The sequence below is a fragment of the Rhinolophus ferrumequinum genome, chromosome 2, assembly GCF_004115265.2.
Source record: "Rhinolophus ferrumequinum isolate MPI-CBG mRhiFer1 chromosome 2, mRhiFer1_v1.p, whole genome shotgun sequence".
In the NCBI taxonomy this organism is placed as follows: Eukaryota; Metazoa; Chordata; class Mammalia; order Chiroptera; family Rhinolophidae; genus Rhinolophus; species Rhinolophus ferrumequinum.
In genome coordinates, this window is record NC_046285.1 from 22,368,922 (window position 1) to 22,441,010 (window position 72,089).

The following is a 72,089-nucleotide window of genomic DNA, read 5'->3' on the forward strand; positions in this document are numbered from 1 at the left end:
AAAAGTCTTGCAGTCTGAGATTGTTATGAACCCCCACAAAATCGTGGTTAGTTTCTAAGTCATAGGTGATAGAATCATTTGATGCCCAAAGATAGCACTTTTCCTTGATTCATTCTGTAATTATGAGCAACAGAAGGGATATAATAAGAATTGGAATACTTGATGGAATACCCAGATGCAACATTCAGGACAAGTTGTAGAAAGAGGAAGAATATAGTAATAATAAATATCTCCATTTACAGGAAATAAAACACGCATAGCAAAATTTTCCACGTAGAAAGGAAAGCAGTGATGTATACTTTTTATTTGACAATGTGCAAGTGTAAAAAAAGAACACAAACAATGAGAGAGTTGAAATGTCAGATAGCTACTTCATTAGACCTGGGTAAGGAAGTTCCTCTAACAACAATGGCAAGTTATTTTTTCACTGAGTTGGAGAGGGGAAGGAGGAAAAACATATTTAAGTTAACTGTGACTATAAAAAATGTAATGGATAGCAATAGTCCATTAACTGGTCCTGGGATTTTACTAAATTTCATTTGGCTCCACTCCACTGACTTTCCTGTCTCCTTTGTTTTTTTTTTTTTTTTCAACTCTACTTAACAGATACTCACCCAAGGAAAAAGGCTATTAGGTGACAGACTTTTCTTTAGATCAAAAGGACACACTGAATTTTAAATGGTCAGAATAGAACAGGTTGTGCTACAATAACCAGTAATCTCCAACACTCAGTGGCTCAACATTTCTGCTGTTTATTTCTTGTTCACACAAAGTTGGCTACAGTTTTGGACAACTTCAGGACAGCAGTCCCCTGACAGCATGGCATCTCAGTGATTCAGGTGGCTTCCACCTTTTGGGCCAACTCTCTCAATAGTTTGTCGCCTCCACAATTACCACAGAGGAAGAAGAGCCTGGAAAATTGTCCATGAGCTCTTCACTGCCTCAGCCAAGAAGTGACAAGAAGTGACAAACACCAGATTTGTACTCATGTCACACCCCAGAATTAGTCATAAAGCTCTGTTTGTCTGAAGGGCTGAGAAGTGCTGTCTTCTCTGTGCATAAAAGTGTAGGAGAACCAGATATTGGAGAACCTTCAAAATGGTTATCACACCATAGCTGCATTTTAAGACTGTGAGGTCTTGTTTTGTAAAATAACATTTATAATCTCAAAGAAAATATGAACAAATATAAAGCAAATTAAAGGAGTTGGCTCTTTTCTATAACTTGAAGAACACAGACAAAACTGAAGATTTTTTTAAGGACAATTTGGTTGAACTCACAAATGGTGGCTGGAAAATGTAGACTGGAATGTGCTTTCCATATACAATGGAGACTAAAAAGTGACAAAACATAAGACGGCAACTCAAAAAAGTTCACTTCTTTAAAAATTATTTACCAAATTTCCAAGAACAATCTTTGGTCTCCTCTTACAAATTTTCTACCTGCTTTTGTAAATGTTACCTAGACAGGGGCAAGCAGTCTGTATAATTTGTAAAATGTCTTCTGTGCAGTTTATCTCTTGCTTGCTTGTATTCCAAAATTGATTAGGTACTATTAGGAATAAAATTATGTTATTTTTTACTTTAGGATTTATGTAACTAATGAGGTCTTTATTTCTTTCTATATCAACTTAAAATATGCTTTTACAATATGATTTGCATAATTCTTATATAAGCAAATCAGAAAATACAAGCCATGATTTAATTGCTACATTCTTTTTTTTTAAAGTTTATTGGAGTGATAATTGTTAGTAAAATTACATCTCCTACCCCTCTCCCCCCTTACCCTCTGGTAATCACTAAACTATTGTCTGTGCCTATGAGTTGTTGTTTCTCATTTGTTTGTGTTGTTCTTTTGTTGTTTTTGGTGTATATACCACGTATCAGTGAAATCATATGGTTCTCTGCTTTTTCATTCTGACTTATTTTGCTTAGCATTATACTCTCAAGATCCATCCATGTTGTCACAGATGTTCCTATATCATCTTTTCTTACCGCCAAATAGTATTCCATTGTGTATAGATACCACAACTTCTTTAACCATTCATCTATCGAAGGACATTTTGGTTGTTTCCATGTCTTGGCCACCGTAAATAAAGCTACAATGAACATTGGAGCACACTTGTCTTTGTGGATAAATGTTTTCAGATTTTTGGGGTGGTTACCCAGGAGAGGGATTGCTGGGTCATACGGTAATTCTATTTGTAATTTTTGGAGGAACCTCCACACTGCCTTCCATAACGGCCGCACCAGTCTGCATTCCCACCAACAGTGTATGAGGGTTCCTTTTTCTCCACAGCCTCTCCAACACTTGTTACTATTTGTCTTGTTGATGATAGCCATTCTGACTGGGGTGAGGTGATATCTCATTGTGGTTTTTATTTGCATTTCTCTGATGATTAGTGATGTTGAGTATTTTTTCATATGTCTATTTGCCATTTGTATGTCCTCTTTGGAGAAATGTCTCTTCAGGTCCTCTGCCCATTTTTCAATTGGGTTGTTTGTTTTTTTGTTGTTGAGTTGCATGAGTTCCTTGTATATTTTGGATATTAGCCCCTTATTGAAGGCACTGTTTGCAAAAATCTCCCATTCAGTCAGTTGCCTCTTTATTTTGTCAATGGTTTCTTTTGCTGTGCAGAAGCTTTTAAGTTTCATATAGTCCCATTCGTTTATTTTAGCTTTTATTTCCCTTGCCTTTGAAGTCAAATTCATAAAATGTTCTTTGAACCCAACGTCCATAAATTTAGTACCTATGTTTTCTTCTATGCAGTTTATTGTGTCAGGTCTTATGCTTAAGTCTTTGATCCATTTTGAATTAATTTTGGTACATGGTGACAGATAGCAGTCCAGTTTCATTCTTTTGCACGTGGCTATCCAATTCTTCCAGCACCATTTATTGAAGAGGGTGTCTTTTCTCCATTGTATGTTTTTTGCTTCTTTGTCAAAAATTATCTGTCCATATTTATGTGGTTTTATTTCTGGGTTTTCAATTCTATTCCATTAATCTATGTGTTTGTTTTTCTGCCAATACCATGCTGTTTTGATTATTGTTGCCCTGTAGTACAAGCTAAAGTCAGGGAGTGTGATACCTCCAGTATTATTCTTTTTTCTTAAGATTGCTTTGGCTATTTGGGGTCTTCTGTGGTTCCAAACAAATCTGATGATTTTTGGTTCTATTTCTTTAAAAACTGCCATTGGGATTTTGATGGGAATTGCATTAAATCCGTATATTGCTTTGGGTAATATAGCCATTTTAACTATGTTGATTCTTCCAATCCATGAGCACAGAATGTCTTTCCATTTCTTTGTGTCTTCTTCAATTTCTTTTAAAAATGTCTTATAGTTTTCAGCATATAGGTCTTTCACATCCTTGGTTAAGTTTATTCCTAGGTATTTTATTCTTTTTGCTGCAATTGCAAAAGGAATTGTTTTTCGTATTTCTTTTTCTGAGATTTCATTGTTAGTGTATAGGAATGCAATGGACTTTTGTACGTTGATTTTGTAGCCGGCAACTTTACTGTATTCGTTGATTGTTTCTAATAGCTTTTTGGTGGAGTCTTTAGGGTTTTCTATATATAGAATCATGTCATGTGCAAAGAGTGACAATTTAACTTCTTCATTCCCAATTTGGATGCCTTTTATTTCTTTCTCTTGCCTGATTGCTCTGGCAAGGACTTCCAACACTATGTTGAAAAGCAGAGGTGATAGGGGACAGACTTGTCGTGTTCCTGAACGTAGAGCAAAGGGCTTCAGTTTTTCACCGCTAATTGTGAGATTAGCTGAGGGTTTGTCATATATGGCCTTTATTATGTTAAGGATTTTCCTTCTATACCTATTTTATTAAATGTTTTAATCATAAATGGATGTTGTATATTGGCAAATGCTTTTTCTGCATCAATTGATGTAATCATATGATTTTTGTCCTTTATTTTGTTTATGTGATGTATCACATTGATGGATTTGTGGATGTTGAACCATCCTTTTGCCCCGGGGATGAACCCCACTTGGTTGTGATGAATAATCTTTTTAATGCATTGTTGTATTCGATTTGCTCGAATTTTGTTTAGGATTTTTCCCTGTATTCATCAGAGATATTGGTCTGTAGTTTTCTTTTTTGTGTGTTGTCCTTACCAGGTTTTCGTATCAGGGTAATGTTGGCCTCATAAAATGAGTTAGTTAGTATTGTCTCTTCTTCCATTTTTTGGAAGAGTTGGAGCAGGATTGGTATTAGATCCTTTTTGAAGGTTTGGTAGAATTCACTAGTGAAGCCATCTGGTCCCGGACTTTTGCCTTTGGGAAGGTTTTGATGACTGATTCAATTTCGTTACTGGTGATCGGTCTGTTTAGGTTTTCCAGTTATTCATGGTTCAGCCTAGGAAGGCTATATGTTTCTAAGAACTTGTTCATTTCTTCTAGGTTATTGAATTTTGTGGCATATAGTCCTTCATAGTATTCTTGGATGATCCTTTGTATTTCTGTGGCATCCGTGATAACTTCTCCTTTTTCATTTCTGATTTTGTTAATTAGTGTCTTCTCTCTTTTTATCTTAGTGAGTCTAGCCAAGGGTTTGTCAATTTTGTTAATCTTTTCAAAGAACCAGCTCTTTGTCACATTAATTTTTTCTATTGTCTTTTGTTCTCTATTTCATTTAGTTCTGCTCTGATTTTTGTTATTTCCTTTCCTCTGCTGACCTTGGGTTTCATTTGTTCTTCTTTTTCTAGTTCTTTAAGGTTAAAGAAGGTTAGTAAAGAAGGTTATTAACCTTCTTTAAGGTTAATAAATAACATGAGGTTATTTATTTGGGATTTTTCTTGTTTCTTGAGATAGGCCTGTAATGATATAAATTTCCCTCTTAAAACTGCTTTCGCTGCATCCCAAAAATTTTGGTGGGATGTATTTTCATTGTCATTTCTTTCTATGTATCTTTTGATCTCCCCTCTAATTTGTTACTTGATCCGGTTGTTCTTTAAAAGTATGTTGTTTAATCTCCATGGATTTGTGGTTTTTTCTGCTTTCTTTTTGCAGTTGATATCCAATTTCAAAGCCTTGTGATCAGAAAATATGCTTGGTATGATTTCAATCTTCTTAAATTTGCTGAGGCTGATTTTATGTCCCAATATATGGTCTATCCTTGAGAATGTTCCATGTACACTAGAAAAAAATGTATAGTCTGATGTTTTAGGATGAAGTGCTCTATAAATGTCAATTATGTCCATTTCATCTACTATGTCATTTAGGGCTGCTATTTCGTTATTTATTTTCTGTTTGGATGATCTATCCATAGCTGTCAATGATGTATTTAAGTCCCCTAGTATAATTGTGTTTTGGTCAATTTCTCCCTTTAGTTCTGTTAGTAGTTGCTTGGCATATTTCAGTGCTCCCTGATTGGGGGCATAAATATTGCAAAGCTCTTCCTGCACCAGATGTAGAGCCCGTGTGTTTCAGCAGTTCTATTTACTCCTGCAGGGATCCACCCAGATAGATGGAGACAGGGGCGGGGTGAGTTGTGAGAGGTGGCCCAGAGCAATGGCAGCACCCCCACCACAGCCAGTCCTGCTTCCACAGCTCCCTCCCCTTTGCTGGAACTAGTTGGGCTGCGAATCTGTGTCTGAGGACCACAGTTCTCAGAATAGCAAATATTCTGTTCTTCTGATCTGACACCGCTACTGTTCCGCTTCTAGAACTAGGCAGGTGGGGGCGGGCGAGCTCTTGGAGGGTAGGGAGAAGTTGGCTAGTTTCAGTGCCTAAGGCTTCCATTCTCTGCTCGGCAGAGAGGGCTTAAACCACCGTTTTCAGCCTTCTTCCTTCAGTCTTTTCTCTGAGGTCTCTGCTGTGAGTGTTGGGTTCAGCCGTGTTATATGTTGTCCCCTTAGCCCTGTGGGCCATAAATGGAGCCCTAGCAGTCCAAGTTCTTCTCTCTCCCACAGCTGCGGTAGCTCCGGGATGCAGCGAGCTCGGAGCACTGAGCTAGGTCTGCGTCCTGCGCCCTACACGGCTCCGTCTCTGCACTTCTCCCTTCCCTCCTTCCCCGCTCGCGTGATTCACCCACCTTTAGGTGAATTCAGTAGTGGGCCTCTTTGTCTTGCCTGTCTGCTGTGCAGGGAGTCCTTTATGGAGTTACAGTTGTTAGATTTGTTGTAAATTCCAGGGGAGATTTACAGAGGCTCACCTCATGCCGCCATTTTGATGACGTCTTCAGGAAAATGTCTCATATATACATACATATATATATATATATATATATATATATATATATATATATATATTTTAATTAAAGTTTATTGGGGTGACAATTGTCAGCAAAGTTACAATAGTTTAGTGGTTACCAGTGGGTAAGGGGGGAGAGGGGTGATAGATGAGGGTAAAGGGGATCAAATATATAGTGATGAAGGGAGAACTGACTGTGGGTGGTGAACACACAATGGGATTTATAGATGATGTAATACAGAATTGTACACCTGAAATAATTGCTACATTCTTAATCCTTACACTTTGTGCATATATAGTTCAATAAACATCTTTATTGAAATCATGCCATTTTTGGACAGTTACTGTGCTAAAATAAAAGTAGACAGCCACAAATTTAAGTGACTATCCCAAAGTTAAGAACTGTATCATTTAAATAATTACAAATGAGCTGATTCTAATCAAAAGATGATAAAAATAATATATTAAATTAATTTTTGAAAGACTGCCATATAAATAAATTATTTCAGTAAAATTAATAAAAAATGAAAGTAGTGAATTAACATGAAAGTATTTAGTTTATCAAATAAAAATCAAAGTGAGTATTATGAACTTGACTTTAGGGACTTTAGAAAAGTCTCCTACCAGAATTTGTATTATATAACGGGTCATCCCATCCTTACACTCTTTTCTGTCTTAGTCAATAGTCTTGAAAATATAAACAGTCTTCATTTTTTTCCCTTCCAATTCACTCTCAACACTCTCCAGTCATTTTATGGAAACTCTTCTGGCAACTGTCACCATTAACCTTCACATCTTCATATCCACTGGACACTTTTCAGTCCTTATGAAAAATCCATTGGACACTTTTCAGTTTTACAGTGATCTCATTCATGCATTTTACAGTATTGATCTTTTCTCACTGCTGGAAAATTACTCCCTTTTCTTTTGTGATATGACAATTTCCTGGTTCTTCTCACAACCCTTTTGATCTTTTCTTCTTGGTTTCCTCTGTGAACTTCTTTCTTCATTCTCCCATTAGCTATTAGGAATGCCCATGATGCTAATTCACTGAGGTTTTGTTTGCTTTTTAATCTATTGTTATCTTCTGTGTGATCTTACTTACTGTCATATTTTTAATCAAGACCATCTGCTAGTAACATCCACATTTATATATCAAACACTAATCTCGTATCTGTGTTTCCTATTTTTGTATACAACTGACTGATGGACATATATTTCTGGATATTCTCCAGATATTTCCTGTTTAACAAGTCTACCTCATCGTAACTTCCAGAATTATACAACCTGAATCTCATCTCACATGTTGGTGCTACCATCCATACGGAGACTAAAAAGTGACAAAATATAAGAAGGCAACTCAAAAATGTTATGCAAGATATACAAGTTTTCTGGATAACTGTTTCTTAAATTCCCAAGGCCTTATAATTTTACTTCCAAAACGTTTCTCAAATCCAAAATCGCTTCTCTCTCTAAAGTAAGAAGACTGTAGTTCTGGTCTTAAATGTTATCTTACCTACATTAATTACTCCAATATCTCCTCACTAAACCCCCAAATTCCAGAATTCCTCCTCTTAAATATATTCTCTGATTATTCAATACCTCTGCCTGGAATATCCTTTTCCTGATTCCCAGTTATTTTCATGAGATTCAGTCCAGGTATCATTCTCTGACAGAGAAACTGTCCTGAATCCCTTTGGGTGCTCACAGGAAGCGCTATGCATATCAGCTCTACTTCTTTATTCATTCCTTCTGCTCACAGGAAGCTTAGTCTTGTATTTAAAATTTTCCTTGCATAGCTTTCCCTTTCACAGCATTGCTTGCCCCTGGAGGGCAGAAGTCCTTGGAGTACTAGTGTTTAGAACAATGGCATTTCCAGTCCAGGAGTTCAGAAAGTGCTAGTTGAACTGGACTACCTTATGGTTGTCAGCTCACCTATTTCTGCTTCACCTCACTGCCTCTTTATAAATAAGACTTGCCTCCTACTCTTTCTTCCACGGTGCTTCATTAACAATTTTTTCATTTATGTTTAAAGGGGGAAAAATGCACTAGAACTCAATGGAAACCAGACATTTACCTGGTGGTAGACATGCCTCCAATTCAATTGACTTCAGTTAGCTAATAGGTAAAAATATGTCTGGGATTTTTATCTGAGAAATGTTGCGGAGTAAGATTGAGAAAGATTAGGCTGGGTAGGGAATGGTAGGACAGGGTAGTGAAGGAATTAGAATTAGTGTGCTCTTATTAATGGAAGAGGAAGGGGTTAGGTCCAAGTCCAGTCTTTAATTTTATACTGTATTTCACCACACATGCAAATTACTTTGATGATAGATTTTTTTTTTCTAACTACAAAATTTTACCCTCATCCTAAAATTGAAGAATCTTTGAAAACCCTACTTCCATGTTAACCACAGTTTCTACTATGTCTATTTTCTGGATCTTCTCATAGCCACTTTTCATAAAAACTGCCACTTTGTATTTTCCTATACAAAGACCTTAAAATACATGAGATATAGTAACAAAGAAAACATATTTTATTTCTTTCAGGTATTATTCACTCCTCTTAACCCTTTGTCTTGGTCCCTGCCTATCCATTTTTATTCGAGTAACTGCTGATAGCACTTCCTTTTTTTAAAATAGTAATTAAAGAAGTCTGTTTTCATTGTAGACATCTTATTTAGTGATTTACACTTCAATAGTAATTCTGTCCACAGCTCATCAGAAAACTCAAAACCAATACTCAGTTAATGTATTATTTCTTCTACGGATCAACTGTAGTCAACTACATATATAAATATTTGTTATAACAGTGTGTGCTTCAAGATTGGACAATACAGTCTTCAAGACGATATGATTTTATTTACAACATATTGATAAATAAATATATGGAGATAACTAGTATTTTCTCGGTATGTATGAGAATTTACATCTTGCACGTAGTTCAAAACTGGTATAAAGCATGCAGCAACACATTTCATGGGACTTTGACCAAGGAGAGAAAGGAAAATATTTTCATAGAAAAATATTTTGCTTGAGAGTAATAGGAAACATTTATAAGATGATATCTAGCATATGGAAATCTAAGAATAATATTTAGAAATGCTCCACACAAGTTTCTTCTATCATATTCAAATAATATTAGCACTGCTCAGACACCACAGTTCTGCATGTGTAGGTTTTATTTTACGAAGGAGACTAACAGATGGACCTACCATTTTGTTCTAACAGAGATTTTCTTAATTTCACAAGAGGTAGCCAGAAAATGTAGACTGGAAAGATGCCTTTCTATACACCCACGCAGTAGTTGTAAAATGTCAAAGGAAAAAAAAAAGCAACTCAAAAATGTTCAAGCCTCATTTAGCAAACCACTAGCATCATTTTGTTGCTCTCCTCTCTAACTTTCATTAACCTGCTTAAAAATATTGCCTGCACAGGCCAGGACTACAGAAAATTTCCCAAATATCTTTTTTTGCGATTCTCTTTCTCTTTTTTTTTTTGTTCACTCCAACATTGATTAGCTAATGCTTTAAATGAAAAAAGTCTATTGTTTCTTTCTTTTGACTTGATGTAAGTGTTTATCTGTTTAATGGTTTCGATTTCATTTTAAAATTTATATTGAAATTACTTGTATGAATTTTATAAGAAGAAATTTGAAAATATAAACTTCAAGGTAATTATTGCATTTTTACACATTGTGGGCCTAGAGCATAATAAGCTTTGTTACTAAAATCATACCATACTTGGAAAGTTTCATGTACATAAAGAAAATTATACAGCTAAGTATTGGTAAGTAACTATTCCATGTGGAACAGTGTACCCTTTAAATCACTATATGTGATATATATAAAGATACATTGTCGATATCTTCAAAAAGTGAAAAATGAAGATTTCCCTTAAAAATATTGAAATAGCTAGTTGGATTGCTAAGTAAATAAACATAACTAAATTATTGGTAAATGTATAGTTCCATTTTAATATAGTATTTTTTTGCAGTGTAACAAAGTCAATAAATTATTTTGTGGATAAGTTCACAAAATCCTTAATGAAATGAAATGTTCAAGATAAAAATAAGATAGAGAAGATAAAATAAGATAAAAAATAAAAGTTAATATAATAAACCCAGTGTATTACTTAAGAAATGACTGCAAGTAACAATTTAAAGCATAGCAGTGTTTTAGTAACAGAAGTTTCTTTCTGTCTCAATAAGTAACATTCTAAGATAAGCATTTTAGGGCTGTTAAGTCAGCTCTGCTCCTTCAAAGAATCAGTCTCCTTCCAGATTAAGTGTCCCCTTCCCAAGTTTAGGCCCATATTCTTATGACTCAAGTTGATAGTTTCTGGAGTCCTTGAAGAAAGATAGAATAATAAAGAGCAAATAGTCGTGGTATGCACAGCTTCCTTTTAAAGAAAGTTCCTAAAGCTGTCACATAAAACTTCTCTTTCGATACCATTAGCTAGAAACTAGTTACCTGGCCTAAGAGGCGAAGAGAGACTGAGAAATATTGTCTTTCCCCTTGGGTGTCCATAAGCTCAGAGTTTCTACTATGACGGAAAAGGGAAATAACAGATGTTAAAATGTATAATAATAGATTCTGCCATCAGGCAATTTCTAATATTTCGTTTCTCAAAAACTAATAAGCTAATAAAAATTTTAATCAAAGTTACAATTAAGGATTTTTTTCACTAAGTTAAAAATTTTTTTGAAGTAAACAATTGTATATAATGGGGCAAATAACATAGTGTTTATTATTTGGTAAAGTTGTTGCCTGATAGGTATTATAGAGAAAACTTAAATGAATAATCAAATTGGATGTTGATTAACAATGCTATTATCATTACGACATCTTGGGAACGGCACCATTGGGGAACATGAGAATTATACCAGGTTGCGCCCTACTTTTGTGAAGTTAAATAAAGGTTCTGCAGGAGAATAATTCCTTATTCCTATAGGGTTTTGTGAAGTGGGATTAAAGGGAGACGGCCTCATCATAGTCATTGGGAGATATCTCGGCTTCATTTACTGTGAGTTCTGTACGATGCGAGTTTCACTGTGTTCATTTGTATGCTTTCTGTGACAGTTTTGCTCAAGTGAAAAATCAGGGTTGTGTATCAACTTCACAATAATAGCACTCCTCATTTTTCATGATTAAATTTGTTGTACTCTTACTGCCACCATTCAGGAACTATTTATATTCATTTTACAGAGAGAAGCCTGAGACTCCTATCTGTTAAATCACCTAGGTAATATATTGCGAAACCTAAATTGAAATCATGAACTGATAGACAATGTGTTTTCGTCAGATTGTTGTTTTCAGAAGCCCTTAGGATCTTTCACACTTTCTGTAGGCCTCATGTACATTAGAGCCAGGTAAAATTTAACTCCACGGAGTATTTTAACAACCTGTCTTATCTAACACAGTGCTTGTGCAATAAAGAGTAAATTTTTTTAAATATATTAATGTATTCTCTTATTCACATTTTTTAACAGGTTTGTTGAGGTATAATTGATATACAAAGAACTGCACATACTTAATGTGTACAACTTGATGAGTTTGGACATAGGCAAACACTTGTGATATAGTACCACCATCAAAATAATAGACATATTTAACACTTCCCAACGTTTTGTGTGTGTGTGTGTGTGTCCTTTTGTGTTTTGTTTTTGTGTGTGTGTGTGTGTGGGGGGGTGTCTGTGTTAAAGACGTTTAATCTAATATCTATTCTCTTAAATTTTGAAGTGCATAACACCATATTATTAGCTATAGGCACTATGTGGTACAGCCAATCGCTAGAACTTATTTATCTAACATAACTGAAACTTTATACTCAATGAAAAACTCCCCATTTTTCCCCTACCTGGTCACTGGCAACCACTATTGTACTTCCTGTTTCTATGAGTTTAAGTATTTCAGATACCTCATATAAATCATGCAGTATTTGTCCTTCTATAACTAGCTTATTTCTGTTAGCACAATATCCTCCAGGTTCATCCATTTCTTCACATATGGGAGGATTTTCTTCTTTTTAAGGAGTGAATAATATTCCATTATATGTATATGCCACATTTTCTTTATGCATTCATCTGTTGGTGGACACTTGGGTTGTATCGTTGTATCTATATCTTTATGTGACAACAAATTGAATAACCTAGAGTAAATGGATAAATTCTTAGGTACATACAACCTACCATGACTGAATCATGAAGAAATAGAAAATCTGAACAGATCAGTTACTAGTAAGAAGATTAAATCAGTTATCAAAAATTTTCTGAAAAACGAAAGCCCAGGACCAGATGACTTCATTTTTTAGTCTTATCAAAACATTTAAAGAATTGATGCCAATCATCCTCAAATTCTCCCAAAAAAATTAAAGTGGAGGGAATACTTCCAACCAATTTTATGAAACCATTAATACACTGAAATCAAAGCCAGACAATGATAGTACAAGAAAAGAAAATTACAGACCAATATTCTTGATAAACATAGATGTAAAACTCCTCAACAAAATACTAGCAAACCAAATTCAACAGCACACTTAAAGAATCACACACCATGACCAAGGGAGACTTATCCCTGAGATGTGAAAATGATTCAACATACCCAAATCAATAAATCTGATACATCACACTAATAGAATAAAGGATAAAAATCACATAATCATCTCAATATATGCACAAAAAACCTTTGAGAAAATCAATCCTCTTTCATGATAAAAATGCCCAACAAACTAGGTACAAAAAGAAATGCACTTGAATATAATAAAGGTCACATATGACAAGCCCACAGTTAACATAATACTCAACAATGAAAATTGAAAGCTCTTCCCTAAGATCAGCAAGAAGATCAGCTCTTCCCTAAGATCAGCAAGGGTGTTCACTCTCACACCTCTATTCAACATAGTATTTTACACAGAAAACTACAAAACAATGATGAAAGAAAATAAAGAAGACAAAAATAAATGGAAAGACAACCCATATTTATGGATTAGAAGATATAATATTAAAATGTCCATACTACTCCAAATGAGCTACAGATTCAATGATACCCTATCAAAATTCCAATGGCACTTTTTACAGAATTATTAAAAACAATCCTAAAATTCATATGGAATCACTGAAGATGTAAAATAGTCAAAGCCATTTTGAGAAAGAAGAGCAAAACTGAGGGATTCAGACTTCTTGGTTCCAAAATATATTACAAAGCTATAGTAATTAAAATAGCATGGCACTAGCATAAGACAGACATATAGACCTATGGAATACAACAGAAAGTTCAAATTAATCCACACATTTATGGTCAACTGATCTTTGACAATAATGCCAAGAATACACAATGGGGGGAAATCAACTCAAAACAGCTTAAAGGCTTAAACATAAGACTAGAAACTGTAGAACTATTAGAAGAAAACATAGGGGAAAACATTCTTGACATTGGTCTTGGCAATTATTTCTTAGATATAACACCAAAAGCATAGGCATAAAAACAAAAATAGACAGGTGAGACTACATCAAACTCAAAAGCTTTTCCGTAGCAAAGGAAATTATCAACAATGAAACAGCAACTTATAGAATGGAAAAAAAATTGCAAACAATACATAAGATAAGAGATTAATCCAAAATATACAAAGAACTCCTACAACTGCATAGTAAATAAATAAATAAATAAATAAATGTAAATAACCTGATTTTAAAATGGGCAAAACACTTCAACAGACATTTCTCCAAAGAAGACATACAAATCGTCAACAGGTGTATAAAAAGATGTTCAATATTATTTCTTATCAGGGAAATGTAAATCAAAACTGCAATCAGATATATCACGTTATATGTGTTAAAATTGCTATTACAAAATAAAAACATAACAAGTGTTGGCAAAGATCTAGAGAATTTTGAACCCTTTTATGCTATTGGTGGGAACATAAAATGGTGCAGCTTCTATGGAGGGTAGTATGGAGTTTCCTTAAAAAATTAAAAATAGGATTATGTGATCATGCAGTCCCACTTCTAGGTGTATATTCAGAAGTAATGAAATTGGAATTTCTAAGAGATATTTGCACTCCCCTGTTCATTGCAGCATTGAAATGTCTTTATATGTTATTTCATTCAAGTGATTCAGAGAAAGTAGTATGCTGGATCTGATTTGTACTGGCTTGCAGGAGCTGATGGTCACATTTTCAGGAATTTTGCAAACTATTGGTTGTTAAAAATTAAATTCTACAAATATATACCTAAATAAATTATATTAAAAACATAGGTAATAAATACTCAAAATTCATCCTGTTAATTATTTTACTACATTTTATTAATGTACATGTTCTTAAGGTTACTTGCTACTACTGTATCTGTACTGTAGAAATACTTTGAGATGATGTACCGCTTCTCATCTCTTTCTATCTCTCAGTTAATGACCTCACGTCAGCTCAGTGCAGGAACATGGTTTTACACAACAGAGATAGGCAAACACTACAAACACATTCCCCACTGGAGGGGTGCGTGGCGAGAGCAGGTAGCTAACTATCAGCGCACTACTGTTTAGAATCATCTGTTTACCTCAGAGAAGATTAAGATTATTAAATCAGAAATGCAAAAGAGAAAGGATTATCATAATAGGTTTTTCTGAATCCTTAGGGAGACCATAGTCTTAATAGCTAGATGTTGTTGAGAGAGAAAAATGTATTTTCTAAATTCTGTACAGTCATATCAGCATGTAAAAATCCAGGGCTTGTGACCTTGAGGGTCCACCAGAAACCAGTGGTAGAGAGAACTCAGCATGTGATATAAAGGAACCCCCTGCAACTAGGTAGGGAATGATGAGGCTTCTGTGGTGGGGGAGAGAGAGATTCAGGTAAAGGAAGAGATGGTGTCAGGAAGTTAGGCTCAGTGTCCTTGTTTTCTACCTCTATACACCAGGATTGGATCCACATATGTTGGTGGGGAGGCAGGGTAAAAGGACTGGGGTGAGCCTCCTATCAAAGCATTAAATAGATAAGAAGAAATTCAAAGCACTGGGGATAGCAGTCCGCTGTCCGAGGGAACAAGGCATACCAAAAGATCAGACGATTAAGGTTGCAAACTTTCTACCATGAAAGTGCACAGTGGAAAGTTCGTGAACTTAATTGTCCGAACTTGTACAGTCTCTCTGTGTAGCTATCAACCCATCATGATTTGGGACTAATAGTTTGGAGAGGTGTCTAAATATGCACTGTCCAAAATGGTAGTCACTGACCACATGTGACTATATGACACTTAAAATGAGGCTAGATTAATTTGCGCTATCGATGTAAAATGGATACTATTGTTTTGAATACTTAGTAAGAAAAAATAAGGTAAAGTATCTCATTATTAATAATGTTTTATAGTGATCTATGTTTGTATGATAATATTTTGGACATACTGGAAAAATTATTTAAATTCACTTGTTTCTTTTTAGTTTTTCTTGATATGGCTACTAGAAAATTCACAACAACAGATGTAGTTCATATACCGAGGTCAGACAATTAAGTTCGCAAACTTGTTGCAATGATGTTGCTAACCTTTTTGGTATCAGAGGGATTATTCATTATTAATTTGTACCAAATGGACAAACAGTTAACCAAATTTACTATTTGGAAGTGCTGAAAAGGCTGCGTGAAAAAGTTAGATGACTTGAACTTTTCATCAACGATTCATGACTTGTGCATCATGACAATGCACCAGCTTACAGGGCACTGTCTGTGAGGGAGTTTTTAGCCAGTAAACAAATAACTGTATTGGAACACCCTCCTTACTCACCTGATCGGGCCCCCAATGACTTCTTTCTTTACCCAAATATAAAGGAAAAATGTCTTCATCATTTTGATGACGTTTTGATGACATTCAGGACATCAAGGGTAATATGATGACAGCTCTGATGGCCATTCCAGAAAAAGTGTTCTAAAATTGCTTTGAAGGGTGGACTAGGCACTGCCATCAGTGCATAGCTTCCCAAGGGGAGTACTTTGAAGGTGACCATAGTGATATTCAGCAATGAGGTATGTAGCACTTTTTCTAGGACGAATTCGCGAACTTAATTGTCAGACCTCATATGTGGCTTGCATTCTATTTTAGTGATGAGTGTTGATCTAGGTCTATGACTTTAACTGAGTATTCCTCCCACATTTGCTCTGCAGGGGTCTAGAAATTCTTTAGTGAGCTGGTGCTGTGTTACATAGAACTAACAAACAAATGAGCTCACGGGTTCTTAGATAGGGAAGGTCATAAGGAGGATTGCCAAGGACAGAGGTCTCCAGACTGTAGGCAATGGCTGGGTTCAATGGCTGCGTCCAGAACAGCAAATGCAGCCTCACCATCCAAAGGCCACAATGAAACTCTTATTTCACCACTGAATTCAGCAAGTACAGAAACTGATACGCAGAAGCAAGTAGGCACAGTCCACTTAGAGGACAGCATTGAATTCTGTATGTCTAGATCTAGCCTTTCATACCCTTGCTGTCATGAGATCACACAAGCTTAACTCATTAATTGGTGGCAGTATTGCTTTGGGGATCTTGACCAAACCAGATCCATTTTAAGTGACATTTTATCATATTGGCACCTGGAGTCATAATAACCTTATGAGATCAGACCTTTGTTACCTGATTTATATTCATAAAATTTTGGTAAATTCCATGATCACTAAATTTACCTCAAAACATGTTTTAAATTTTTCATTTTTGGTATACCAAAAATACTATGTAAAGTTATGAGAATCATTCTATAATTATAAATGAATGAAATAGTATAATATTTACAGCCCAGTTTCAAGTATTGGTTTGTATTTTGCTGATTAATACATACAAATGTATCATTTTATTACTAGAAATATCTTTATGTTTGAAAAACAGAGATTTCTTTTATACTCCACAAATACCTAATTTGCATGTATGTACATTTAGTTTTTAAGTCATCTGCTAATGTGATTTGGGGAGATTAATAGGCATTATTTAAGGTAAAACATAGTTTTATTACTTTGATAACTATTAAAAAAGAATAGTGTCTCTAAGCCTTGTTTTTGAATGATATTCTTTTAGGCCTAAATATATTGAAAAGTATAAAAAGACAAAAATTAAGTAAAGTACATTTTAAATCAACTGTGCTATTGTCATGTAAATTTTTAAATGAAACAAATTGAGATATAAACTAAAATAATTCAGACGTCTCTGGGTAAAAATGGTTCATACAGTGAATAAAGAAACCAAGTGCCAGCCAAATGCCAGTGAGACGGCAATAACTCAGGAAATGGAGATTTGTTTGTTAATCTAAGTTTCAGGGGGGAAAACAGTGCATGGACCAAATCAAAGTCATTTCAAGGTAGATTGTTTTGGCATTTATTCATGCAAATGTATTCTGCACCACTTTGCACGGAATGAAATGTTTTGATGCCCTAGGCAAGGGACTACATTACTTGTTATTCCCGGTATATCTTCCATTGAACACCTATCAGAAAATTTAAGATAAATTTTGGACAAACATGGAAGTTGTAGTTGTTAAAACCTTGAAAACTGTGTAATGACTCCATAATTAATAATTATTTCTAGAAGTTCTGTAAAAATAAAAGCATAATGATGACAAAAATATACTTCCTTGGAGTTGATTGAAATACTGTTTTTGCTGAATAAGTGGGATTGTCAAACTACTGTCAGAGGAATCAGGTCTCAGTGCCTAACAGTGAGTATTCTCCTATTTTCATAGTTCCTGAATCTGAAATTTTGGGAATGAAAGCAGGGATTTACTTTTTAGCTTTTGAAGCTATGAATAGAATATTACTTAAAATAATTTTAAGGTACTCTCTCCTCTCTACTCCTCAACTAAAAAAATTTTGAAATAATGTCAGGAAAGTTTTATTTCTATCACAATATGTGCTGATATAAGTAAATACACTTAAACTGTGAATATAAAATACTTCAAATTATTCCAAACTACAGAGAAAGTATAAAGGATTACATAGATACTATATATATACACTAGCTAGAGTCTAGCATATAGCTTCAGAAAACAAAGTTTTGATTTTTTTAATTGATATATAATTGACATATAACATTGTATAAGTTTAATGTGTATAGTGTTTTGATTTGATACATTGATATATTGCAATATAATTACTATCATAGCTTAGCTAACAAGTCTAGCACATCACATAATTATCCTTTTTTTTGTGTGGTGGAAAAAAATAAGATATAGTCTCTTAGCAATTTTGAATTTTATAACACAGTATTGTTGTCTATAACCACTATGTTGTGCATTAGAGCACCAGACTTATTTATCTACTAGCTACAAGTTTTTACCTTTGAGCAATTTGCTGAGCTTCTCTGAACCCAGATTCCCTCCCTCTCCACCTTTACTGGTCCTTTCTCTTTTTTATAACTCATATATTAATACATTTACTTAAGTGAATCCATTCGGGTTTATGGTTTTAATTGTATATATACATATATATATATATTATTTAGTATATATATATACTAAAACTTACAATTTCATAGCAGCAGTGCTAACCCAATCCTTGAGTTCTGGATTTATACATTCAACTGCTTATTCAATATCTCTACTTTTTTTATACCTAATTTTTTCAATATCTAATAGATACCTCAAGTGTTACATATTTAGAGAACTATTGAGTGTAAACCAGGCAAGGTTAGGGACTTTGTTTCTCTAAAAGTGCTAGGTATATAGTAAAAGCATGCTAAATATTTGTTGGATGAATTAATAAGTGATTGTCCTAATTTACCCCTCCAAATCTACATTTTATCTTATGTGTATTTTTACTTTAGTTAAGTGTACTGCTATACATCCAGTTGGCCAAACTAGAAAATTTAAAGACATTCTCAATTTTCCCTATATCCCACCTTCCACATCAAATTAGTCATTAAATCCTCTTAATTCTACATGAAAAAATTATCTGTAATCTATTTCTCCCTATTACTATTGTCACTGCCTATTCTTGTCTTCCCTAATGAAAGGATTACATTTTGTGTTATGGACTGAATGGTTCCCTCCATCCTCAATTCATATGTTGAAGCCTTAACCCCAAGGACCTCGGAATGTGACCGCACTTGGAGATAGGGTCTTTAAAGAGGTAATTAAGTTAAAACGAGGCCTTTGGGGTGGGCCCTAATCCAATTTGACTGGTTTCTTTATAAGAAGGGGATATTAGGACACACCAATGATGTGGGTAGACAGAGAAAAGACCACGTGAGGACACAGCAAGGTGGCAGCCTTCTGCAAGCTAAGGAGAGAGAGCTTGGGAAAAACCAAACCTCCCAACACCTTGATCTTAGATTTCTAACCTGCAGAACTGTGAGAAAATAAATTTCTATTATTTTAGCCACCCAGTCTGTGATATTTTGTTATGACAGCTCTAGCAGACTAATACATCTTCCGTAAAAAGATCCTCTAGCTCTAGCCTCCCCTATCAAGACATTATACTCTCTCTCTTTCTCTCTCTCTCTCTCCCCCCCTCTTTCTCTCCCCCCCCTTTCTTCCTCCCTCCCCCCTCTCTCTTTCTTCCTCCCTCTCTGTCTCTCTCTCTCTTATCTCTGTCTCTATCTCTAGATTCCTTCTATGTGAAATGAAAGCAAAAATTCCTACCCAACCTACTTTAATTTGTTGTGATATACAAATGAAGAAATATTTGTGAAAGACATTGTAAATTTTATATTAGTTTGGTGCAAAAGTAATTGCTGTTTAAAAGGTTAATAAATGCAAAAACTACAATTATGTTTGCACCAGCCTAATGTTATTCTAAAGTTTGGATATTATTCATTACGAACTTATATTGCTTTTACAAGTTTTAACTCTTCGTGAGATTTTTAAGGCAAATAATCTCAGAAGAATTTAAAATGGACCTTAACTTTATCTAGGAACTTGAAATATATCAGGATGCTTTTTTTCCTTGTTCCTTTCCTTGACCTCTTGTCTCTTTCATTTTTCTTAATGGAAACAGAAGAACATAAGCAAATTCACTCAAATAGAGAACTGCATAAGGGGTTTTCCTATATTGGAGGCATAACTTCCTAAAAAGAAAAAGGACTGATATTCTATAAGAGGCTAAACAAAAGGTGCCCAAGCCCATCAGATTCCATAGAATGGCTCTGTTTTGGTTTACTTGAGAAAATGAGGACATTTCTTTCAACAAACTGATTAACAAACAAAATTAGTCACAAATGAAACTTTTACCTAAAATTCTGAATTATGGCCCTTTCCTAATTTTCACCAAATATATCCTGAAGATATATGTCTGTATGCATCTCTCACTTTGAGTTTAAATTTTTTATGTGGCCAAAGTTGGGAATTTTATTTATTTTTAAATTATTATTATTTTTCAATTACTGTTGACATTCTATATTATTTTGTATTATTTTCAGGTGAACAGCATAATGGTTAGACATTTATGATTTATGAAGTGATCCCCCTGATTAGTCTAATAACCACCTGGTATTATTTATAGTTATTACAATGTTATTGACTAAATTTCCTATGCTGTACTGCATCTGGGGCTGTCTGTGGGCTGCCAAAAGTGCCTCTGGCAGTGTGCAAGTTGGGTGGGGCAGGGTCCAGGGAGACTCCAGGGTCAAGTGAGCAGATTTCAACAGGTTGATGCAGATTCAGATTTGTCCAGGTTGGGGAGGGCTCAGCATAGGAAAGATGGTGCCCACCAGTAAGCTGCATGGGAAGAGGGCTCAACACAGGGACAATGGTGGCTGTCCCTCCAGCCCTTGATCTGAAGCCACACAACTCAGTCTCTTCCTGTATGTCTTTGGTGCCTCCTAAGCCACTGTCCCTCTGCCAGAGCACAGGGTGAGTGCCTGTGAGTGAGTGAGTCTGTGTGCAGGCCCTTTAAGAGGATGTCCAGGTTTCTAGCAGCCTTCCATCTCACCAGGACAGGCTGAATCCCTACTGTATTTCACAGCCAAATGTTGCAGGGCTCCTCTTCCTGGCATTGGTGATCTAGGCTGGAAAGCCCAGTGTGGGACTGGGGCCCCTCGCTCCTCAAAGGGGACCTCCACAGCTGAGCTATCCCTCCTGATTCTCAACCACCACATGTTGGTGTTGGACCAGCTCATTCTTTGTCTCCACCTCTCCTACCAGTCTCAATGTGGATGATTCCTTATAGGATTCTTATAGGAATTCTGTTCAGGTAGTCTTCAGATGATTTTCCAGGTTAATTGTTCTATAATTTAGTTGTAATTTTAATGCTGTCATGGGAGGAGGCAAGCACAGGGTTTACCTATTCCTCCATCTTGAACAGACTCCCCTCCCTGAGTTTACATTTTAAATGTTAATTCTTAATTTTGTTCACTTGTAAATTCATGGGTGTATTCTCTCTCTCTCTCTTTCTCTCTCTTTCTCTCTCTCTCTCTCATTTTATTGGGGAATACTGGGGAACAGTGTGTTTCTCCAGGACCCATCAGCTCTAAGTCATTGTCCTTCAATGTAGTTGTGGAGGGCACAGCTCAGCTCCAAGTCCAGCCACCGTCCTCAATCTTTAGTTGCAGGGGGCGCAGCCCACCATCCCATGTAGGAATTGAACTGGCAACCTTGTTATTGAGCGCTCACGCTCTAACCAACTGAGCTATCTGGCCGCCCGATGGGTGTATTCTCTTGCAATGCGGGAACTACAGAGGAAATAATTGTACCTCTGAAGAAAAAAAATAATAATAATAAAAGTGTTGCATTTCTTCCTCTATACTGGCTTAACTGATGAATTAGACCAAAGGAAATCCACACATTTAATTACACTTGTTTTCACCATTGCTCCTCTTTTCATTCTGTTATCCTGGCCTTTCCACGGCCTCTTGCCCTTAGATCTTTTTAAGATGTGAGCCAGGTATCAATCTGCAAATGCCTTACTTTCAGGGCAGACATATCAACACTATATATGATTCCTGAAGTCCCTTTATTTATTTGACTCAGTTGGAGGAGTAGGTACCCCTATAGCACTTAAAAAATCTATCTTTAAGGAAACTTCTCTGTCAGTCAGTTTCCCATATATCCCCATGAAGTGTTTGACGAGCTGCAGGTCACAAAAATCCCTGTTGCAATACCATAGAATATCCTGCATCTATGCCTGGCTTCTGTTCCCTCTGTCCTTGGGCTCCTCTGAGACAACAGAAGGAGTCCAAAAAGTTACATTTAGCAACTGCTACACTATATCTATATCTATATCTATATCTATATCTATATCTATCTATCTATCTATCTATCTATCTATCTATCTATCTATCTATCTATCTCTTCTCCATTTTCTAGATTTAACCTGGGGAATCCAAAACTATCTAAGTCTGGAACTCTCAACAAAAAACAAATTATTGGTTAAATGGCAAATTCTACCTTTAAAAGTTTCCAGAAGTTAATTGTGCTAACATTGTTTCTATTTATATTTACTTTTGGATAGACTTGAATTTTCTCAAGATTAGTATTTCGAAAGCAAAACTGTCGCTCTATGCCATCACTCCCCCACCCTAAAACATAATCTAAATTCCTTTTCTCATGTTATTTTGTCAATATAGTTCCGTTCCTCCAGGAATTTTTAAATTAATGTTCAGCAGCATTATGAACACTGCACCCATCACATTTCCATAGGTTGATTTACCTTTAACATAATTTAGTAAAGTTTTTATTGCCTTGTTTTGGGTTACACAGAAGCCTATACTACCTACACTCCACATCGTCATTTCTTAGTTCTCTAACTCCCTGACCACTGTTACCAAGTCATCATTTGCAAATCACATTTTCCACTTCAGTTGAAAAACTTCAAATTCTTATTGCCCATAAAATAGAACTTAAGCTCCATAAACTTATGCTTCACAATTATGAAAATGATTGAACTTTCTCCTTTCCAGGACTGTTCCAGTACACATTTTCCCATTCCAGTCCATTTTTTTCCTTACATAATACTGCAAAACTCATCTGGCACTTTTCTGTTTTTATATTTTTTGTTTGTTTGTTTCTTAGACTTTAAAAATTTTTTTGAAGTACGGTTGACATACAATTTTATATTAGTTTCCAGTGTACAACATAGTGTTTCAACATTTGTATACCTTAGGAAATGAACATCACAATAAGTCTAGTAATTATCTGTCACAAGTTATTACATTGCTATTGACTATATTCCCTATGCTGCACACTACATCCCTGTGACTTATTTATTTTATAATTGGAAGTTTGTACTTCTTATTCCCTTTCACCTATGTCACCCATGATCCTGACCCCATCCCTTCTGACAACTATCAGTTTGTTCTCTGTGTCTATGAGTCTGTTTCCATTTTGTTTTATTTGTTCATTTTTTAAGATTCCACATATAAGTGAAATCATACAGTATTTGTCTTTCTCTGTACAGCTCATTTCACTTAACATAATATCATCTAGGTCCATCCACATTGTCATAAATGTCAAGATTTCACTCTTTTTTACGACTGACTTATATTCCATTGTATACATATTCGTATAACACATCTTTATCCATTCATCTACTGATTGATATTTAGGTTGCTTCTATATCTTGCTATTGTAAATAATGCTACAATGAACATAGATGTACATATATCTTTTCAAATTAGTGTTTTCAATTTCTGCTTTTTTGATTTCACCAAAATCCTCTATATTTTCTTTCTTAGTCCATTTGTTTCTTCATCTATTTAAATAGTATGTCTGAGTCAATGTGCATAATTAAAAGTGCACTGGTCAGGAGTCAAAAGCGCTTTGTTTAACCTTGAAATTGAAGAAATATTCACAGATAAGGAAAAGCGAAGAATATGGCTTCAAAGGACAAAGGCTTCTTCTGTAAGATTCTGATAATTACTTCACTTGTTTGGTGCTGTTTTGCTCATTTTTTAAAATGGGAAGTAATAATAAACTGTATTGGTCTTTGACCCTACTTCTACTATTTTATTAATCTATGAACTGGATTCTTCAATATGAACTTTTCCTTGATTAACCCAGCAAAATTGATGCTACCCTTACCAAATTAATATTTGCAAATCACATTTAAATTCTTATACTAATGCCATAAGGCTCTGTCCTATCTGCTTATTTAATACATACTTTTTCTGTCTTAAATTACTATTGTTTAAGTTGATTGAGGAGTAGTATAATGGCCATAGGTAGCATGTAAGTACCTCATAGAGCCTAGAACTATACTATGTACTACAAGTAGAATAGAGAGTCAAAAACACATTTGTTTTTCTAGTGTAATGTTGAAGAAAAGCAACAGGTCACTGATTTTCTTTTTAATCATTCCTAGTATAATATTTAGGAAAACCAAGAGATCAGTGATATAGTTTGAAATCATTTCTGTGTGATTTTAAAGAAGCATTAGAAAAGCTGGGCTGGCCAGCAATACAACTTTACCTTGGTTTATGTCTCAGGACATCCACTGGCAGCAGGAAAGACAAGATTTATACATGGGAATTTGTATAGGACCTAGCAACGTCTCTCTAAATTTCAGAGGCCACATGGAATAGAGAAAGAACGGGCTGTATATGTTGCCTTGGATGAATCTCTTGAACTTCAGTGCTCACCTTGTAAGTTTGTCATGAAAAATAGCAAGAAAGGATAAATGGTGCTTGCTGTGTAACAGGATTGCATAATGATTGATAAAAAATAATGTTTAAAACTATTTGGGAAGCGATTTATGGTTACTGAGCATTTTAAATTTCCTATTTAATACTGTCTTACTTTCCAAATTATAATGCTATTATATTTACTATATTAATATAACAAAACATAAATTCTGGATTACTATATTCAGATAAGGATGAAAAAAGCTAACACACATGAAAAAGGTGATTTTTATCAATAATTATTTAATCATCAAAAATTTAGACGTCACAATTTAATTTTGTTGGGTGACTTGCTCACCTTATCAGAGCTCATTTCCTGTACAGAATGAAGTGCTGGAGAGAGTATAATACAAATATGAGAAACATAATTCTTAACATTTAAAAATGCTTATAGGTTTTTTGTTTGTTTGTCTTTATATAAAAGAGTCACTCTGCGTCATATGTTTTCATTTTAGGAAATCTATGTCCACTTAGGTCGATTTCAAATTTTGGCAAAAGAGTATCCAAATGCATGATTGCTAGACTGGACTTTAATGATTAAATTTTGAAGACTGTTCTTTTTTCCTGTTCTTTAAAACAAATGTTTAGCATAAGTATTTCAATGATTCTCTTTGTGATTTGAATAAAGATCATCATATGATTTAGAAACAAAGGTGATTTAGTAACATTGCCATTTCCTTTTTTTAGTGCTGTAAGTAAGCATAAGCCACAAAGTATACAGCAACATTATATTTTTATGAGGAATTTTTGTAGTTATAAAACTCTACACAGAGGTCTAATCCACCAAAAGTGATGCAACAATAGGCTTTCTTCTATATATTTTTAAAATAACATACTTGGTGTTTTCCTCTCCTAGCCAGCCTAATTTTAAAAAGTAAAGTATCTGTTGAACAAAGTAGAAGAAACAAATGTACAAAGAGAAGTACATCAGAGCATCAGTGTCTGCAAGTCAGAGAACGGCTGTGGAATACAAAGACAATAGTGGCTCCAGTAACGACTGTCAAATTGAGGGGTGAGGGACAAAATTGGTTCTTATCAAGGATGAAAAAGATCTTCAAGGCAAAAAGAGAAAGTGGTTCAAAACGATCAACTTCAAGTTCCAGAATGGTGTAGCGATTATAATCATCTATAGAATGTTTCTGATTATCCCCTTTTTACTATAGCCTTATTTCATATGTAATTTTCCCCCTCCGCACCCAACAGAGTACAAAGAATATAGTGTATACTCATCAAATACTTACTGAATTAGATTTAACTAAAAGCAGGCATTTTTAAAAACTGCAGGAATAAAATCTTCAAGGGCAAAATTAAGTTGGCTGTTTCCCAAAGACTTAAAACTATGGATCATTATTGCTTGCGTTTCCCTTCACAAATGCAACGTGTGTTGCACTGGAGGGATCTGCGGTTGATGGAACACTCACAAACAGGTCTTGAACAAGATGACTGTTCAAATATCTAAAAATGCTTTACGAACATATTTGATGAAAATCATTGATCTACCCAAGTTTCACCATTTTAGTAGAAATACTAACATCAAAATTAGAAACTACTCAGGATCAATACTATTGACTCTAAAATTTAAAAGTAAATCAAGCCACTAAATTGTTATCTATTACTCAAACTTGACCTTCAATTATTACGTGTTAAATTAATGTTCATATAGGATATATACCTAACAGTTTTTCCAAAATATCTTTAAAGAAACTTTAAGTCAAGATACAGGTTCTTCTTAGCTCTTTATGTGAAATTCAAATGTATATAACCAGGAGTTTCTTGAATTTGTCATGTAATCAATAACTGTTTTCAGGAAGCAGTGCACGTGGCAATTTCAAGGGAGGTCATACACTACTGTATGTATTTATAGAAATACGTAATAGGGCTTTGTGATAGGGATTCAATTTCTGGTTGTAAGCATGTTAAAGATCATTTTAATACTGGTGTTAAAAATGAGGCCTTCAGATTCATGATTTTATTGTGAGACATTTTGTTTAGGCTGCTACGTAATTGCGTGGTTGAAGTTATTTCAAATGATGTCAGGTCAGGTAGCCCACAAATATGCCCTAAACATAGTAAAGAATTAAATAGCTCTCTTGACTACTAGGTTTACTTTGTAAATTGAAAAAAAAAGAAAAGAAAAGAAACTATTGTACAGATTAGCAAAATATATGTCATATGAGTCAAAGAACAGGGCTATATGACTAAGAGTAACATCCAAACATTTCTTTAATAGCAGTTTCATATGGCATTAGAAATCCTAAAAATATAGATTGTAGTTCATTCTAAAGAGGATTGAAAGCAAGTTTAGAGTCCTAGGTAAGTATTAGTACCAGCTTTGTATCTTTAAATGATCGTGTTTTCTCATGAAGAGAATACCAATTAGTCAATGTGTTATTAGACATTTAAAATATTCATACTCATTGCTTATTTAAATATATTTTATACCAAATTTAAATTATTTTGTGACATGAATTTCATTATTATTTTATTAGTAATAGACAAATTATACAAAAATCTTAGGCTTAAGAGTAAAACCGTATCCCACATACGCCACTTAAAATATTGTGTTCACAGATAATTAATTCAGATAATTCTGCACGATAAATTCTTAATTCATTTTTAAATTAAAATTTCAAATTAATCACCGTGTTCAAGATATCTGAGGTTACAACCGCTAAAATACTACTTTGCCTTAACATTTGCAGACCAATGTCACTTGCAAGTTGTTTTCACACCTGTTGTCCATTAGAAAACAAGCCCTGAGTTTAGTTATTGATATTCCTATTTCTCAGCCCATCACCTGTCACATTATATTCATTCACAAAATGTTTATTGAATTCACGTAAAAGAATATGGAAAAGAATATGGAAAAACAACAAGCAATTCTCTGACACAATATCTTGTGAGAATGCTACTAATTTAATTTTACAAAGAAGGAAAAGAGGCACTGAGAAGTTGACTAAACTGAGAAGTATTTTAGTTTGAGAATGTAAGTTGATTTCATCCCAACGTTCGGTGTCCTGTGAATGGAATATCCAGTGGTCTGTTTGCATAAAATACCAAGTCCTTCTGTCATAAAGAAATGAAGAATACATTGTTCACAAATTGTGTACGAGAAATATACTACCAACAACCACATAACAGTAGTTTATAAACTATAAACTAAAATATCGATAAACTAAAACTAAAATATCTATAAACTATAAACTAAAATACAGACAAAAATATCAAAAGTTTATCTTCATTTCTTACGTACTTAGCACTAAATGATTTTTAAAGTGTACCTTCATACACTCCTCACTAAAATTCTGTCAAATTAGATGCCAATGGGAAGACCAATTTTATGGATAGCACATCTATAGTTCAGGTGAGCTTCCATAAGAGACTTGTCAGTGCCCATTTGCTGTCGCTTGTGTTCTGGATGGACATCCATACCTACAGTGTTCCTGCTGGATGGAGGACACTCGTTGGGGCCTCTATAGAGCAGGTTCTAATAGTGTCTATGCTGAAAGTATCCAATATGGCTCTGCTCAGAGTTGTAGGGTCCCTGTTGGACAAATGCATGATGATCTACCAAAATCCTAAAAGAAAATAGGTAAGTCCCAGATTGAGTGAGATTAGTTTATGCCCTAAGCCACCTCAGAGGACTTGGTCAGAGATACACAGGACTGGCCAGCCGTGACTTTTCAGAAATTAAATATGGACCCTGACCTCTTCCTTATGACTAAGGTGCTAAATCCAGGGAGAACAAGCTCTTTGACCCCTTCTAATGGTTACTGAGGGCTGGGATTTCAACCCTGTACACAACACCGATTTTTCACATAAGAGTTCTGAAAAAGGAAAGTAACCACTCAGTCTTATTAAAAATAAATAAATAAATGGATATAATGATATTAGACCAAAAGGACACAATGCTGTCAAAGTAAAATATCTATGGTTAATCACAGTTATTTATTTATCTAGGAACTTCGTTGCTTTCTCTACTCTGGAATATCGTTACAGAAAGTTAGATAAAGTCTTTGTCATTCCATTCAGTGTCCTGTGGCTTTCATCTGTTTGTCTGTGGGAGTGTGGTACAACCAGAATGATATCAGATTGGGTTAACCAAATCTCTACCAGATGAGGGGATTGTTCAGTACTGGTAAACACTGCCTACAGTGAAGGGTTCAGGGAGCCCATACTCAAATGAATTGTATAGGAATATAAGTATTCCTTGACATTGGAAATCTCTTTCGAAGAGAATCACTTCTTGTTACTCTGTGAAGTCTGATTTACAACATCTGTATCCTTACAGCCAGACAAAAGGATTATCCCGTTTTTGTTATTTTTTTTTTCTGTTTGTTTTGCTTTTTAAACCCTGGGAGTAGGCATTCCTTGGAATCTATCCCAGGAGAGGAATGTTTTTTGCACACCCAAGAGGAATGTCTTTTGCTCTCCCCTCCCCAGAAGGAATTCTTCATAAGTTAAAGACTGTCATTGATTTTACTAAGGGAAAGTATAAAAACCCAAATCAAGAGTTCACGTCTTATTAAATCTATGACTTAAATATGTTGGGATGACTTTTGAAGAAACCCAGCAGGGTGCTATTTGCATGAGGGAGAAAAGATAATGTATTGGAAAGAAATTTAGAAAGTCGGCTATTCAGGTCTTGTTGACTAGTGTATACAAAATATGAGTGAGAGGGGTCATGAAGAAAGAACATCCAGATTTCTGCATTGGGAGTGGAACTCAAACAAATAGAAGGAGTACAAAGACTCTAAAAAGGATGAGAAAATGTGAGGATATTGGAAATGATGAAAAATTTGATCTTGAAAAAATTGCATCAAGCGTTCCCAAGGGATATTCTTGCTCTGTAATTAGCTATATGAGTTTGGAGTAGAGAAGATAAATTTAGTTCTGACCACCTTTAAGATTTTCTCTTTCACTGTCCTAAGATGCTGCAGTGGATCACTTCCTATTCTAGTGTGAATGGGGATACCCTATCGTGCTTTGGGATGGAGACAAAGAGAGACTTGGACTAAAGTCTGTCCATCATTATTTCTTCCTCAATTGAAGGAATTTCAATTCTCTAGACTTTTCTTTTTCTCTTTGAAGTTCAAATATATCTACCAGGCTGAAGTAAAATATGCAGATAACAGAATGGATCAAAATAACCTGATGGAATAAAATGTGACATAAAATCTTAACAAAGTTGAGAGATTAAAGTCATTCTCCAAAAGAGGGTAAGAAGAAAAACAAGTTTTGAAAAATTACCATGAAACTTTGCAAGTAAAATAAGGGATGTTTTTGATGAAGTTTCAAGGAATTATCACATGTTTTTACTTAAGGTAAGAGTCTAAAAATTCTTATTTTATTACAATACTCTTTTATGATAAACCCTACACACATCTAGAACTTTAATTTTTTTTATTGTTATCAAGAGCTTTAATACTGTAATATTTAGAAAAACTTATTATAACCTTATATTAGCCACCTCTGACGTGGCTGATAAAATGAGAAGCACTAGTAGGTAAAAATAAACTTTAGTGAAAGATGCCAGGACAGAAAGGATCTTCTGTAGGAGAAAAAAATATTTGTTAGCTCTCCACGGGGAAGAGAGTTTTGTAGAAATGATCTGGCACTCTTTTTCTTCAAAATGGTAAAAGGTAACCTCTCTCAGATTCCAGTGATATGTTATCTTCTCTATACAAAATCTAGCGTGTAGTCAAATGATAATGATATTTTCTTAATATTTCAGTGTCAGAAGAATGATATGTATATTTACAAAGTAAGTAAATTAGTTAATTGAAAGACACAAAGAAATTTTGTAATTTCAAAGTAAATGAAAAGATACTACAGGCAAAACACCACTATAAAATGGTAGTCACAATAATTAAATCACTTGCACTGTGCTCACCTTAAATGAAAGAATGCATAATCCTCTCTCCCAACTCATATAACATCGCATGGAACACTTAAGCCTGCAGCAGATTGGTGGTGCACACTGATCCCCTGTTGTAAGGAATAATTAAACTTTAATAAATCACTCTAAAAGCTTACAAAAGCAAATGACAAAAGCTTATAAAGGATCGTGAACAACAACAAAAGGCCACTTGCTCGGGTTGGAATGAAAACTGCTCTAGCTAAATTAGGAGACTTAGAATAGTAATTTTAGCTACTTTCCTATTTATTATGTTTCGTTATTTCATTTATTTAATCATTTTCAATTAATGTAACTGTGCAGTGCCATTCAAAATGATTTTACTCACATAGGGTATGTCTTAATTAAGGTGCCTAAAGACCTGACAGCTTGTCTTATATCATCAAATGCCTTAAAAGGATTGTACTGGCACTCCCAGAACATTCTAGAGTGTCATTCTTACTAAAGTACCTCCTGGTACTAAATGAACTTTGGGAAAGAAAATTACACTGTGGACTGTGTGGGGTAGTATGTTCAACTGAATCTGACAATTGAGTTGAGAACTGTTTGCCTACTTCTAGTTTTTGTCAACTGTAAATAAAACTTGACTTGGTATTCAGTCACTAAAAAGGATTTATTCGGGAAAAAGAAAGAATTGCAGTCCAGTACGTGGAGTCACAGAGAGCTACATGCACACACTCCACAGCAAGAAACAGCCCCCTTTTGTACAGAGGGGAAAAGGAAGTTCAGGGGTGAGGAATGGTTACTACCATGGAGTTCTGTTGTAACCAGAGATCCCCCTGCAGGGCCTTTGAGAGAACACGAGGTGTGAATGCTTCTCCCACAGACTCTCCCCATTCCTGTCCAGGTTAGATTTTCTGTCAACAACTTCAACACTTTATAAGGTGTCACTTGTTAGGTAAACTGATGATAATATTTTTAAATCTTGGTTTATAGCTTTATAATAGTCACTGTTTACGTAAACTGATGCTAAAGATTGCTAAATGTTAGAAGAATTTTTTTCAAGCAAAGTGAAGATGGGGCCTTGGAAATAAAAAAAAATGAGGTTCAATAAGAAAAATATATGTTGATATTTACATCTAATCTGATTTCATACTCCTACTTGAAAATATTCCAGTCAGATCCACAATCTAACAGTTCTCTAATTCCCAGCCTTGCACTAATTCTGTACTTTAATCTGAATTTCATAATATTCTTGAAAAAATGTAATCATGCAAGAAAAAATTGAAATTTTGCACTTGAAACTGTAAAAAGCAAATATGGTAGTGAATAAAATAACATCAGTGTTGTGAAGGAAAAATTATAGAATTCTTCCAGAATTAAAAACAAAGAGGATATATAAGAAGATAACAAATAAGAATATAACAAATATTTTTGATGAAACAACCAAAATAAATAGAAATATATGCAAAGATTTAATAGAAGAAAACACATTTAAGATGAAGCAAGATTTGAGACAAAAAGGTTCAGAGAGGAATATCTGCCTCCAGAGAGTAAATAGAGTAGAATGCAGCAGACACCAACTTAACAGAAAACAACTTCGTAGCCAATATAATACATACACCAAATACTTAAAACTATTGGAGAGCTGATGAAGCAATGAGAACTAATGAAGCAATGGTTGATTCCAGGAATGAGATGACTTTTTTGCATCTGCTTTCCCTCAGGGTATCATCTAATTTGGGGGGCAGCCAAGAGACTGAGAATTCGGGCTTTATTCCATGCCTGTTGAACTCAGGACAAAGATTTATGATCCTGAGAGAAGCATATTATGTTTTGCTCTTGGGTACATGGTAAAACCGTACTATCCTGTTTCTCTGTGAAATCTCATTAAAATATCATCATTTGCTAATTCATCTTATTAGAGTACTGAGTAGAGTACCCAGGTGGTTTGAAGCAAAGAGGAGACCATCAGCAAGAGTGCTGCCACAATTTAGTTACACAGGGACAGAAGTTCTCTTCCGCAAAACCCTTGGGTGATGTCTCCCTGTTCCTCCCTTTCCCTGACACAGAGCAGTCTTTCTCTCTTCCTACTTTTCCTGTGAAAGCTGCTCTGAAGAGTGGATCTGACATTAATCAGCTTTAACATATTATGAATTAAACATTAAACACATTAAACATTAAATGAATTAAACATAAGAGGTAGTGCCACTTAAAATGTTACTTGAATCATGAAATAAAAGGTACTTCCTCCTAGGTGACATTGTTCTAGGTATAAATGAGGTAAGTGACTCTTTAGACAGAATCATGTATTTAGGATCAAAAATCAGTAACCCTATTCTATTTACTTAAAAATTTATTTCTGACAGCCTATTGTTAAGTTTATACTAACTAAGCATAACCTATCAGTAACGTAATGATGAGAGGATGAAAAGTTGCCGCTGTTTGGGGAGAGGGGTTTGATGAATCCCCAGAGCATTCCTGGATCTGAGATTCCCACATGAGATTTATCAGAACCCACTACAGAGAGGCCACCCTCATTGGCTGGGAGTAGATTTTCAGTACAAACACCAGTCCTCCTGCTCTCTAACAGACTTTAAAACTATTTTGTTCCCTTCCCAACCAGGCAAGTCATGTTGGAATTTTGGAATTGAAACCCCCATTTCACTCTCAACCTTGTTTCTCAATGACTCAAGTCTGTCTGATCCTGACTGTTAGGGAAGGGAAATTTAGCTTCCTGTCTATTCTTCCCTGGGGAAAGTCTTCCCTTCCAGAAGAAAGAGAAAAAAATAAAATTAACAATTCTCTTAGAGACAGATGGCTATTTCATAAATGAACTTTATAAAAGTTCAATGTAAAAGACCTTAAGTCTGCACTGTTTTTCTCTTTGACTTTGAGATAGAAAAATAGAGGATAAAAGTATATTATTTAATTTTCATAATCTAAATGTTTATGCTCCCTAAGAAATATGCTTAAGAAATGTGAATTTAACCATCAGTGCAACAAAGAATTCTTCTAGTTTTTATCTGTAGAATAATTAAATCCAAAAGATACTTTGAATTTATATTTTTATAGAGCAAAATCTTATTACTAAAATTATATCAGCCTCAAAGTAAAACAAACAGCAAAATGAAATTAGAAATAGAAGGACTTTTAGTTAAACGGATGGTGAAAGTATTTACAAACACCATTTAAAGTTCTTATTTATTCTTGAAATGTTCAAGTAAATTATTTAGATAATATGTGTTCCTCCCCTGGATATCTTTTTATTATCCCTATTTCAGACATTTGAGATGGTTTTACATTGAACAAATTGTGATAATAATCCCCAAAAGACAATTACAGAAATAAGTTCTTCTTAGTATCTTCCTTAGATACATGAAGGATCAGAGATAATTCAAGGCAATCCTATTAAAGTTTAGTTTGCATCTCCCTTATTTCAAATACTTGATTTTATTTATTTATTTATTTACTTACTTACTTATTTTTTAGAGTTTGTAAGGTTACCTTTTCTAACTGAGAAAAAAAATACGGTCTTCACAATACTGTTTGAAAATTGCACAGGATTTGTTTTGGCTTTTACAGAGATCGAGATAGAGATACTCTAGTCTATGACATATATGAGAACTAGAATTTAGCCTCATCCAATCAACTGACAGCCAAATGTTGAAAAATTATATAAGTAGATGATTGGAGTTTGAGTTTTCTCTTAATGGCTTAAGTATTTGTACTAAAACAAATGATAAATAAATATACACATATTAATTTCTCATAGATTTTAAAATTATTTCCAAGATTTCCATTGCAGAAAATGTTGACACCTACATACAATAAAATTAACCGCTGATTTAATAATAACTTCAAAAGCTCAAGAATTTAATAGGAATACATCACGCATATAATTTCATGATTCTTTAAAAAAAAAAAAAACCTTTGTGTTAAAACATGATACAGAGTCAGTTTCCATTTCATTAGAAACTCTCACGTTCCAAAGACATTTTATTAAAACATAAGTTTGATAATGTTGAGTATAAACATAAATTTGATTATGTCAAGTATAGTTTCACAGCATTAAAGGAAAGAGTTCTGTAAAGATATTTTTAACGGAAATAGGAGATGCCAAATGTCTGTGATTTGCGTTCTATAGTAATTTGGATTACTTTAAATGAGATGACTTTATCAAAAAATGCTTCATGGAATTGAAATTTAGATGTTCAGGGTCAGAGACGTTGATGGAATTCCCCCACTGTCATTCAGAAACCAAGAAACTTTAAGTAGTTTTCTCAAGGTCACACAGAAAAAGCCTGAAAATGCTGAGAACAGAGCCTGAATTTTCTGGCTTACAATCAGCTGTCATTTTTTTAACACATACATTATCTTAATTAACCTACACATTTTACTGGCGAGACAACTCATAGTGATGTGGTAAATGTAATACAAACTATAGCATTGGAACTAAAATTAACCAGCACTCTGTGGTCAGAGGTCTTAGGAGGTAGAGAAAATCCAAATGTTCTCTGCGATCCAGAAGGCAAGAGAGATTAAACTTTGAGACAGAGGATCTAGAGGAGACTCATTGTCAAGTTTTTCTTTCTGAAGAGTGAAAAAAAGTAGAGCTGGCACTAAGAAATGTTTTAAAGTAAGTATAAGTCATCTCATAAGATCATTCCTTACTTCACATAATTTGTTCTCATATTCTATGATCTCTTACCAATGACACTTTTGCTACCTCTCTAAATGTCTGCCTGACCCTCTTTATTAACTTGCATTTTTCCATTGTGTTTTTTTTCACAAGAAAATCAACATAGCTTATCCTAACCATAAAGATATCAGTTTCTCTTAAAATATTTGGGACTTTTTTGTCCCAATGAATCTCTATATGATGGTGTCTAAAGCAGTTCTGGGGACAAAGAATAAGACAGAGTAGCTTTACTCAAATCATAATACATGGTATGTAAAACGTATTTTAAAAAATATATGTATGTGTGTTTGTGTGTGTCTGTGTTATGATTGAAAAATATCGTGAATGTTTAAATTTAAAAAACTTTATTACAGTAAAAGACACATTGCCATTAATCCCCCTCAAAATACTCCCCCTTGCTTTGAATACATTCATTCCATCATTCTTGTCATTTTCTGAAGCAGTTCTGGAAGTACTCTTTCGTGAGTATCTTTAGTTGTGCCTCCATGTCCTGAATCGATTCAAAATGTTTTCCTTTCATGGTCATTTTGACTTCAGGAAAGAGCCAAAAGTCACATGGTGCCAGATCCAGTGAATAAGGTGGATGAGGACACACCGTAATTTGACAGAAATTGCCGTATACTAGAAGCGATGTGTGCCACGTAGCATTGTCATGATAGAGGATGAAGTAAACACACTCATGCAAGAGGACTTCCAGAACTGCTTCAGAAAGTGGCCAGAAGATGGAATAAGTGTGTTCGAAGTGAGGAGGAGTATTCTGAGGGGGATTAATGACAATGTGTCTTTTACTGTAATAAATTTTTTAAATATAAATATTCACTGCATTTTTTTATCACACCTCGTGTGTGTGTATAATTTACAGATGTTTTTAAAAATTATTTATCATACATAATTGTCATGAACCATAAAACTTCTAAGCATATTCCTCACTTTCTCATTTATATATTTAGAAAATATTTATTGAATGCCATCAAACGGCAGGAATTCTGCTACATACTCAAACAAATTGATGTCTGAGGGGAAGACTGACAAAACTTGACTTAAATAATTAACACTAAATCAAAATAATTTTGTATTTAAAAAACAAAATTAAATTCTATTCATATATATACTGGTGTCTCCATGATTTTTGTTCTCTGATATCCCGTGGTCACATTTATAAAATAAAAGTTAAAATGCCATCTTGCACGTATTGCCTCTCTCCCAACTTAAGGACTTTACATTTTTTAAATGTTCTCCAAAAATAATTGATTAAAATGTCTAGCTATGTAGAAACTCATTAGGAAGGTATTTGATACGAGGGGGAATCTTTTGTCACCTACGGCCCTGCTCCTTCAAGTCTGGGATGCGGTTTTTGAAACAGCAACAATAGCATCATTTGGAAGCTTGTTAGAAATTCAGAATTCCATCCCAGACTTAGTCAGAATCAGGATTTTATCAAGATTCAGGTGATTGGTGGCATTTTCAAGTTTAAGAAGCACTCCTGATCTAAGACAAGAACTGGCGTGGCCACACTTGGTTTCATTCCATGGAGCAAATGTTTCCATCCATGGTGCAACACACAGGAAATCAGAATTCTACTTTATTTCACCACAGTGTTAATTAAGAAAATAAAAAAAAAATGTGCCCTTAATTTTTACTAACTTGGTAGACCATGTCTAAGAAGGAATTTCAGGGAACATGCAGATTATTCTAGGAATTTGGAATCTATGACAGCCATCTAGGGACTTGCACACGATTTCATATCCATCCTTGAAATCATCAGAACTGACCCAATTTAATGTACCACTTGTGAGTTTCTGTTTCAGAGTAAACCCTGATGGAGCCTAGATCTCTAAGGGCTACATCCCTAAGAATTTCCTTACAATATTCCTCACCATTTTTTCTTTTTTTAAAAATTCAATACAGGTTAGTTTATCATTTCTTGAGTTACTCCTATGTTTGGGGGATATTTTTGTGTTTTAATCACTATGACCTCAAAGAGCAAAAAAGAGAATTTTGGCAACGTTCTTCCCAGTTGCTTGCTCATAAGGCCTGCCTGAGTTTAAATATACAGATTCCTACACACACTTCCCCAGATCACTCTTCGCACCCCTCCCCCCGCCCCATGCTAGAATATAACTCTCCAGGGACAGACCTTTCTTTCTTTCCTCTGCCTTTTATCCTCTTTCCATTTTTATCTTTTACTTTATTGTTGGCCAGGGGAAAAAAAAAAAAAAAAAAGAAAGAAATGATGTTGCTCATCTAGCCTGGCCATATTTAGGCCAGCAGTCACTTACCTTTGGAGTAGGATGATGTAGTCACAGCATTAACCCAATAAATTATCTTAATAAAGAACATTCAAACCAGAATGTGTTCTGTCATGTCTGCTTTTCCTAGACAGCATCCTTTTCCATCTGGTCTGAGTTTAGAGCCAAAGTGTGCTCTAGATAAATTTAATATCTGTGGGAATGGATGCGTAGAAGTTCAAAGACTGGCCTCCTGGATGGGTTGTCAAAAACTAGGACATATAAAAAAAAGCTCCTTCTTTTACATACTAGAAGGGAAAACAAAAACAGAACCAAAAAACCTATCTGTGGAAACCCCATATGTGGTATTACAGAATATTATACCACTTCAAGAGCCCCTCTTCTTCTGTTCTTTGTATCCTAGAGTCAGCACCACCCCTCCCCCGCAACTAAGCCTCTTTTTAGTTATTCTCAACAGGTGAGATTATCCATTTCCCCCAAAACCTGCTTGGGAAAAATGACTGTACTTTCCAAAGCACTGTCATCATCACAATCCAACTCCTTTTGTTGCTGTTCCTATAGAAAAAGACACAGACTTTTTTTGTTTGTTTTGTTTTATGATTCTGCTACAAATCTGTAGAAGGAAATAGGTTCCAAATAAAAAAATACATATATAAGAATGCCGCACATTTTGTATGGCTTTTGGTCTGTAACTTCTTACTGTCCCCAAAACAGAAAATGGAAGCCCTGGAGTCTTTCACACCACTGTTATCCTCCTGAAGTAAATTCTTATTAAATGTTCTTTTTCCCTGTGTCTTTACTCCATGGCACTCTCTTCCCATTCTAAGAATGCTATTAAAACAAGAGGTTTTTCTTTGTATTATTCCCAATAAGTAATTAATTTTGTTCTATATAAACTAATTAGATTAAGTGTTAATTAATTCTTCAAATCTTCCCTATCCTTGCTAGTCTCTTTTTTGTCTGCCTATCTGTCAAATATTGAGAGAATTACATTGAAATATGCACAACTATGCTAAACAAGACACTCATATAACAGTTCAATATGAGTTATTGGAGATAGATTTTTACGATAAGTCCTACTTGGAGAAAGTCAAAAACATTAGGAAAAATGTTAACTCACTGGAGAAAAAATACGTATATAACCAATCTTTTACATCAAGTCTTATAATCTGTCAACAAAATATATTTGAAATCCACTGTATACAAGGCATTGTACTGTGGAATGTAGGGATTTGGAAATAAATAAGCCAAGACTTCTATAAAATATAGTATGAAAGAGGAAATAAGGCACACATCAATTTTGATAGAAGATGGCATTTGATAAAAGTTCTAATAGAGGTCAACAAACAAAAGACTAATGGAACCTAAGGGAAGGGATCACTTCTAGCTAGATTGATTTAAAATGCCTCTGGGAGATGCAGTGGAGTCTTGAAGGATGAGAAAAATTATGACAGAGAAAAATAGAGAATATATTTTACAAAAATGAGAAGGCAATAAAATATTGACTTCATCAGGAAAAGAGCGATTTTCTAATTTGGTTAGAGTATAGGGTTCATAATACGTCTCGGTGATGATCATATTTCAAGTAAGGGGATTGTTCTGGGATGAACTGTGTCCCCCTAAGAATCTTACGTTGAAGTCTAAACCCTAGTACCTCAGAATGTGACAATTTTTGGTTATATAGCCTTGAAGCGATGAGTTAAAAATCAAACCTTTAAGCCTGATCCTAAAATCGAATCCATTTTACTAGTGTTTTTGTAAAAAGAGGAATTTAAGACACTCAAAAGAGACAAGAGGGGGGCTGGAGCACAGAGAAGAGACTGCGCAAGGCCACTGGGAGACACCTGTAAGCCAATGAGAGGAGCCTCAGGAGAAAATAACCTGCCCACCTCTTATCTTGGACTTGCAGCCTCCAAACTGTCAAAAAATACATTTCTCTTGTTTAAGCCACCCAGTCAGTGGTGTTTTGTTACGGAATCCCCAGCGGACAAATATGGGGATGTAATATAAAAATAAAGAATGCCACCTGTTTGCTTTTGACTAGCTTTTGAAAGCCATCACACTTGTATTCACTTTCTTTTAAAGCATTTACTACTACTCTTGATCTCAGTTGACTACTACTATGCAGATTATTAATAATACTTGCTCCTTGTTATATCTGTTATCCTGCCTCTCCATTTCCACCATAACAGTACTGCAAATGTGAAAGCCATCTGTATCTAATGTCACTCCACCAGATCGGATCCTCCACAAAAACCTTCTAGCTCAAGGCAAGCTAACAAACATCTATACATAATAAAGATGAGTTAATGGGATATCTATGAAAACATGAATATAAACAATGTACTTACAGAGCTATTGCATAATGCTTAATTCTAAAAGATAAAGTATGAGGTCATTAGAATTCTTTATAATGTATTTGTTTAAAGGGGACTCAGTCTTGTTCTTGTTCAGGCTCCCCTACCTACTACACCAGTTAGGGTCTCTAGAGGGATCTGCCACTTAATCATACTTGGGGATAAGTGAGCAGCATGGTGTTCATTCCGCCTTTAGCTGCTGGTTTGGGTTTACGTGCATCTTTAAAAAGACATCATGCTTAAATACAGATAGTAGAGAGGCACGATTTACACAAGTTGATGTAGCCTTGGTTTCAAATAATTCATCCGCTAATTAAATATTCTTCTAAGCTTTTAGCAGTTCTAATTTGTGGAAACAATGACTACCAGAAATTCTATACTCACATTTTTTATTACACATTTCTGTGTAATGATATGTTCTTTCTCTATAAAGACACTGAGTCATTTACTGAAAGACTAAAGCTAGACCTTCTGCTTCTGCTTCATCTCCCATAGTAGCTTGATATTCTTCCAAGAGTGCTTATTTTATAAATGTGGAACACACAAACTACAGCCAGAAATTGTCAGAGATGTCCATTATATTTTCATAGAAACAAATGTATAAGGAATAATTAAATGAAGGCTGAATATGAACCAATGATGAGAACACATCATAACTAAGGGATTTGATCAATTCAATTAGTGCACTTGAGGTGTAAAGTGGAAAAAAATGTCAGGAAGATGTTTCAAGCTTTCTCATACACCAATAAAACTTAAACTTCTTATGATTCTAATAAAACAGGAAAGAATACAATTTAAGCAGTTGGGTTTACTAGGACATCAAGATGACTGTTATATTAAAATATTGATTTTGTTAGATGATTTTGGACATTATAGAAAAAAAGGAAAGGTTTAAACAGTAAATCTGTTTTTGTTTTGTTTTGTTTTTAATGTAGATAATATAAAATTGAAGACAAAGAATACTGGAGCACTGAATTGATAAAAAACCATTTTTATACTTCATGTTACTTTATTGTCCTCCATTTTACTGTGCAATGATTTGTGGAAATCCATAAATTTTGCTTTCCAAAGTGAAAAAACTGACATGTATTTGGCTGCAGAAATGTTTATGAACTAGTTCCAAAAGAGATATAGAAAAGAAAATGTTTGGCTTATACATATATTTATTCTTACAGAGGTTTAAGAAAACACATTTCTTGGCATAGCAAAGTTAGTTTTTTAAGTCAGAATTAAAAAAAAAAGAAAGAAAGAAACCCTTGTAATGCATGCATCTTCTTTCGTAACAAGAAGGAGATCTATTTAAATACACAGTATGTACATTATTATTGATAAAAATAAAAAACACAAGTTTTAAGCAAAATAAAGCCTATTAAATTATATTTTGGCAAGTGCTTATTATCTTTATCATCAACAAATATTTTTCAAGGATTTACCATGAGTGCAGCTAAAATAGATTTCTGAGTATATGCAGGCATCAGATATAATATTTCTAAATAAGACATAGTTTCTTATTTGCATAGTTTCTAAATAAGACATAGTTTCTATTCTATCTAGTTTATGCACCAATAGATTCATTAAATGATGTTTGATACCTCACAGTATTGCAGGAAGACTATAGGATATGCTTCCAGAAATAAATCCCCAAACATCATTGTACAGTGGGTCTGCTAAGACACGCTGCTGCTGCTGCAGAGAACAGAGGTACCCAGCCTTTGCTTCCTCCCACGCCAGCAGCAATAAACGAGGTCCCTCTCATTCTCCATGAAGCTCATCTCCAATTCAAACTGTTGCATGAATATGTCTATTTTGTGAGACATTAGTTACATATCCTCAAACTGGCAAAAGGGGAAATTTTTATTTTATTTTTATTTCATTTTATTTTATTTTGGGAAAGGTGATTAATAATGTGAGAATGTAATGAACTATCAAACTATGAAAAAAATTGTATTTAAAAACTATACAAACTATACAAACTATGAAAAAAAAAAGTATTTAAAAAGTTTGGGGTAGCCACAAATGGCCAATGTTGATTTCTATACAAAACCAACTTATACGAGTATTTCATTAGCACTGCCAGATATTCTTTTTCTAAGTACTTTCACTATTTATAGGATATAAACAGCTACCTAAATTCTATAATAATTACCCACTCTGGTTTTAAGAAAGTGTGATATATGCCAGCGATGGGGAATGACGGACAGGGGTTCCTCCTCTAGGGAAGGTCATAAAATACCTTTTCCACTGTTAACTCTTGAGTAGTGTTATCATTAAGTTTAGCTACAATATATTTTACACTTTCTACCACCAACTAAAGTGTTAATGATGCTTCTAAATAGCTTACACCAATTAAGAAAATAAGTTAGTGAATACTTTTAAAGTAACCACTTTTATAATTTCCAGTCCAGTAAGAAAATATCCGTGTAAATATTGCCAGTGGTTGCTTTTCTTGTGAAAGAAATAAAGGGGCCATTGTCTTTCCTTGATAAACTCCAAAATGCCTGTATCACCCTTCTTCTCCCGTTTATTTGTAACGATATTTGTTTCAAGTGAGTCAGCTGCGATACAAATATTAATTTATTTTGGCAGAGAAGTAATTCGGAACAACACTACAAAACAACATACACTTGGTAATGAAAAACCGTGTTCAATCGTTCTCTCTCTGAATCATCCTGGATGGTGCGCTCTTAACAGAACTGTTAGAGAATCATGAGAGTGTTTAAAAGACAAACACGTGTGGAAATAGAGGACAGGGACGCCGGTAATGTTCAGTAGCTGCTTCTCCCTTCAACTTTTCCCCTACTCAGTCCAATTCAGAGAACAGTTGTTGTGTGCTCTCTACCTGCTGGGTGTTTGCTGGGCACCATGGTGAGTAACCTCAAGTTAGGGCGCTCAAGTCTTTTATGGACAGTATAGTAAACATTTGTTTCTAAAACAAACTGTATGAGCCATGAGAGGACATATAAGTACAGAAGTCCACATACCAAAGAAGGACGTAATCAGTGCTTTTGCCTTCGTGGAGGAGGTGGTGCATCAGTGATGTCTTGAAAGATAAGTAGGAGTTCAACAATCCGGGAACCTATGCCATATGGGTAAAATAACGTCTGCTAATGTGTTATCCTTTCTAGGTAACAAAATGGAGGAGACTTGGTAAAACAGACAGCTTGTCAACTATTGGTGTAAATAGATTTGGACAATTCCAGCTCCTTTCAATCACATCACTTTGAGGAACAGAAGCATAATAATTTAAGTACTCTTAAACTTCCTCAATGGCGGTGAAAACTCCTGATTTTATTGTTTAATGTGGAAGAGGATAAAACTCACATTGAAGAGATAACCCCACACGGAAAAGTGGCGTTCCTACCACTCCTAGTAGTAAGTAGACAATAAGTGCATGTTGAAAGTATATATCTCTTTATGCACTTTTTGTGATAATAGATCTTCTGTGTTTAATGTGATTAAACTATGGGATTGAGCTCAAGGATAGCTTGAAGGAGGTTCAGCCATTAGGGTATAAGAAGGGAAAGGTAAGAATTATTTCAAGGAAACAGCAAAAGGAATATGGCACAGAAACCTAGAGACAGCAGAAAAAATATGTATGAAAGAAATAGTTTTGTTTTGTTTTTTCATTAAGAGAATGGGAATCAATTCTGATGGCAGAGATCAATTCTGATGGCAAAATCACAATGTAAACATACAGTGGAAAAAGGTTAGTTGATAGGACAAAGAGTACATATACAGCAAGCTTTGGGAGCTGGTAGCAGAAATTTCTTTAAACTAAAAAGTGTCTCACCACTCCAAAATTTCCAGTATTCTTTGTTCACCCTTTCTGTTATTATCCAAACTGAATACTTTGGGTCCTCATCTCTAATGAGATTACGTAATCTCATAATCTCATAAATATTTTGAGGAATATCTAGAAGTGTTTTTTGTCACTTGTCATGCCTAGTATCACCATCTGTGGTTAAGAAGTTTGTGCACTGCACAATTCCAAGGGTACTACATGAAAAACCACCCTGGGCCCTGTTCACGGTGCACGACTGTACACAGTGGCCCTGCAATTCCCATCTGAAACCTCCTCTGCCAGCCTTAGTGTGATCCCCTCTATTCATATTGCCATGCAGAACTCATGCAACTTCAAGTTTGTCTGGTTCACTTCGCACCCAAATGTGTACATGTCACCTGCCTTCAGTCCTCTAGGTGCCACTAACCATTGATTGGTGTCTTTAAGAATCTTGAACTTGATAATATCAAAAAGGATCTTTCTCTCTCTCTCTCTCTCTCTCTCTCTCTCTCTCTCTCTCTCTCTCTCTCTCTCTAACACATACGCACAAATGAAACTTAAAACTCCCTATGAACAGCATGTCCAATGTTTCTAAACAGTGGTTACTATTTTTGTTTCCTTTCCAAATTAGACTATAAGGCTACCTTTTAGATTCATAGACGAAAAAGAACAAAGAAACAAATAAAATTGTAATAACAAATATTATCCATAATATAATCATTTATGATGGGCATTGTTTCCAGAAGGTACTTGGGAAACTAAAAAGTTACAAATTCAAAGGTTAAAATCCACCATGATTCCAAAAGTTGTTAATAATATTTATTATCCATTATTCTAAGCTTCTTGTCAAGTCCAAGTTGAGGCGTCAGACCTGGAAGTGATGAGATTGAGTTTCTTGTAAGAAACCCAGCAATCTTGGCTAATTTCAATTTACCTTGTATAAACCTCTGACATACGGAACAAGACAGGGCAGCAGCTTCCCTTGTCCCACTAGGCTTAACAGAAACTTAGAATTCTGACTAAATAAACATTATTAGGTAATTGTTGCCAGCTCTCCTTCTTGCAACTGGACAAAACAGAGAAAACAAACGCATAGCCACAGACAAGCTGGAGGGGCAATCTGTGAAGGTCTCAATATTGTTTGTACCTCCAATGTGTATGTGGTTATGTCCAGATTTTGAGGATGGCAGCCAAGTAGTCTGTGGTTCCAGGGTCCAGACTCAGTAGAGGGTCTGGAGGATCGATCTAGTTGAGGTTACATTATGGACTAGATTAGAGTAATACATTTATCAATGTATAAAACATATAAAATACTTTGTGTAACTCCATGTACTGCCCCTAAAATATTTACTGCCTCCATCAGATTTAACTAAAGAAACACAGGTTGGAGGAATAAATGTCTACAGAAGAGGGAAGATTACAAAGATGGGTTAGCGCAGTCATGTTTTGATAATGACAACTCTGGGATTCCAGGAAACCAACTCCCTAGTAATTGCTAGCTGCAAATGGGATGCCTTTGAAATCAGCCACCCCCACTACGAAGGGGTCTGCTTCCCCCTGCTGGAAAAATCCAATAGCTGCACTTACTTCAGGGATTCTTTTGAATCACATCACCAATGGTAGGAAAGCACATTCATTATGCGCTTGCTCCATAAATGGGTTTGGTATATGAAAAGGACAATGCAATGCCACTTTCCTCCTGTGAATGACTAAATCTTGCCTATGACTCCTGCAGATGTGGCTGTGATTGTGTCTGTGCTCCTCCTTGACCACAGCATATGTATTATGAACACACTCAAGCCCGTGGAATAACAAGGTTGGATACGCTCCTATTTGAAAGGTATTATTCTGCAGGCCTCTGGCCAGTCTCAAATATGTGCCTACATGTTCCACTTACTATCAAAATCCATACCACTTGCACCGTCTTTGATTTCTCCAAAAGGACAAATCTTTATATTCTTTCTCTAAATATCATACACTTTCCTTCTTTCTATACCATTTCTTTAATATTTCTTTTTTTCAAGATATTCAGGGTCCTATGGAAGCCTTTCTTCTTTAACCAATTATATGCTTATTTCCCTAGAATACATTCGATAATTGAAATGCAATAGCTTAATTCCTTCTGTATCTCTGTGTATATACAGCTTATGTATACATTAGTTATTCACACAGATTGAAGGTCAATTGAAAGACAAATTTTCCAAAACAACTTCATATGAATTACCAAATAAATGTATCCATTTTCACATATGTACTATATACTCTGATATTTTATGGACAAGGCTAAAAAAATGTAACCATTTGAAACTGATATTAATAAACTCATTGAGTATGAATAGCTAGTGAAGCTTCTGCATAACTAACATATCATAATTATGGCTCGTAGTCATTTGGATGTTTTCCAGTTGTCATCAGGAAATGAGGTGTAGCCTCAGGAAGATAATTAAAAGAAAATTGTAATATAATTTTCTAGGACAGTAATAAACACTCACAGATAATGAATATCAAAGATAAATTGGTGCTTTACATTAAGTTTGTTTTCCAAACAGAGTTTGTGTATCGTAGAAGAGGGTTCATTTTGGAAAGTGAAATTTCTAAGACAGAACTGATTTCTGATTATTCATGGTAGATAGCAAAAACAAGACCATTCTCAGTTTTGAGAATTTGAAAGATGAATGGAAAATAGTTGATTAGTTGATTAAAACTACAAGTTTCAAATTTCGGTGGCCTAAGATGAATATATATATATATATATATATATATATATATATATACACATATATATAAGACTTTATATATATATATAAAGTATATATATATATACTTTATAAACTCTGGTCAAATTTACAGAAAAGTGATGAGAACAACGTTTTGTCTCGTTTGACTATTCCTTGGTCAGAACAAGCTTAATTACTATTTTCTGTAACAATGCTTAGTGTTGACCTTAAATTGACTTGATAATTTTCACACTGTGACATATCAAATTTCACAGTATGGACACCAGGATTCAAAATAGGCAAAGATCTAATAATGGGAGGTCAGAATACAAAGTTAAAAAAATGTCTGAAATTACTCTGACAATCTCATGCAAAAGATTTGTGTTCTCCCTGTGAGCTTTTCATTTCTGCTATTTTTATAAGTTATAATACTATTATAACGGAAGTCCAAGCCTGATGTAAATGAGCAGAACTTATTTGCAGGTTTTATTTTGAAATAACCTGGCAATTAAAATTGGTCAGTGGATGTTGACTCAAGTAATTCTTAATGTCTAGGGCTTACTAAGTTCTCTGAGGCCATTTTGCTTGTTTGTTTGCTTTAATTCTGGTACCATTTTATTGTTTTCTCTTTTTACTATCCTCAAAGACTATAATTCCCATATTAGGGAAACATTTAGAATTGCTTTTTTCATTTTTGGCTTTTTAACTTTTAATAAACTGGATTAATGACAATTGGGAATGGTTTCAAAACAGCCAATAAATAATGAAGCGCTAAGATATGTAATATACATAATTAAGGAAATAGTTATTTGGTATCGTTATAATCTGGAAAGGTGTGTGACTTTTTTCTTTGGCTGTTTAAAGTAAAATTAGGTATACTAAGGGATTTTATATTTTCCTACCAAGTCAAAATTTATTTTTGTTTTTTGTTTTTAAACTCAGGCTTTATGTGAATATTCCATCAACTTAAATTATCAAAACTTTTTATAGAAGAATGATAGATGTAAAAAATTATACACATTGTTAATGCTGAAGAAATACTTGTGTCCATAATTATCAGTGTTAAAGAAAAATACTAAGCAGATTTAAATTAATATACAGTGTCTTATTTTCCTATTTAAGGTGTTTTGAAAAGGCTGTGATTAATTATGACTAGAACTACATATGTCAGCTTGTTTGGTAAAAAGTAATACATATGACTGAAAGAAAATTGTACAATTGTATTCTTATATTTGAAAATAAGTACTAATTAAATATTTGGCTGATATATTTCTTAAAACAATTGCAGTTATTTGCTGCTCCTATTGCACTACCCCTCACACGCAATTAAATGCGGGTTTCTTAAATATTTAGAAAATTTTATCCTAGTAAAATTTGACCTTGTTTTCTATCTATCTGTCTTGGGCAAATCCAGTACAAATGAAATTATGTTAGAAAATTATGAAATATTGCAAACTTACAAAGTGTTCAGAGACTCCCTTACCACCAAGATTTAATGTATGTTTCTGTTTTGTCATTCTTTGTTCTAAATTAAAAAAAAAAAAATTATTACAGTAAAAGACACATTGTCATTAATCCTCCCCACTTTGAACACACTTATCCCATCGTTCTTGCCACTTTCTGAAGCAGTTCTGGAAGTACTCTTTCATGAGTGTCTTTAGTTGCACTGTCATGGCTGCTTCAAAGTCCTGAATTGATTCAAGACATTTACTTTTCATGGTCATTTTGACTTTGGGAAAGAACCAGAAGTCTCACGTGCCAGATCTGGTGAATAAGGTGGATGAGGACACACCGTAATGTTTTTATTTGACAGAAAGTGCCATATACTAGAAGCAATGTGTGACACAGAGCATTGTCATGATGGAGGATGATTTACAGCACACTTTAATACACACCTTTTCTCACCGTAGCTCACACCTAACTGACTGCACTGAACAAGTTGAAACTTGTCACACACTGGTACTAAGTTTCATCGTGCCACTTCCTGTATTGAAGATCCCTGCCTTTTCCTTGGATGAAACTCGGCAGCAGCATTCACCATATATTTTTATCACATGTCATATTTTGGTTAAAATAAGTTAAATTTTACCAGTGCAGTAAAATCCACACCTAAACCACCCACTACTGTCAATATCTTTACAGAAGAAACTAATATCTTAAACTTGATATGTAAACTTCCAATCTTTTCTTTTAACTTCTTGTATATACTTGCATGTATATATACCGGGACGTCAAAAAAATGTATACAAGTGGACATTTTGGTCAACGTTGTTTGAGCAGTAGTTCGCCATAATCAAAAGTGTCTGGACGCTGATGGTAATCACTTTGAGCACATCTTGTAATTGCCGAAGTCAACTGTGACTTGTAGTCATCTTTTGTTATCAGTATATATTGAGTATTACAATTTTAATCGTTTTCCTTTCTTAGAATGTGTATACATTTCTTTGGCACCCTTTGTGTGTGTGTGTGTGTGCGTGTATGTGTGCATGTACGTGCATCTTTGTGTCTGTGTGTAAAACAGCATGCAATATTAATTATATTTTCTGTATTTTAAAAATCTGTATGAATAGCATCTTACTGTACCAGTCACTTTTTACCTTTAATATTATGTTTCCTACTTAATACATGCAGGTCATACATTTCAAAAGTTTCATTATAATCTATTTCCTGTATATGACATAAATTATTCATGTTTTTCCTTAAAATGCTCTCACAACATGATGTTGTTACTATATCCTTTCACATTCCTCGATCTTTACTGCTTTACTCTCATCATCTTAAAAAAGTGTCAACCACTTCCTCTTTTTTGAAACACTCTTCTCTCTTCACTTTCTTGATACCACTATCTACGTGATTTTCTCCTGAACTTCACACCTGTAACTTGACATCTCCCTTCAGATATCCCAGTGGCAGCCCATATGTATCTTGTTCCTTGACTACCTTCATCATCCCCATAGCTGATCTATCATAAAGTCCTTTGTAATTTCCTCCTGTGTTAAACTTCAACCAAACCACTTTTTCTGCGTCTAGTCATCACCCATTTTCCACAATGAATCCTAAATGATCTTTCCTACCAAATGTCCTTGCCTACCAAATTTAAGTGGGTCCATATGATTCCTTGAACCAAGTAACCAAATCTTAATGTAACTCATCAGGCCTAGCATTTCAATTTCTTTATACATCTATCATATTCATATTAATACAACTCCTCTCTTTTCTTCAAAGCACTGAAAGAGGTAGTAATTTGAAAATTGAAATTAAATATGTTTCCTTAGATCTCTTAAATGTCTTTAGCTAGGTCTGGACACATACCACACACACAACAGAAAATCTTGAAATTAAATAACCAAATTGAATCCAACAATCATTTAGAATGATGATAAAAAGAAATGCTGAATCAAGATGAGTAAACACAGTTCTTATTTTAAAAATACATTTTGTAAATTATCAGGTAAATAGTTTCCTTAGAAACCCAAGATAGACAAGAAACACAGCAGTGTCTTAAAACTTGCAAAAACAGTTTGCAATTAAAAGAAGTTAACATGTTCCACTGAACCAAATGAGAATGAGTCTATTTGATTTATTTTGATCAGCTTAATTGTAGATCAGAGATGCAAATAATATAGGATATCTGAATTAAAAACATTTGACATCATTTCTTCATCTATTATACCATTTCTTATGGTTAGTTTGGTTGACAGAGAAATATGGACTGATAAATGGCACACTTATGTAGATAAAAAACAGGTCAAATGACCATACAGAAAAAGTAAAATATAAGTAAGTCATACTAAACTAAGGGAAATTTCAAGGAGTACAAAATAAAAATGGGATTTGTTCTGGGCCTCCATATGATTAATGTCTTTATCAATAATTTGGATAAATTCATTAACAGCCTACTCATTAAATAGGTTTCTGTAATATCTGTGAGGAACAGTGATTTTACATTATTAGAGACAAAAGTAGTGAACTGTGAGATAAAGCAATAGAAAGCATACAGAATGAAAAAAAGAAGAAAAAGAAAAACAGAGAAAGAATATATGAAAGAGTGAAAGCTGTTCAGAGACCTGAAGGATGTGAGAATTCCAGAGCACATGTAACTGAAGTTCTAGAATGAGAATTAAAAAAAAACAACACACAAACAAACAAACAAACAAAAAACGGGTGTAGAAAAAAATATTGAGTATTTTCTGGAATTGAAAAAGATACAAGTTAAGTTTGAAAAACCAATTTCAAGCAGGAAAATAAAAACAAATCCATATTAGACGAATTGTAGTTGAGTTGTAGAAGACCATAGACAAAGAAAAAAAACCTTAAAATCTATTGGGCATTACCAAATCAAAGCAAACTAATAACATTTATAACTAGTGGTAGACAATGGAATAATACCTTTAAAGTGTAGAGGAAAAATAGCTCAGTAAACTAGTCTATATTCAGGTTATATGTGATTAGAGAATAATGGAATAGAAGGAAATTTCTGACAAAGTTTAAATGCATTGATCTTTAGGCAAAGAATTACTAAGGGATATACTCATATGTCAGCATGGAATAAATTCCCAGAAGGGAAGAGTCATACTTCAGAAACAATGATGAATATATATATTCATCATTAAATAAACATCGACAATGAAAGTAATAATAATAATAATAATAATAAAATGAGGATGATCATAATATAATACTAATGACTAATTTAGGAGTCGATTAAAAATTAAGGTGAAATAAAAATAGTAAAAAAATAAGGAAGATGGCACAATCATAAAATATGAAAGCATTATAAAAGAGGGTTATAAAGCTTTTTCAGGGGAATATAAAGACTGACAAATTTGACCACATTTAAATTTAAAATTGCTCCAAACTCAGTTCTTCAATAAACAATTATATATAAGATACTAAATAAAATGAATATAGTAGCAATTTAGCGTCATTTAAATGACATCACTCAATAGAAGTTAAGCAGCTTGAAATTTTACTTAGATGAATTTCAAAATAAATGATATTGTATATAGATGATAGGAAATTTTCAATTTTTTAAAATATTATTAGAACACTGCCCAGCACATAGCAGATACTCAGTATTTTTTTTTTTAATGAATAAATGAATTATTTGAGAGTGGCTGAAACAATTCAAGTTAAATAACAAAAAATAAAAAATAAAAAAGTCATAACTCAAAGTGCAGCTAATAGTACCATTTTGTTTTGTTTTTTTTATTTTTTTCCTTAATCTTTCTAACATTAATTGTGTTACATTACTTTTTGGAGCCTATATTACCCAAAATTCGCAAATATTTTTATTTTTGATTGAAAGCTGAGATCTCTAAGTTTTATATCAATGTATTCTAATTATTTTAAATTCCAGTGATAATTCCTAGTACTGGTTAAAACCAACAAATATTGATAAAAGAGCTTTTGGTGAAATTAAAGTAACAAATTATATTATGATTTTTAAAAGCAGTGAAATAAATCTGAAGATACAATTCAAAAAATCTCAGGACACAAAACACATAAAATGAAAAATGCATGAATAAAATAATGACAGTATTATTACTCAGAACTGCTCTGTTTTCTAAAAATGTCAAGCCAGTTATGAAGTAATTAAACTTTAACTTTTTTTTAGAATCTAATAACTCTTACTGAACTAAAGCACAGAATTCTTAAGTATAAGTTCATTATTTTTATTGGCTCAATGAATTATGAAATAACTTTTATGCAATAATAGTTATTCTATCTCATCAGCATTTCTATCTTGAACATAAAATTAAATAGCTGTTTCTAGTATAGGGATAAATGGCTTTATAGATATTTGGTTTTTAATTTAGTAAAATTTCTTTTAATTTAAATTTATTGCTATATCTTAATATGCTTTCTTAATTTCTTATTTTTAAAGAGCAAATAGGAATAAAATACTGTTAAGTTTTTTGTGGATTTCTCAGTTCTATAAAAGTAAGATAGGCAATGATCTGATTAGAATGTATCTTTTCTTGTTTATATTTTATATTCCTTCACCTTTTTGTTCTATTAAGACGCTCAGTGGGCTGGATGATACCCACCTGCAAGAGGGTGATCTTATTTACTCAGTTCCCTGATTCAAGTGTTAATCCCTTCTGGAGACACTCTCACAGACACATCCAGAAATGATGTTTACCAGCTATCTGGGCATGCCTTAGCCCCGTCAAGTTGACACATATAATTAACCATCACATTGGGAAAATTAATATAAAATTGTGTATTACAGAGACGGACATGACTTCATAACAAAACACAGCTGGTTCTTTGTCCATATATGATGTTTCTGGAGAGTTGTAATAGAGCCACAGCCTGTCTTAGAACAGAACTTAAGGAATACATTTATCTAGTCAAATGCCGAGTAAGTAAACATAGTGCTCACCTCCTCTCACAACCACATTGTAATTACAACAAAACTACAGAACAACCATCATTGAGAATCGCCTAAAGTCTAGCTGAACTAAAGTCCTGCAACTAAAGAAACACAGAAGATGCCGTCTCAAAACTGGTAGGACAGGCAGAGACGTGGAACAGGTGGGTCTCACACCTGTGTGTGACCATTAAAAATCAGGAGGGATATCTTGGCCACGAAGGTCCCCTTTGAGAAGTGAGGGGTCCCAGCCCCACACAAACCTCCCCAGTCCAGCGTTCCACTACCAGGGAAAGAAGTCTCCATATCTTCTGACTGTGAAAACCAGTAGTGATTGTGGCTGAGTGAGCCAGAGGGAGACTGCAGTCCAGATGCTCCTCTTAAAGGGACCTTGCACAGATTTACTCACCAACAGAATCACTCACTCTGAGCTCCAGCACTGTGGGAGCACTGTGGAAGCCATTGCTTCTTTGTTGAGTACTTTGTTGAGTCCTTCCCACTCCTAGCATGCAGACACAGGCAGCCACCATATTTGAATCTCCATTAATCACCCCGCCCTGGTGATTCCCTGAGGCCCCACCCAACCTAACTTTCCAGCACACCCAAGCCACTTCCAGTGGCTTTTTTGTACAAACTGCCTGTCTTGGTTCATGCTTCAGACTTTCCTAAAATCTCTCAAAGTTTCGTAAAACCCAAATAAACAGCATTTAGCTTCAACATATCCCGTACCTCTGGCTAAGCAGCCCTAAGCCCGGCACTAGCAACAACTAGTTTGCGGCTTGGCCTCTGAAGGCACCTCCAAACCCAGTGCAGTTGGAGGCCATGTGAGGATCGCCTTGTGGCTCACTCCAGGTGGCCCCTGATAGGGCACAGGCTATGGCTGAACTTGGCCTGTTTTGGGGTCCCTCCCAGGAGTTTCCAGGACTAGCACAACCAGTGGCTAGCTTCAGACCAAATGGAGCATCACCCAGGTGCCTCCACAAATGACAGACCCAAAGGGCAGACTGGGCAGGCACCAGAGTCCCGCTAAAGCAAATCCTGCTCTGTAGGGTCAGCCCCTGCACAACAGCTCCTCCACTGTAGTCATGGCCAGTCCTCACAACCAATCAGATTGAGGGTCAATCCCCCTCATTGAAGTGCAGACAGCAAATAAGGCTCAACTACAACAGGAGGGTACATACAATACACACACAGGAATACACCTGGAGCACTCAGCTCTGGTGATCAAGGAGACTGTGCCACTCAGCCACACAGGACACATATAAGGTCACTCTACTAAAACTGGGCAACATAGCAGCCTTACCTAATACAAAGAAACAAAACAGGGAGCAGTGAAAATGACATTGTGTGCTGACCACCCAGAGTCAATTCTCCTTCCATTACCATATATTTGACCCCCTTACCCTCTTCTACCACCTCCCCCATTACCCTCTGAAAACTACTAAACTGTTGTCTGTGTTTATGAGTTTTTGTTTGTGTCTTGTTCATTTTTTGCTCTCAGTTTTATATCCCACATATGAGTGAAATCGTATAGTTCTCAACTGTTTCTGCAGATATCATTTTTTTATACTCATCAGAATCTATGTAGCATTTTCCACTAACCTTTAACTCCAAAATACACAAACAGTTTGGGCCAGAAGAAGCTCTGTGGGGACAGAGCCCTGGAGAGCAGTTTCCAGGCTCTCGGCCTCAGGTTGGGGGGTGCTGACTCGGGTAGTAGATGGCCATCGGTTGTGGTTAGTTGGCCGTCAGCTGTAGCTAGTTAGCCATTGGCCACTAATATAACTGCCGCAGCTGCGTTGGGGAGTGGAGCTGGGAAGAGAGTCGAGGGAAGTCAGAGAGTCGGTCGGTTGGCAGAAAAGCGGACAGCAGGTCGCACATCGTGTAAATCCAGCTGCCAGTGACACTATAGTGGTATGACTCCTCTATCTATGGCTCCATGGGTGTTCCTTTTTGGCCTAGCCACATCCTGCGTTCTTATGTGGGGAGCGGGAGCAGAGACCCCGCAGGCCGCCCTGCTCGACAAGCTCCTTGGATCGGGCACACATAAGCTGTGAGCATGTTCTCTTTCTAGATCACCCAGGCCCTTGTATTGAGTCCATGTGCTTGGAATTTCCCCTCTCGTGGAGCTGGGTGGAGCAGGTGGATGGGTTGTGATGAATCAGTTAGGGCTACACCAAAGCATCAGAAGTGTTCCGGTTTTAGACTATTTCAAAGGAAAATGAATAAAGCCTTACTACTTGTGCCTCCTCCTTCCTAGATGTCCTCACACATGTGTAAGTTTGCATTTTTTTCTTCCCAGCAACAACTAAAACACAAAATGGAGTGAAAATGGGGGAGAAGCTCTTACTGAGCCAAAACTTGTTCTGTTGTATGTAACTTTTCCACATTACAATGAGTGCATATATGGGGACAGAGCCCCAGAGAGCAGTTTCCTGGCTCTCGGCCTCACCTGGAGGGGTGCTGGCTCGGGTAGTGGATGGCCGTTGGCTGTGGCTGGTTGACCATCAGCTGTAGCCGGTTAGCCAATTGGCCACTAAAATAACTGCCGCGGCTGCGCTGGGGAGTGAGAGTCGGTTGGTTGGCAGTAAAGCAGACAGCAGGTCGCACGTCGTGTGAATCCAGCCTCCAGTGAGACTACAGTGGTATGACTCCCCTACCTATGGCTCTGTGGGTGTTCCTTTTTGGCCTAGCCACATCCTGCGTTATATGAGGAGCGGGAGCTGAGACCCCACAGGCCGCCCGCATGACAGCACACTTGCTAGAAGCCAACAATTTTAACCTTGCCTACCACTTGGCTAGCAAACTTCTGTCCTATGAGTGCCCTGAGCTCCTTGCTAAAAGAAATACACACTTTGAACTTTTTATAGCAATTAATGTAATATTATGGCTAGAAAAATAAACAGAAACTCAAGTCACCGCTGCTAAAACATCGCAAGGAACATTTATTACATATTCTTAAAGCAGCCTGACTGAAGAATCAGGTTCTATTGATAGCATTTGGAAATGTGACAATGGATCATAGCATAGCTTTACAACATTTTGGAATAATTTTCTTCTTTTGTCTTTTCTTCTTTTTTTGTCACAAGCAAGTAGCCTACCATTATTTTAGTGTCTCCGGAAAGTTGTAGCAACATAGACTATAGGAGTAGCCTTATGTTTTTGTTTTTACACATCATAAACCCTTAGAAGAATTTAGAGGGGAAAAAAAAATAGGAAAGAAGGTGATCTCTCAGTAAAGATTGTGTTGTGGCAAAGCAGGAGAGAAAATAGGATCTCTGTCCCAATGATTAAAAGGGAACACTTCAAGCCGAGGAGCTGAGAGGTGTCCTTAGGCCATAAGGGCAAAAGGGCTGTGTCCTGCAGAGGAATGTTTGCATTGTGTAGTAACAGGTGAAAACAAAGGTTAGGGGCCTCATTGGTGACTTCTGCTGCTGAAAGAGATCAAAAGAAATGTGTTGGTTGAAGAGGCGTGCAGACCTGAATCAGACATCTGCATCAACTTGAGTGGACCTGATAATTACTAACGAACAAGATAAACTTTGGTACATCGGCATTGAGTTATATTGCGGAGATACCATTTTACAGAGGAGGTCTGATTTCAGGAAGAACTGAGGGGAATTTTTCCACTGGCCAAGTAATGGCAATTAGAGTTAGAAATTAGTTTGATTTATGGAAAATAAAGTAATGTTTATTGTTTATGGAGTCTGTTAATGGAGATTTTTACAACTTGTATTTCATAGAAACAATCAACAAAATATGAAGTTGACGACATCTTAAATTGCTCATGGCAAAATTATAACTGCCAAAAAACTGAGTAAAAATCTAGCATTTTGACATATATCAATTTTACCAGATGGACCCAAGATTATTAGACTTGGTGATTTTGTGTACTTTTCTATTTCGTTTAAGTTTATAGCATTTAGCTAAAGTAGGTTAGAACTTCAAAAATGCTAATTCTCAGAAAGAACAAAAGATAAATCAAGCGTTGACTTTTTAGCATAATTCTGGAAAATTGTGTGATACTGTGATTCAACAGCTTTCACTTTATATTTTATTTTATAGCATGAATTTAAGGAGAAACTTTTTGGACATTTTTTCAATCCCTTCATCTATTTTCTCCTCTTTGAATCGTTTGATATTCAAATAAGCCATAATTTATGTCATAATTCTTGCCAATTTTCTCTTCTTCAATTTGTGGAATTATTTATTATAGACTTTAATGTGGTTGAGCTCTGTTATATAATATAAATTTTATTTGTTTTTATGAAAAATCCTGGTGGACATAAGTACATGGAGAATTTAAGTGTTATGTGAAATCACCATTCTTATTATAGTCACATGTCACTTAATGACTGAGATATTTTCTAAGAAATGTTTCATTAGGCAATTTTGTCACAGTGCAAACATCATAGTGTATACCTACATACTCCTAGTGATACAGCTTACTACACACTGAGGCTATGTGGTAAAGCCTACTCAAACATGTGCAGCATGTTACTGTATCGAGTACTGTAGGCAATTGTAACACAGTGGTACTTGTGTATCTAACACAGAAAAAGTAGAGTAAAACTACAGTATAAAAGACAAAAAATGGTACATCTGTATAAGGCATTTGCCACACATGCAGCTTGCAAGACGGGACGTTGCTCTGGGTGAGTCAGGAGTGAGTGGTGAGTGAATGTGTAGGCCTAGGACCTATATCATACAGTAGTGCAGACTACAGCACTGCACACTTAGGCTATACTAAATATGTAAAAAAAAATTTTCTTTCTTTATATCCTTATTATATAAGCTTTTCTTCCATTTAAATTTTTTAAATAGTTTTTAAGCTTTTTTATTAAAAACTAAGACACAAACACACACATTCCCCTAGGCTTGCACAGGAGCAAGGTCTTCCACCTCCACATGTTGTCCCACTAAGAGGTCTTCAGGGACAATAACATACATTGAGCTGTTATCTCCTATGATAACAATGCCTTCTTCTGGAATACCTCCTGAAGGATCTGCCTGAGACTTCTTGAAGAGGTCTCACCATTTTCAGAACTTTGTCCATAGTGCTTTACTGGTTTCCTTTTTCAGCGTAGATTTGCTTGCAAGCAGATAATGTGCCGTGAACATTCCTTTCTATTAATGAAGACATTTTGATGTAGGGGGTCCATGTTTTCAAACTTTTGAGGAACTTGTTGAGGTCTGTAAAATCTTTTGCTTAACACTTCACTTTGAAATTTCTTGAGGGTTCTTCTTTTTCTTTTTCTACAGCTTACTTTTCTCTTGCCTCTCCTTTCAGCTATGAATTCCTCTTCCAGTTCTAACAACTCTTCATTAGTCAATTGCTTGGAAACCATCCCTATGAACTCCTATATGTCATCCTTTTTCACACCCAGGTTAAAGCTGATTGCCATCGCAACCACAGCCTTGTTGATTTTTGCAAACTCCTTATCCTTGGCAAATTGTTTGAAGTCATCATGAACCTCTTGAGTTTCTTCTTTCAGATGCCATTAATACATTCTTTGGTGATATCACCCTCAACCTGACACAGGTTTTTGATGCAGTTACAGATGTTGCAATTCTTCCAGAATTACATCAGAGTCTTCTGAGTATCTTCCTCAGTTGCAGCAACAGCCAGGGCAAAGGTCCTCCTTAGATAGTAGGCCTTCAAAGCTGCTGTAACTACTTGATCCATTGGTTGTATCAAAGACATGGTGTTCAGATGGAGAAACACCACTTTGATGTTGGGATGAAGATCGATAACAAAAGAAGGCTATCTGGAAGCATTATCAACCATAAACAAAATCTTGAAAACTACATGGTTCTCTAAACAACACTACTCCACTTCGCTGGCACACAAATTCAGGAGGGCATCTTGAAAGAGGAGCTGGGTAATTCATGACTTCTTATTGTTCCTGTAGTATGCTACTGTGTGTGCTTATTGATATGCATGAAGGCCCTTGGATTCTCACAGTGAGAGATCACAAAGGGTTTTAATTTGTAGCCTGCAACACTGCCCCCCAAGTAAGACTGTTATTCTGCCCTTAAAAGACATGAAACCTGGCACTGACTTGGCCTCCTTATGGATGAATATCCTTTCAGGCATCTGTTTCCAGAACAGAGAACTTTTTTCCATATTGAATATTTGCTCTGGCAAGTAATTTTCCTTCACATTGACCTTATCTAGAGTTTCCAAAAATTCTTCAGCTGCCTTCACATCAGCACTTCCAGACTCACAACTCACTCTCACACCATGCAGTGAATAATAATTCTTGAATCATTTAAACCACCCAGAGTTAGCAGTAAATTAAATATTATGGTTGGGTTTAGCCTTTTCTTTCAACATAGCAAACACATTTTTGCCATGGCCATGGTCATCATAGTGCTGAAAAAATACTTTTGTGTCTGGTCTTCAATCCAGGTCATTAAAATTTTCTCCACGTCTGGTGTAGACACTTCTTGAATTTTTGTTAGTTTCATTGCCTTCAATAAAGCAGATCTTTAATAGCTTCCCTTGCTTTGTTCTTGTTCTTTAAAATCATAGCTATTGTGGAATGGGACATGCCTGATGGACAAGCAATAACCATCACTGATTTTCCACCTTTGTAGTCCTTAATCACTTTTAATTTTGTTTCCAGGTCAATCACTCCACATGGCTCTTACTGGCAACATTAGCAGTGGTCACAATAAACAAAACAACACAAGATTAAATCAAGACCAGAGAAAATGATGCGATGAAGAAACAGGATAAACATAAGATCTATGAATCTGCTGCCAGTGTAACGGCATACAGTTTTACAGCAAATAATTTTTTTATGAGGCAGAAAAAGTACACTCTAAAATAACTATACAAAGTATAGTAGAGTAAATATATATACCAGTAACATTCATTTATTATCAAGTATTATGGATTGTACATAATTGTATGTACTATACTTTATACAACCGGCAGCACAGTAAGTTTACCCCAGCGTCACCACAAACAGGTGAGTAATGTGTTGCACTATGATGTTACCATGGCTACAACATCACTAGGAGATAGGAGTTTTTCAGCTCCATTATAATCTTATGGAACTACTGTCCTATATGTGGTTCATTGTTGAACGAAATGTCATTATGCACTGTGTTATGTTTTTTAACCACAAACTTCTGATAACCACATGGGTTGTAAAATATATGCGTTATAGAAAAGTTTGTTTTATTTTAAGTTCTAGGGAGCAGGAATTTGCCAGCTTATTAAATGTTCTCAACTGACCAATAATGCTTAACGTTTTTTGAGAGAATTTTAGCAGGCTCTTTCCTTTAGCTGTAGAGATTGGTGTTACCTCCAACATGTGACTCAAACACAATGTGAAGATTAATTTCTATGACAAAACATTCATTTCTTCCAATCATTTATCCGTGACATTAAATGTGCTTTAAAGAGTTCTAAAACATCTTGTACATGACTTTGTGAAATTCTTTATCCTTTACAAGCTTTCAGTTTCATTTTATAATCGTTTTGAATTATATTTGCACAATGTGATTATACCTGAATAAACCCATATTTTTAAAATAGCCAATGATCTGAGAGTTTATGTTATGATCAGGAGTAGACATTATTGTTAAGTGAAGAGAAGGGCTTAGAAGTGATTAATGATAAATTCAGACCCTTAAGCCGATGCATAACTTTGGGATCTCAGATTATGAATACTCAAATAATAAAGCTTCTCCTGGGTTTTTTTCTCTTTGCAATAAGCAAGTTCATTGGTTTCAAGTATTTATGTATCAGTGCATATAATGTAGTCTTTCCCTTTTTTTTTTTTAATGGGGAACAGGACTTTATTGGGGAACAGTGTGTACTTCCGGGAGTTTTCCTAAGTCAAGTTGTTGTCCTTTCAATCTTAGTTGTGGAGGGCGCAGCTCAGCTCCGGGTCCAGTTGCCATTTCTAGTTGCAGGGGGCACAGCCCACCATTCCTTGTGGGAGTCCAACCGGCAACCTTGTAGTTGAAAGGATGCACTCCAACCAACTGAGCCATCCAGGAGCTCAGCCGCAGCTCAGCTCAAGGTGCCGTGTTCAATCTTAGTTGCAGGGGGCGGAGCCCACCATCCCTTGCTACAGTCGAGGAGTTGAACTGGCAACCTTGTGGTTGAGAGCCCACTGGCCCATGTGGGAATCGAACCAGCAGCCTTCGGCTCGGTGTTAGGAACACGGAGCTCCAACTGCCTGAGCCACCGGGCCGGCCCCAATATGTTCTTTTGTTGGCCTATGATATAATTTTAATCCAGAACAGCAAGTCCCACCTTATTTTTTAAATTGTCTTGTTTTCTTCTAAATAATCTTTAAATAAAGGTCCCAAGTCATGAGTAAAATTTCCTTTGAGAGGTCTCCTAATTTCTAATGTAATTTGAGAAGAACTACCATATTTACAAATTTGAGCCTATTCCTCAAGAACAGTTCAGTTGCCAACAAAAGATATGAAGGCAATCAGAATCGGGCATAATTTATCTTTGGATTTTATTTTGTTTCTGTAAAAATAAATAGTATAATGTGATGGAGTCAATATAACATAATGAAGTCAATATAATGTAATGGTTAAGAGCAGACTTTGGACTCTGGAGCCAGACTTAGTTCAAACCTGTGCCCAATAATAAATATATGCATGATTTTGGACAAACTACTTAATATCTTTCAGGCTCAGTTTCCCAATCTACAAAATGAGGATAATAACAGTACAGTACCAGCTTGATATGATGTTTGTGAGAACTACATGAGTTTATAATGTAAAATACTTTGATTGGTGTTGTTATATAATATACCTTATATACATTTTTAATATTTTTCTTCTTAGGGTGAATTATTGTACTTTAGGGAGAGCAGGAAAAAGTACCACGTTTTGTTGGGGTTCTTTTGCTTTGTTGTATCATACACACATATCCCATTGAATGTGACCCTTACTACTTTCTGCAAGTTTGTGCTCTTCCCCAAAAGACTAAAAGCAATAGACAATGTGACAAAGATCTAAATACCCTAAAATCTAGGACATACTAGAGATTGGGAAGCCAGTTCTGCCAGCCCATGAGTCATCTCTAAGTTACATAAGTGAAGAAAACAAATTCACTGGAAGTTTGGGACTGAAGAAGCTAATAAAGAAAATTTTATTTGGATAAAGCTGTTAGAGTAGAATTTTGGCTTCTCTTCACTCCAGGTCAAGTGAGAGGAACCAGCCTAGGATTGGAGTAAAACTGTTGCCAGGATAAGTCTAAAAGAAAAAAACTGACTGAAGTCTGGACATAAAAAGAGTGCTGATTTGAGAATTTCCTACACGTTTATTGATATCAAAAATGTTTGTTGCCATGAGAGGAGGCATGAACTCATCAAGTGAGCCAGTGTCGGGTCATCTTAAACAATAGTCTATCTAAGATAATTACATAAAGGGGTAAAGGGTCCCCAGTAGAGGGTTGACTGGAAGAATCCCAGAGGCTGAGGTTGAAGTTAAAAGCAAGTAAGTAACAAAAGCCTGGCCTTCATCAAGGGAGCTGCACTCAAATGTTTCCAGTAGGAAGATCCCCAGGGAAACCCAGGAAAATGTCCTACAAGTGAGAATCAGCAATTGGCCTTGTCACATCTACAGACCTCAAGAATAGATTCATGTGGCACAAGTCAAGTAAGACTTTCCTGGTCTTTGCTTCTCCTGCCTCTCTATTCCAATCCCAGAACAGCCACATGCAATTCAGAGTGAGGAAAAGGAATGAAAAACAAAGTAAGAAGCTTTTCAATCTCCAGCAGATCCTATCTAGAGGAAGGATAAAATTTTAAATTGAATGATATTTGGAGTTGTGGTTCTATATTTGCATGTAGTTTAGGGAAAAGAAGTACAAATGACCCTTAAATATAGGAAAAGAAGCTCGATCTCACTCAGATTAACACACATGCAAATTAAAACCAAGTAAGGTTTTATTTTTTTATGCATTAAGTTAATAAAGAGGGGATATGTGATAAGAGATATAGTAACATATTAATGGTGGTTGGGTAATTGGAACTGTTGCTAGTGCAAAAATATTTTCATTGCAATGTGTTTTGTTGCAGAAAATATTGGAAATTGCCTTAATGTCCAACTGTAAAGAACTGAGTGAAAATACTTAACATACCTCTTACAAAGGTATAGTATTATACCATCGTCAGAAATATTGAAGAAACTCTATAGAAATAAGTATGGGAAATAACCCAAGATACATCATTAAATGAAGTAAGTTAAGGTACGAATATGCTATGCAATTACCGGTGGAAAAAATACATCTATATCCATCTTGTGTGCATCAATTTATTTATGTACAAATGTTTATAATAGCTTTATAAACTATGGAAAATAATGGTTATCTGCTGGAATTTGAGTGGTTAGGCACATGGGAAAGAGAGAGACTGTTATATTCAGCATGTACACTATAAAATTCTCTAAGGTATTTACTACCTGTTTATACATAGTAAATTATCACTAACAAAATTAATAACAAAAATTGTTTTTAAAAAACAAGATGTCCTCAAATGGAAAAAGTAAAAATTGGAACATTCTTAAAATATTAGGTAAATTATCAACTGCAATAACAAATCGGATTAGTGTGGTACTTTTAATGACTCACCAGATTTAAATGACACAGACAATATATTTTTATTTGAAAGAATACAACCACAATAATAACTGTCAGAGACTTCAAAAAGTATATGTCATTTGGATAGGAAAGACATATGGATGTTTGAAAGTAGCAAAAAAAAGTACAAGATTGTAGCTAATCAATTCAAAAGCATATCTGAGGACATCTGGGGTTGTCAAGTGGATACCTTTCGAACCTCTAAAATTAATCAGATATGACCATAGCTGAAATATTTTGTCCAAAAAAAGTGACATTATAACAGAAATAAAACTGTGACATTCTTTTACTTTGTGTTTTTTATAGATTTTTCAGTTTATTGACAGCCTAGTAGACCAGCTCATTATGATAATCTCAGAGTAGATAAAGAATAAATTAACTCTTTTCTTTATGAGAGAAACATCTGATTACAGGGAGGAAACCATTACTTTTACATCTCTGAAGCAGCCTCGTGATAATCTAATCTTGAGTCAGTCATCGGCTGATTAAAAAATCATCAAACTGAGAGCTTTAAATGAAGCAGAAATGCAGCCCAGATACAAGGGGGATAATAAAGACCAACAAATAAAGTGGAACAAAATAGGGAAAAATACATTAAATCAATTCCAAATTCAGAGTTGGGGACTTGAAATAATAGTTGATGCAAAACTCTTCAACATGTTCAAATTTGAAATAATTTGTGCATTTTGTATTTGATAGAAGTTACAAAATCCTTGGGCACCAACAATTTCTTTTGTTTATAATAGACAGCGGTCATATATGGAAGTTCTTCAGGCTATTTCTCATCATTCAGGAATCACTTAAACATTATTTAAACATTTCAGAGTCTTTCTTTTTTTAATCTTTTCAAAAAGTCCTATCTCGTTCAAGATTGATAAAAACGTGTTTGTCTAAATATGTTGTCTTCCATATGAAGCCTATATTATGGAGAGGTTTGGTACAGATTCCTTTGAAAATGTTTATGTATTAACATTTTTTAAAAAATACTAGTTGCCAAATATTGAAAGCAATTATCTGAAAATTGAATGGTGGGAGACAAGATGAAAATCCTCTATCACCAAGAAACACCACAAAAGAAACAAAAAATGTTCTCAAACTTGTTAACCTGATAATAATTTACAGTGAGACATCTCCCCAGCTCTCTCTCACAAATGGGAAATAGCTACACTCTACCCTAGAAAACATGCACCTCGCTACTCTCCACCCACCTGAGCAACTCCTCTCAGGCACCACAGGAACTACAACTACCCTGCTCAGGAGCGCTGAGATATTTTATTTTCACTGAAACGATTTTCTCCCTTTTTCTTCCATATATTGTTGCTGATATTTTATTATTACCAATTTCACGTCAGGGAAGTTTGGCATATTTACCACTGTTTTCAAATGACTAAAGAACATAAAAGTCTTTTCTTACTCATATTTTTAAAGGATGCTGTTTAGATTCAAATAATTGGAATATTTCGCATTGATGTTTTAAAATCATTTGTCACACCAAATAGTGAACTTTTCAACCTGTCTAATTTAGAGAGTAAATAAGTCAGATGCAGTATGAAAATAAATATTAAAATATATAAGTAAAACAATTTGATTTCGAAATTTACATAGAAATTCAAAGGGCCAGGAATATGCAAGATAATCTGAAGAATAAAATTGGAGGATTTATACTACGAGATGCCAAGACTTTGTATAAAACTATAGTAATTTTTAAAAAGTTACATAGAAAACTGAAACAGAATTGAGAGTCCAGAATGACCCACAGAAATATGTTTAGCTGATGCAGGGTACAAATATGTTAGCTCACTCAAATGAGAAAAGAATAATCTGAATAATAAAGTCTGTTTGCACTAGTAGATACCTATATATGGTAAAAAAAAATGAATCTTGATTCCTAAATGACAGAGAAAGCAATTCTAGATGGATTGTAGACATAATGTGAAAGTAAAACAATAAAACTTTTGGAAAAATAACAAAAGGACATCAGTCTTGGGTTAGGCAGGAATTTCTTAAACAGACCACAACAAGCACTAAACACAAGGGAGACAAGTTATAAGTTAGACTTCATTAAAATTAAGAACTTGATACAATTAAGGCAGGGAAAAATCAAACAATAAAGTGAGAAAAAATATTTAAAGTTTACATATCCAATGAAGGATTTACATCCATAATACAAAAAGAATTTCTACAAAGCAGTCAGAGAGAGACAACACAAACACAAAATAGAATAGCAATTTCAAAAAAGTAGATATCTCTACATATATGGTCAATAGACTTTCGACAAAAGTGCCTAGATAATTGAATAGGGAAAGGATAATCATTTCAATAACAGTGCTAAAACAAATGAACATTTATATGCAAAAAAAGAACTTCAATTTTTGCCTTATGTTATATACTAAAAGAAAATTAACCCCAAATGGATAACAGACTTTATTAAAATCTAAACCAAAAATCCTCTAGAATAAAACGGGGTGGGGGGGGGAAACTTTGTAATCTTGTACTAGGTAAAAATGCCTTAGATAGATCTCAAAAAGCATTTCAAAAATCATAAAAGATAAACTTCATGAAATGGACTTCCTAAAAATGTAAAACTTCTGCTCTTCAAAAAACACTGTTACAAAAATGAAGGCAAACCACAAAATGGCAGAAAGTATTTACAAAATACATACCCTTATCCAGGATATTTAAAGAACTATTATATGAGGTCTGAAAATTAAATTGGTGAACTTGTTGCAACAATGTTGCTAACGTTTTTTGATATCAAGGAGATTATTCATTATGAACTTGTACCAACTGGACAGTTAACCAAGTTTACTATTTGGAAGTGCTGAAAAGGCTGCGTGAAAAAGTTAGACGAACTGAACTTTACACCAACAATTTATGGCTTTTGCATCGTGACAATGCAGCAGATCAAACAGCACTGTCTGTGAGGGAGTTTTTAGCCAGCAAACCAATAACTGGATTGGAACACCCTCCCTACTCACCTGATCTGGCCCCAATGACTTCTTTCTTTACCCAAAGATAAAGGAAATATTGAAAGGAAGACATTTTGATGACATTCAAGACATCAAGTGTAATCCAACGACAGCTGTGATGGTCGTTCCAGAAAGAGTTCCAAAATTGCTTTGAAAGGTGGACTAGGTGCTGGCATCGGTGTATAACTTCCCAAGAGGAGTACTTCGAAGGTGACCTTAGTGATATTCAGCAATGTGGTATGTGGTATTTCTAGGATGAGTTTGCGAACTTAATTGTCCTCACTTCAGTGTTACTCAATCCCTGTTGTACACAACATCATGTTATTTTATACAAATCAGACAGAATTCCCACTGCAATGACTATCTAACAGAAAATAATAGTAATACATCGCACCACTTTATTTTTTTTCTTCAGGAAATTAATCAAGCAATTATTGAAATACTGCAATCAAGAAACAAGATCAACAAATATTTGTTGAGCCTAGTATCCGTTAAAAAGGATATTACCATTTAGTGCCCACTTAATACTAAAATCAATGCATTAGGAAGTTCAGAAGACATGTGAAATGTAATCCTGTTTTTTAAATGCAAATTATCTGGTTAAAAGGATCAAACCAACACACATGGAACTATTATCAAGAAAAATAAGCTGGGCACTATGTTGCTTTGGTAAATTCTGAAGTGGACTATTACTGTTGCTGACCTGTAAAAAAAAAAAAACCTAGAAACATTGGATGTGGCCCTGGATTACAGATTATCTTGAAAGTTACAAAGAGATGTTTATTAGCAGTAGGGAGCCACTGTGGGCTCCTGAATAGGGATTGACACAGTGAAATAGCATGTTAGGAAGATTTTTAGGTCTCTAATTATTTTCTCCCACTTCTCATTCATTTGGGAGCTAAGTAATAGTATAAATTACATACCTCAAAAGTTGTCATCTGAGATAACTAATGGACTGAAATGTAAAACACAGTTTCTGCTCCCTGTCATCAAGTAGTGTAGGATTCTAAACCTTAGACTCGTTTACAGATGATGAAGTCAATAGCTCACGGGTTTAAAGTCCTCCTAAAAAGGCCTGAGATGATTTTAGACCTCAGGCAGATGAACGTTTGTCTACAGAGTGCCTGCAATTAGTAACAGTAGCAAAAAAAAAAAAAAAAAATCCTGCTTGTTTCTGTAATCAAGTTGTCCTTTAAAAAAGGTTGATAAGTAATATGTGTGCCAGTCCTCCTCACTCTCCTGACTTGGCAGCATCACTAATTGATCACAGTTTTCTTTTTAACAAGCTTTCATTCTGATCACAAAAGCAACACATACACTTAAAATAATTCAAACAATACATAAATATAAGTAAAGGTAAGTTTCCTCCTCAGGAGCACACTCCTCATGCTATTAATAATATGGCTAATAAAAAGAAAATGAAGAAAAAAGAACACACAAAAAAGTGATTTATACTCATCTGTCTTTTCTTCCTCATTATTTGCATATATATCAGACTTTACTTCTACTAAAATTCTTTTTACTTTCTTTTTTTAATTGAAAAAATATATAATTACAGTTGATATACGTTATTGTTAGTTTCAGGTGTACAACACAGTGATTGATAGTTACATAACGTACAAAGTGATTACCTCGATAACTCTAGTACCCAGCTGACACCATACATAGTTTTTACAATATCACTGATGATATTCCTATTCTACACTTTGCATCCCCATGACTATTTTGTAACTACCAATTAGTACTTCTTAGTCCCTTCACTTTTTTCACCCATCCCTTCCCATCTAGCAATCATCAAAATGTTCTCTGTATCTATGAGTTTGTTTCTGGTTTCTTTGTTCATTTATGTTGTTTTTCAGATTCACATACAAGTGAAATCATATGGTATTTCTCTTTCCCTGTCTGACTTATTTCATTTAGCATACTACCCTCTAGGTCTATCCATAATGTTGCAGATGCAAAATTTCATTCTTTTTTATGGCTGAGTAGTATTCCATTGTATATATGCACCACATCTTCTTTATCCATTTGTCATTCAGGGTGTCATGCAGGGTCTCAGCTCTCACTCCCCATATAAGAACGCAGGACATGGTGAGGCTAGAAAGGAACACCCACAGAGCCATAGATAGGGGAGTCATACCCTATAGTCTCGCTGGCAGCTGGATTGGAGACACAGGAAGCAGGAGACACACTATCCGCAACGTGCCGTCCACTTCTCACTGCCAACTAACCTCACTTGCTAACTGCAATCCGCTCTTGCTAGCTCAGCCACCATCTTCTTGCTAGCCCCCATTTGCTGCTAGCATAGCCACGGCAGTTATATTAGTGGCCAATGGCTCACTGGTTACAGCTGATGGCCAACTAGCCACAGCTGATGGCCATTTACTACCCAAGTGAGCACCTTTCCACGTGAGGCCAAGATTCTGGAAACTGCACTCCTGGCTCTGTCCCCACAATAGCCCTCCCAATTTTTAACTGCCACATATGGGTGAGGGACCAGCCTGTTATGCATCTCTGCCCCTCCTACCAATCTCGAGGTGACTTCTTCTGTACGCCCTTAGTTATAGGACTTTTGTTCAGCTAGACTTTAGGTAATTCTCAATGATTGTCGCTCTTTAGTTTAGTTGTATTTTCAGTGTGGTTATGAGAGGAAGCAAGCACAGCATTTACCTACTCCATTATCGTGACTAGAACCTGTAAAGAGAGTATTTATTGCTAAAAAAAACTTAAAAAGTGAAGTAGAGAATTATTGTATAGTAATTAATGTCCTAGTTTTCCATTGAAAGTGTCATGTGATTTCTAAATTGAGAATTTTTTTAATATGTAAATTACTAGCTCTCATATTTTGCAGAGCTGACACAACACCACTGATGTGGCAGAAATCAGAGGAACTTGAAACAGATTAGCAAAGCAGTTTATAAAACCACCTGGGTTACAATCCCAGCTCTCCCACTGCCTGTTCAGAACCTTAGGCAAGTCATCTGACCTTTTTAAACTTCATATTCACAGCTTGTAACATGTCAGTTCCTCTCTTGTAAGATAGTTGTGAAGATTTAATGAGGGTAATACATGGAAAACCCTAAACCCAGTACTTTTTTTCAGCACTACTATTAATGTAATCAGTGTGATTTTTCAACAACGCTTGGTTAACTTGTTTCTTCTAAGGATTCATCAATCAGTATTATCATTCACCCACTACCAAGATAATGATTAAACTTTCCATTCTAAATAGGAGACAGCGTTAATCTGAGTTTATGTGATTGTTTCATGGCATCGTAGAGTGTCTCCTGTTCTTTAGATTTTAGCAGAATATCACTGTTCCAGAAAAGGACCTTCTGTGGTTTTTGTTTGTTTGTTTGTTTGTTTTTCTATTAAGGACCCCTGACTTAATTTGTTCTGTGGTTTAGTTGTAATTTTGATGTGGTCCTGGGAGGAGAGGAGCACAACATTTACCTACTCTACCATTCTAACCAAATGCCACCAACACCCTTTAAATAACTATTTTTTGAGAAATGTAGCAATATGCCACTAATCAGAGACAATATAGGACATAAACTACATAGAACAGTCAGTGTGGGGATAGAGCCAGAAGTGCAGTTTCCAGGCTCTCGCCCTCACGTGGAAAGGTGCTGGCTTACGTAGTAAATGGCCAGCAACTGTGATTGGATGGCCATCAGCTGTGGCTAGTTGGCCGTCAGCTGTAACCAGTGAGCCATTGGGCACTAATATAACTGCTGTGGCTACGCTAGCAGCGGATGGTGGCCGAACTAGCAAGCGTGGTTTGCATTTAGCAAGTGGGGTTGCTTGGTTGGCAGAGAAGCGGACAACAGGTAGCAGATCGTGTGGATCCTGTTTCCTGTGTCTCCAACCCAGCTGCCAGTGAGACTATAATGGTATGACTCCCCTATCTATGGCTCCGTGGGTGTTCCTTTTTGGCCTCACCATATCCTGCGTTCTTATGTGGGGAGCAGGACTAGCGATCCCTCCGGTCACCCTGTGTGACAGTCAGGAACCAACATACAAAGACCTCTGAAGCAAATACAATTGGTTTTAGAGATTTTGTGGAACACAAAGCACAGGTTTACATGGTCAAAAACCAACTTTCTTAACATGTTATCCTACTATGTTTACCTACTTAGCCATCCGAGCTATTGAATAGTCAAGGGATCAAATACACAAAAATGGACACAATAAAAAACTGTGTAATTGTAAAATGTGGAGTCATCTGGTAAGATTTAATAGAATATGTCATAAGAAAGCCTTATTGTGAACAGGGAAATACTTTGTCATCAAAATGATGACACTCCGTTCTCAGGGGTGGGAGACGGGATGGGGAGTAGGGCAGTCAACTCTGTTCAATACAGTCTTTAAGAATTCAGAAACATAAGATTATATATCAGAAGGAATCGTATTATTTGTATAATATTGAAACATTTTAAGTTTGAAAAAGGTGATTAGGTTCCATTTGAAACATCGTATTTTTTGGTAATTCAACTGAGGTCAATTAAACTTAAAAAAAAAAGTTGAACTCTTTCTACCGTGTTTCCCAAAAAATAAGACCTAATCGGAAAATAAAACCTAACATGATTTTTCAGGATGACATCCCCTCAATATAAGCCCTAATGCGTCTTTTGGAGCAAAAATTAATATAAGACCCAGTCTTATTTTTGGAGAAACACGGTACATGCCAGGAATTGCTTATGAAGTACAACTATAATGGGAAAGTTTAATAAATACCAAAATATATTAAATGGAAAAACACCCTCAATAAAGCCTATTTTGTGAAGTTGTCTTAACAAGTGCACTACTCAAATATACAAGTCAATTGAGATATAAAATAAAAATTTCATTGAATGTATTTAAAGGAAATGAAAAGACTGGAGAGCTATGAGGGAGAAAGATTATAGCAAGTTTTCTCTAAAAACGCATTTTATTCAAAAGCAATATTAGCCTCTTTCCAGAAGGACCTGAAACAAAGACTCTGATATTAATGTCATACTATAGAGCCCCAGCATCAGTTTTTAATCAAATGAGCATGATATAATCTGGCAAGAATTATTTTCCTCTAATTTAAGAAAGGGAAAGAAAAATCTCTGTTTCATAACATGAACTGCAATGACAGGCAGTCATGATGATTTAAAAAGCCTAAGAAAACGATACATAAAATGACTACAAATATTTGTAGATATTTAAGGGTCTTTGAATTTTATTTAGTTCAAACCTGTTATTTTTTCAGTTGAAAAAATAAAATTTGCTGTTGATTATTCAGCTTCACGTTTAAGCTTGGAACCAAGAGCTTCTGATTACCAATCCACTTTGACAGAATGCATTGCAAAACTTAAAATGCATCATATAAATTAAATAAAAACAATTTTCTTGCATTAATGATGTGATGTTTATAAATTTTTATAAATGATTGCAAGGGAAAAAATCCAAACAACTTGTACCATCAGTTTGGTGTATATCTATGCTTTAAAAAAAGTAAATTTCCTAAGCTACAATTGTTTCTATAGGCCGAGTGAGCATTGTAGCAAGACAAATCAATTTAGTATAATAATAGGAAGAAATTTCTTCTAAATGCTTTATTATTCTTTCAAAGGCACTAGAGAGGATTTCTAAAATCATAAAGCATAAGACACCCACAGAAAACAGAGCAATTATCCTGATGTCTATAATAT